Source organism: Cyprinus carpio, chromosome B10, assembly GCF_018340385.1.
Source record: "Cyprinus carpio isolate SPL01 chromosome B10, ASM1834038v1, whole genome shotgun sequence".
Taxonomy (NCBI): domain Eukaryota; kingdom Metazoa; phylum Chordata; class Actinopteri; order Cypriniformes; family Cyprinidae; genus Cyprinus; species Cyprinus carpio.
The window spans coordinates 19,632,065-19,704,153 of NC_056606.1; the positions used below are offsets into that span (position 1 = coordinate 19,632,065).

General features: G+C 34.7%; 5 protein-coding genes, 1 long non-coding RNA gene and 1 pseudogene across 10 annotated transcripts in view; 3 read left to right on the forward strand and 4 right to left on the reverse strand.

Moving 5' to 3' along the window:
- Window positions 1-1,585, forward strand: part of LOC109060897 (fibroblast growth factor receptor 1-A-like) — a 22,280-nt gene extending 20,695 nt beyond the window's left edge. For all 5 annotated transcript variants that reach the window (XM_042733087.1, XM_042733086.1, XM_042733090.1 and 2 more), the window contains 2 exons: window positions 20-125; window positions 333-1,585. In XM_042733087.1, the coding sequence (XP_042589021.1) occupies window positions 20-125; window positions 333-515 (289 nt within the window). In that variant the 3' untranslated portion in view covers window positions 516-1,585. The remainder of the gene's footprint in view (window positions 1-19; window positions 126-332) is intronic.
- Window positions 1,586-6,287: 4,702 nt separating this feature from the next.
- LOC109060895 (stanniocalcin-like) lies at window positions 6,288-8,926 on the reverse strand. The gene is made up of 4 exons (XM_019078049.2): window positions 8,743-8,926; window positions 8,375-8,517; window positions 8,043-8,254; window positions 6,288-7,177 (listed from the first exon to the last, which is right to left on the reverse strand). The coding sequence occupies exons 1-4, from the start codon at window positions 8,852-8,854 to the stop codon at window positions 6,895-6,897; spliced, it is 750 nt and encodes a 249-aa protein (XP_018933594.1). The 5' UTR covers window positions 8,855-8,926; the 3' UTR covers window positions 6,288-6,894.
- A 2,508-nt stretch (window positions 8,927-11,434) lies between these two features.
- On the forward strand, window positions 11,435-19,851 carry LOC109060856 (annotated as a pseudogene).
- A 7,558-nt stretch (window positions 19,852-27,409) lies between these two features.
- LOC109060894 (EKC/KEOPS complex subunit LAGE3) lies at window positions 27,410-29,242 on the forward strand. Its single transcript, XM_019078048.2, has 3 exons — window positions 27,410-27,568; window positions 27,803-27,931; window positions 28,165-29,242. The coding sequence occupies exons 1-3, from the start codon at window positions 27,522-27,524 to the stop codon at window positions 28,277-28,279; spliced, it is 291 nt and encodes a 96-aa protein (XP_018933593.1). The 5' UTR covers window positions 27,410-27,521; the 3' UTR covers window positions 28,280-29,242.
- A 94-nt stretch (window positions 29,243-29,336) lies between these two features.
- On the reverse strand, window positions 29,337-33,229 carry LOC109060893 (ras-related protein rab7-like). The gene is made up of 6 exons (XM_042733092.1): window positions 33,021-33,229; window positions 32,322-32,394; window positions 32,099-32,225; window positions 31,254-31,472; window positions 30,377-30,505; window positions 29,337-30,308 (listed from the first exon to the last, which is right to left on the reverse strand). Exons 2-6 carry the CDS (start codon window positions 32,372-32,374, stop codon window positions 30,219-30,221), a joined length of 618 nt encoding a protein of 205 aa, XP_042589026.1. The 5' UTR covers window positions 32,375-32,394; window positions 33,021-33,229; the 3' UTR covers window positions 29,337-30,218.
- Window positions 33,230-34,011: 782 nt separating this feature from the next.
- Window positions 34,012-39,454, reverse strand: LOC109060892 (WD repeat domain 45). The gene is made up of 11 exons (XM_042733093.1): window positions 39,275-39,454; window positions 39,052-39,170; window positions 38,690-38,764; window positions 38,511-38,615; window positions 37,357-37,460; window positions 37,164-37,260; window positions 36,987-37,066; window positions 36,112-36,320; window positions 35,095-35,196; window positions 34,831-34,976; window positions 34,012-34,749 (listed from the first exon to the last, which is right to left on the reverse strand). The coding sequence occupies exons 2-11, from the start codon at window positions 39,098-39,100 to the stop codon at window positions 34,640-34,642; spliced, it is 1,077 nt and encodes a 358-aa protein (XP_042589027.1). The 5' UTR covers window positions 39,101-39,170; window positions 39,275-39,454; the 3' UTR covers window positions 34,012-34,639.
- A 13,102-nt stretch (window positions 39,455-52,556) lies between these two features.
- Window positions 52,557-55,502, reverse strand: LOC122138613. The gene is made up of 3 exons (XR_006155698.1): window positions 54,960-55,502; window positions 53,561-53,932; window positions 52,557-53,398 (listed from the first exon to the last, which is right to left on the reverse strand). It is a non-coding gene; the product is annotated as an uncharacterized LOC122138613 (long non-coding RNA).
- Window positions 55,503-72,089: the final 16,587 nt, after the last annotated feature.

Sequence of the window (72,089 nt, forward strand, 5' to 3'; positions counted from 1 at the left end):
AATTGATTTTTTTTTCCAGATACCTGATAATGAAAGACTGCTGGCATGCAGTTCCCACACAGAGGCCAACTTTTAAACAGCTGGTAGAAGACCTTGATCGCACTCTGTCCATGATATCCAATCAGGTAAGGCCTGCAGACTGCATAGGTAGCTGCCTTTTAATTCAGCATCCTGCTTAAAATAAATCTTCATAAGTGAACGATGTGAAAAGCACATCAGGGCCAGCAACTCCAAAATGCAAATATGCTGATGTATCTGCCAACAAAATGCTCACTGATCTCTTTGCAGTGCATTCTGGGATTGACATATTAACGTATATGTTTTCCTTGCAGGAGTATCTGGACCTCTCCGTTCCCCTGGAGCCCATGTACTCTCAGGTCATCCTGAATGAACGGAGTTCCACCTGCTCGTCCGAGCAGGACTCAGTGTTCTTAAGAGAGTCTGGACCTGAAGAACCCTGCATCCCTCTGACAGTTCCCCCACAACAAACTGTACGATCCTTCAAAAAACGCTGACAGTAGAGAACACCTGGACCTCCATGTTCATAGAGGATCTCTCTACATCTTTCTGCTTCCTTTGACTCATCAACTCTGCAGGCTCAGAGACTGAGGAGTTCAGCCTGGGCCGTTCAGCACAGAAACACAAGCAGGAGGACCAGCACACTCTCTAAAACAGGACTGATCACAATAGAGAGGGAACTATCAAACTTTTTTTCCATCAATTGTCCTTCAGAGGGATCAATCCTCACAAATAAGGCTGTGTTTACACCTGGCATTAACTTGCGATCACCGTGATCCGATCAAGTAGATTGGATGGGATCATCAGTCTATCAGAACACGCCGCGTTTACACTTGGCAACATCAACTGACTTTTCTATCTGGATAACCGATCGGATCTGTCTTTGCCGTGCAATATTTGAATAAGTCTGCAGAGAATGGCCTGGTGCAAAGTCAACCTGAAGAGGTGGGTTTCTTTTTGAAAACCATTTTCAGTCGCGGGCCAATTTACAAATCAAAGAGAAGTGTAGGAGTCTCATTAGCGCTCCACACGGGTGTTCTCCATCTTTTTTTCTAAGTTCATGAGAGAGGGGCGGCGTTTTGCGTGATGTCGACCTGTGAATGCAGACACGATGGCTGGGTTGTGTTTCCTTACACTGAGATCTGATCACAATGCGTCCTCGACTACCTCTGGACCAGGACACGCTGATTGGATAACATTCCGATCAGAAGTGCGTTTACACTTGTCTTTTCAATGTGTGTGTGGACAACATCTGGATACAGGTCGCATGTTAATGCCAAGTGTAAACGCAGCCTAAGATGTTCGCAAAGCATCACAGAAGGATAAAATGGTCGTCGATGTCAACAAAGTCAATGGGGTGGAGAAATAATTTCAAGTAAATGTAGTTAAATTGTACAAACATGAAATTATATAAACACTGTTTTTATATTACTATTATAATTATTATTATTTTTGTATGAGTTTATCCCCTTTAATGTTCAAACATGATTCGCAGCACCGTGTTCTAACCAGTCTGGTGACATTTTGTCATTGCTTGGTTTCTGTTTCTGCAGTCTAGCAATGAAATCTCATTGGTCAAAAATCATAGGATATTTTATTAAGAATGAAGTTTGTAATTTTGTTGTTTAGATGATGTTCAGATACTTTCTTGTTTCTCAGCGATTCAAAAACCCCATTTGTAGGTCGGTTCCTTGAAAATTTTAAACACTATTGCACTCTCAAAACATTTCTCTATTTGATCCTGACCTGCTCAGTGTAGCAGTATTGGCTTGACCAGTATCTTGAATTTGGGGCGGGCCTATCTGTTGGTTCGACCAATGGAAGATGAAGTTAAATGTTTTGGAAACCTGTTTGAATACAGTTGTTATTTTATGCCGTTTGGCAATGCTATTCGTGCAGAAATTACACACTTTACATTTAAACATCAAATATATTCTGACTGGCTTTGATTGTGTTGCATTTTCTCTTTCATTGTGGAAAAATGAATAACTTATGGTTAAAAATTTCATCTTGTGCCTGTTTAGATGATGGTGTCACAGATTTATATATGTTCAAAATAAGCTACAAATGAAATCTGTTACTATTGCTTGCTATTAGGATCGTAAGGTGCGACTGCAGTGTCCTGAAACACTAAATTCAAGTGTGAATGAATGTTTATTAAGTATTAATATGAAACAGCTGGAATACGTATGTCTGTTTAGCATCAGCATGGTGGTTGACAATCTGTTAGCACCAGTTTCAAAGCATAGCATGTCTGTAGCTTCATTATTTTAAGATAGGCTCTCAAACGACAGGGTTTAAATGACAGGATTGGCAAGGAACAGTGTAAAATTTTGTTTTTGAATAGAGTTTTGATGCTTGTGTGATTATGTATGTCCTGATGTAAATTTCGAGGCAGTGGCCATGCACTTATATTCAGGCTGTCAATAAGCTGACTGATATTGCCTTTCCTGTGGGAACATAAATAAAAAAAAATGTTATATATAAAATATAATCTCGCATTTGTATATGTAGTTCATGCACGTAGGAAATAAATGACAGATTGACCAAACACCTCTCCTTGCAGGCCAGAGGTTGTTGGAAGGGCAGATGAACATAAGAAGTTGCTGACTTAAATGCGAACCGTTCACTCATGTTGAAACTTGAGCGAGATTAACGGTGAGAAGAAAGTGTTTTTCTCCTCCGCCGGCCTCTCATCGATTAACCACGCCACTACCAAGAGCAAACACAGCAGCATCAGACTGTATATCAGAAGGAAAAACTCTCGTGGCAGTGAAACAAGACAGCTAAAGTACTTCAACGACAGTCTTTGATTAATGCTAAGCAGTTTTACAGTAGATTGAATCCAATATGGCAATCTATTTTACAATCCAAACCAAACTCCATAATCAATCATTCAGCTGTTTCTATTATCTATAGATAGATAGATAGATAGATAGATAGATAGATAGATAGATAGATAGATAGATAGATAGATAGATAGATAGATAGATAGATAAATCGATCAATAGGTGGGCTCTTTTTTTCCTTAAAAACTGCTTAGCAACCATGCAGATCTCCCAAAAATGGACTAGTAACTGTATAGCATTATAACTGCTAAATAACCACTTTAGCAACCACTAAGAACCCTATCATTGTAAGAGCGAATTTTACACTGGCATTGGATATAAAATAGGCTAATTGTAAAAATGATTAGCATGACACGCCAAGCAACAGTAACTTTCATATCAGGATGTTTCATTTGCTTGATCCTTTAGAACCCTTTTAGCGTCTTTGTCATTTCAATCTCAGTAATCTTGTTGCTCTTGACAGGAAAGGGTCATAATTGTATTAATGCCTGGAAATAGGAGCCGTTAGGAGTCACATCTGCTGGTCTGTTTGTGCCATTGCACCCATATAAAAGCTATCCATGGACTACACACCTGTCTTTATGAGCAGCTAATAAGCCATGAGGTGCAATTAACCGTCAACCATTATCACCTTTGACAGATGGTCCAGGAAAAACCTGGATAAACAACTGAAGTGCTCTTATAACGACAGTGCTGACATTACAACCAATGACCTCTAGACAAACATTTAAGCAAACAAATGTAATTATTTGGACTCCATAAAGGTGTTACGTTACCAAGCTGTAGGCTAAAGACTTGGCAAAGCATGTCTAATGGCACTTCCATCATTGTTGTGCATGTGTGATATAGATCAGTTCAGTTTGTTGTCCTAGTTTGGAAATGAATCTGCATTTCAAGCTACATGTTCCCTCTGGAATGTCCTAGTGGTTTTTACAATAGTGATTTTTAAGTAAAACAATTTTTGTATCAGTGCTGATGAGTATGATTACATATAGCGCCGTTGCACTTTGGGTGTCCTAAGTTTGAGTCCTGGCTCGTGGACATTTCCCAATCCTGCCCACCCCCATCTCTTTCCCACTTTGCTTCCTGTCACCTAACTGTCCCATCAAAATAAAGGCAAAATGCCAAAAAAAAAAAAAAACTAGTTTTGTAGTTAGTATTACTTACAGAGCCATTTTGTTCTACACAAGTTACTAAGTTGGTAAATGCCTTACTGCTTTATCAAGAAGGACATACACTCACATTTTGTGGTAGCTGTAGCCTAATAAACCTTATAGCAACTTGTTAGCAATTTTTACATTATATATAGGCCTAGTTCTGTGTTAAGCACTGGAAAAATACCTTTTCAAGTTCTTGTTTTTGTTCTATAACATATCTATAAAACGTAAATTCTGAATCTGTTGTGTACTTTAAAATTATAAGTTGCTACAGACTTTAGCATTGAAGTTCTTATGTAACAGCTTGTTAAAATGTTGTCACATTAATGAAATTTTGCGGCCAAAAAGGTCTGCTGTCTATTAAGCAATGTAAAGCACACCTCATAGAAGTCACCTTCAAGAAGCTTTCTGCTGGTCAGTGGTCAAATTCGGGTGACAGGCCTGCACCCGTTGCAAAACTAGGGAAATGATTATTCGTCCTCCAGCGAATTTCCTAAAAAGCGTTGAATCCTGTTGAAATGACTGGATTTCGCGCGCGAAAATTCGCACCGGTAAATGATGGCACTTTAATTCTAAAAGGAAGAAGAAAAAAATGTCAGTGTTTTTTAAGAAAAGCAAGTGTTGATTTATGAGGAAAATAATGATTTAGCATTAGGCTACTTGAAAAGTAGAATTAGGCCTACACACATTCAATCAAACCTCATGGACTCACACACATTGCTGTCAATTTTGCAGTTCTGCTGTGTAGATGGTGCTTTTTAGTAGTTTTTGTTCTTCCTCTTACTAATATGAAAGTCTCCTCTTTTGAAATGAGTTTTATTAAAGACATTTTCTACATTGCCTGCACTCACTCATGTTTGAGAGCTGTAGCCGCGTTGAGGTGCCGATGATGACACCATCACTCATTGTGTTTATTTCTCTAAGCTCTCGTAGTTTTAGTGTCAAGGTGTCGTGACACCTGTTTAGCTGTGTGTCTATGTGTGTGTGTGTGTTTACGATAGGGCTGATGTCCTGACACATTTTGAAAAGGATATTCAGCCTATAAAGAGAGGGAAACTGTTGTTCAGCCAAGACTTGAGGACAAGGTAACAACAGGACAGGCAGATTCAAGGCAGATTCTTATTTGCAATTTTCAATTTACAGATGAAACTGCATTATTGGCAAATATTAGAACAGACAGCATATAATAAAAAACTTTATATTCATGAAAGAAAAGAGCTTACTGAAAGAGTCAGACTATGATGTGCATGGAATAAAAAAAATCACATTTTAATGAGTGTTCATGTCCCAAAATGAAATGACCTCAGAGTGAGAGGGTGTTCATATTTTATACTAGCTGTAAAACAGACAATTACTTTAGTCTTTTCCACTGTCTCATAAACACTCACATACATTGGCAGCTGTAACATGATCGGTCTGTTTGCTCTTTTCTTCATCATCATTTATGCAGGAAAGACTAAATTTAAAGCCTTTGTGATGCAGCCTAACTTTATAGGATAATAACCATATCATCTGTCTGTTTATACCAGTTGTTCCCCATGTGTTCCTGTTGCCCGCAAAACACCCAAGAGCAAATTAAGAAACGTTCTTGCTTTCTAGGATCACTTGATTAGATGTTTATTTGTTTGGTCTCAGTTAGGCAACAGCATCAAACCACTTTTGTCTTGGGCAATGATTCTGGGAAGCTCGGAAATTGGCTTTTGTTTTAGAAAAGCGTGCGGTTCAAATCATCTCTTGTCAATGACGTAATGCATTCAATGCAAAGGATCAAGGTCAAGATAAATGAACTGTGTCTTCACCCACTCCTGACTATGAAGCCCATTTCTGCCACATAAAATAAAGAAAAAAGAAAGAAAGATGCTTCGACTTTTTGTGTCATAGTCATAATGAGAAAATTTAAAATAATGAGAAAATGAACAAAATTGTGAGATGTCAATAGGCTAATTATGACTATTAGTCATAATTGTGACTTTTTATGTCATAATTATGATTTTTACAATTTCAATGTTATGGCTCATTGTTAGGAGAAATGTGTGACCACAAGGAAACAATTGCATTTCTAAAAAGAGTGTTTTGTCTGGTAAATTGTAAGAACGCGATGTGTTTGAAAGCAGCGCCCCCTTGCGAGCACAGCAAACATCACGGGTTGATGAGTTTAGATTTAGATTCTATTATAACAGTATATTTTTATGGATGCTTTTGGCAACATCATGGTTAAATTTCATACCGTAAGCAATAAAATATGAAACTATTTAGTATATCAGGAAGTTTTATTTCTATTCAAGCGCATCAACTATACAATATCACCAACATGAACAAAGTATGCCCTTCTTGATCCTACAGTATATAATATTTCCCATGACCAGCATAGGAAACATATTTGAAACATATCCAGAAATATGTACTTTTCTCTCTCTTAAAGAATAAAGACTCTTTCATTTCATTGTCATTTCAGATCACAATAAACAATATACTATATAAATTACATTTGGTAGGAAAAATAAATATAAATTATTTTCAGTGTACACTAATAAATACTTCTGTCCTGCCACTACAAGTTGATTAAGATGACAGGTTTCCTTTTTTTCAAAATTTCATGATAATATCCTGCACATCACAATTTAGCTTCTCTTGCATTAGGCCATAAACCAAAAATGCAATAAATATTGAGAGTCTAAAACATTTTTTCTGCTATAAATGACATTGGCATGTATATTGAATGTAATGCGATTAAAGAATCAAGTAGTCGTTGGTTTTTGTGAACTAAGCAAAGATTTGCACTAGAGGTGCACTAACTACTAATTACCATCTTCCACTTATACACATCAGCGTGATGCATGTTGCAAATGGAAAGCTGTGAAGATGTGACTCTAAGAGCTCCCTTCAACTGAGCGTTTCCTGGCGAAGAGGTGCGTGGGGTCCCTGTTGCGCAGGTTGGGTTGGATCTTGAACATGGGAGGCCAGCGGAAGCCGGTGTGGCCCTCCATCCCAGAAGACCCAGCGGCAGCAGGTTCGGGTGGGCAGGGCTTGTTTTGAAGCAGCTGGAAGAGTGTGGCCATATCAGGTCCCAGTCTGGCCACCAGCCCGGCTCGCACCACCTCCACGGTGTCTTCATCGCACTCCATCAAGCTCTGCAGAAGTGTGCTGTAGTACCTGCAACACCAAGGTATGATGCATTAGAATGCACAGTTGAATACACTCACTTCATACAGGAATAACAAAATGTAAAATTCTGTTAACATTTACATTTAGCCTACATATTTGTATGGTGTTCCTTTTTCTGTGGCAGAATTTTACTTAAAATTCTTTTTCATTTCATGTTGGTAAATCTCCAAAAATTTGCCAAAAACTTAGTAAACGTTATATAGCACCACAAAACAAGTTTAACTTAAAATTTGGTCTGTTCCTCAAACAAGTTTATCATATGGTGCCAGAAGATTTAAAATATAGTACACAATATCAAACTTATTTTAACGTAAAAACGGGTTTCCGGTGTTTTAAGTCGTACAAAAACAGCCCTTTATGGTTCTTGCTATTGCAAACTGTTATTTCATATCATATATCTTATCATTTTAATGTAAACTGGCTTGATATAAATAGTTTCACCCTTTACTGCACTAGGAAATCTAGCAGATTCACAGAAAATAGCTTACATCCTCCTTGCAAAATAATATGGAAAGTGTATTATTGCATTTATTACCTTACATTGTACAGTATATTGCATTAGGATTGTTATATTTTTTAACACCTTATAATTATTATATTTATTTTTATATTTTATGTGCATCATTGGTTTGGCAATAGCCTATTGTATAAAAGTAAAAAATGTACCTGAACAAATCGTATAGACTTCTTTAATGCTTTGAACTTCCATTATATAGAAAAGAACTGTATTATTTTTTTTTTCTTTGTTTCATGGAAGAAAGGAGTGAGTAAAGGAATAAAAGGACCGAATTTTAATTTGCATCTACTATCCCTTTAAGATATGCACCAATCGCGCACGCCAGTCAAGTATTACCTGTTTGGGAAGTGGCTGGGCACCTGGACCACGTCTCCGATGGCCTCAGGGTTGGATCTGGCCACATCGCAGATGTCAAGCTTCTTGTAGCATTCCTCCTGCACTTCAGCAATCATCTTCTGGAAGGTGGAACAGCGTTTGATGGTCTGGAAGACCTTGGTGGTGATACCGTTGGCGATGCACTTGATGCTCTCTTTCACAAACGTCTTACCCTGGAAAAAACGAACATGACTTGCATTCAGGGCTCTGCTTGCATTGCAAAACAAACAGAAAGTAAAAAGGCATAATTTGGATTCGCTAAGTAAAGGGTTCAGCTTAATGAGCGTTTGTACCTCTGTATTAAAAATTGCAGCAGTGTGGAGGAAGGCGTTGCAGATCTCATGCATGCCGTCAGTGTCGCAGGTCGAATTCTCCAGACATGCGAACGCTGCGCAGCCCACCTGCAGAGCTCCGTTCAGACAGCGGGCAACCTCAGCTGGAGGAAGATGTTAAATACGTTTTTAGGAGGTACTTTTGTTCAAAGAAGTGTGAAAGTGGACATTTTCACTAGGTAGGCAGATCTAAGTTGCTTAGATCTTGCTCAAAGGTGAAGTTCTGGGATTGAACCTACAACCTTCAGTTAGTAACCATCCTAAATTAACCATGCACACTCCTAAAAAACAAAAGCAGACAATTCAATAAAGGAAATAATACTACTTACTAGGGCTGTTGGCTGAGAATCGTGCTCGTCTTGGTTGTGCAGGTTCTTGATCTGTTCCAAACACAGATGCAACCAAAACGAGGAGTAAAAAAAATCCGCTTTTCAGGATCATGTCTGCACTTAGAACCAAACCAAGGACTCAGAACAGGAGGCGTTTGCTGATTCTGTGGGTTTGTGTTTCAGGTTGATGACAGCCTCAGCTTTATACAGATCTTCAGCTGAGCTTGACGGCTCATAAATCCCCACCATCACCAATCAGAACGCAGAATCCTGAAAGCTCAAACTTTCCGTATCTTCATCAATATTCATAGGATGATATTAATGCAGACCCACATGATGGTTTAAATTCTTGTTACAACACATTTTGAATGCTGTGTTCTGTGATGTAGATAAAAAAAGATACTTATTCCAAATACTGTCCATTTTAAAGTTGCACCTTATGCACTCTTAAAATAAAGGTTCCAAAAGGGATTTTTTTTCCATTCTTAATGTAAAGATATGAAGAACCTTCTTATGCCACAGAAAGTTTCCATTGACGGTAAAGGTTCTTCATGGAACCGTTGTTTCTTTAACTTTTAAGAGTGTAGCAGATCTTAACTGTTAAACACCAACTATCATAAACAATCTCAGATTTCTTATGTTTCTAAATGATGTTTGGTTTACATTTTCACCTGGAGGATCTTGATTAACCCTGTTCAGTAATGATATAGAAGATAAATGATTTTTCCCTCAGGCAGGTCATTCTCAATGACTTTGTTGAAAACAGCTACAGTGCATGTTTGGTTTGGATTTCATGTGACTGATTTCCTTTAAGCACATCTCTATTATTTGATGCTTTTGGCTGCGTTTCTTCAGAGAGTTTTGTTGACACTTTGCACAGGTAACTGTGCTAAAGGTACAGTACAAGCTGTTTTTGAAAATGCTGAAGGGTTTAATGAAAACAGACAGATGTAGCTTGTCAGAACTAGTTGACTAAGCATCCGTTCCCATCGTTTGCAGTGCTGGGTCTGACAGAGAAGCGTTTATCAGTGTCAAATCAGTGGATGTCGCAAAGGCTTTAGAGGAAGTGATGTGTTTTCCATGATGAATTTCATTAGCCTGAAGAAATTTCCTCCCCTAAAGGGTTAATTACACTGATAATGATCAAAGCGCTCACTGGTTTTGTAGACTAGTCTACACTGGGCTGGAGACGTAGCTATTTTGGTTTTATTACCTTTGTTCACACAGATGCCTGGTTGTTACTATTGAAGTAGGGCAGGAAAGTCACACCCACATCTTTACTGAATAACGTGAATGAGTAGTCTGAAGAATAAATACACACACACACACACACACACACACACACACACACACACACACAAGAATAAATAAAAAAAAAAAAAAAAAAAACACAGGCATGTAATTTTCCTGTAATTTTATTGACTCTCAGACTACATGGAAATTCTAATCAACCATTTCTCCTTCATGAGACACTGAAGTCATATTTACCTGAATTTTAGTCAACTTACCTGAGACATTTAGGGAAAAAGCTAAAATGTGTTTATGACATCATCACGTGCAGCAGGTATGAAGTTTTTTTTCTTAAGCAGAAAATATAAATGTTTGTTGCACAACATCAATAAATTCAACCTGAGAATTCATCACTATTCGGTCAGTTTCCAAAAATGAGGAAGGAAAGTTTTCATAGAATGAAGTGGGCTCCAAAAGTCTGAGATGATTTTGGAAATCTGGGATTTTTTTTCTCCAGTTTGAACCTGGAAATAAACAGAAAGTTGTTGAATTTTGAAAAGTAAAAAGGAAAGATGCATACATTTTGAAATATATAATGTCTAATATAAAAATAAATATAATGTAATGAAAAATATGTAATAGTAAGAAAAACATAAATCAAAAAAAAAATAAAAAAAAAAGGTTTTGCCCTATTATATCACTAATCAAATATAAGAAATTTAGTGACATTGAACATGTGAACATCTTTTCCTTTGAAGCACAAGAAGCTCTGTTGGAAATGATGGATCATCACGGCTTCTCATCAAATAAATAAATATTATTATAATTATTATTATTATTAAGGGTTTACAGGCCTAACAAATAGTAAAAGCGGTAGAAATTATGAATGCACATTTTCTGACCCAATTCTTTACTCAGATTAACATGCTGATATTATTTAATAATGACAGATTTTATATTATTATTTAAAGGATAAGGCATTTCAGTCACAGATTTTTAGACTTGACTTAATGACTTTATCTATGAACAACACAAAGCTGCAAACACAGATCTTCAGTCTACTAATATTTCATAGGTACAAGAGTTTGAAGTGAGTGTCAGATATACATGTCAGAAAGAGATGTCAGAAGTCAGAAAGAGCTTTATTACGAAATATGATTTTAAGTACCGTTGGTGGCATGAGGTTGGTAGTTACGAAGCTTGAGGTAGTTAAATGTGTCAACTATATTGATGTCTTTACGGCTTTTTCTTCTCAGCCACTCATTCTCAACAGCGTTTGTGTGGTGCGTCAGATTGCGCTGCTACATGCGGAAGAGAAACCAAGGAACACCGGGAATGTCACGAATCAGAAACCTCCAGCCGTCGCGCATTTCTGCTAATTCAGTCGGTGTATTTCACTCAAAGAATCTCAAGAACAATGTTTGGCTGGTAACATGGGTTAGCTAAGGTCTGGTTGCGGTAAACGCCGCATGCAACGGGTATTTTATTACCATCATCTTCATCTCTAAGATCACAAACTACTGCCAACCCGATGCATCCCTTCAGTTCACTTCGGTAAAGTTTTGCGCGTTCAGAAACGCATGTGCTTGTCTGGGATACAGTAATTGCCCTCTTGAGCAGGACATTACGGACGTGAGGAGAGTAACATAAGTTCAGGCTGTCTCAAAACCTAGTGAGCTGCCTACCTAGACAGCATTTGTCGGTTTTTTCAGCCCATTCTGACTCTGAGCCAGTGCTGCCAACTAATTTTCAGAGAAAGTTGCTAAAGGAAGGTCGATTTGTTGCCCTAAGTTGCTAAATGACGTTGTGATGTCATTGCGCGATGACGTAATTGCATAATCACATATAAAATAAAATTGTCACAAATTCAAATCTCAGAAAAAAAAACAAAAAACTATATTTTATATATGTCAATTTAGATTTGTTTGTAAAATAATATGCATAATATAATTAAATATAAATATCTGCATTTTTAAATACATTGAATTATTGAACACATTTTTGAATGATTACAATTTAAGTTTTTTTAATAGCTAGTAAACTAGTAATACTACACATTCTCAACAATTATGCTTTAAGCGGTGTATTAGTAGTTTGTATGCTACACTCTAAGAAATGTCTGTAAAAATAGGGCACGATCTAGTATGTTAATATGAAATCATTTTCCGTATTGTTTTTTTAGCTGCATTTTAAACTGCATTGTGTTTTCAGGTTACAGTGGATAATGGATATTATTATTATTATGATTATTATTATTATTATTATTAAATTTAACAATTGCAGATAACAGCTAACTTAATTCACGTGATGTGTGTACTGCTAGGCATCTTTGGTTTCCTCTTTTTGTGAAATTTGGATGGAAAATGTGTTCCTTTTTATTATCTGAGTCACTTATCAAAAGTTGCTAAAGGTTGCCAAATAATTTTTTAAAATGGCTAAGTTTGTTGCTAGGTGCTTTTGAAAGAAAAAGTTGCTAGGGTAGTCTGAAAAGTTGCTAAATTTAGCAACAAAATTGCTAAGTTGGCAACACTGCTCTGAGCGCGTTTAGAGATGCGGACGGGAAGCCTGTTGGTTTTTTTTTAAAACTGTTCTGTTGGATACTTAACTCTGATTGGTCATTAACGACGCTTTGGGTGTAACATTTGTATTCGTTTTTGGCTAAACGTATACGCTAACTGAGCTACTTTTATTTTTCTTGTAACTTTTGAGAGATATTTGGAGCGGGAGTCCCCAATTACAGCAGAAAAAAGCATTGTTATAATAATAGTTATCTCCAAAATTTTCTATGCAGACCAGAGTAATAGTAATATTTAATTTTGTTGCTATGATGTAATGGACTACTTTTTGTAGTGGAAGCTAAAAGATTATTAGCACAAATTTTATTTTTCTCGTAACTTATGCAGGAAAAACATGGTTATTATAAGAGTTTTAGGTTGTTACCAAAAATTTTCGCTAATAGTCTATACAAATTTGTGCTACTTTTTTTTGCTAGTCCCCAGTTAGAGCAGAAAAACATTATAATAGTCTTAAGTTATTTTTTTTTAATAGCCTATACAGTATATATATATATATATATATATATATATATATATATATATATATATATAAATCTATGTGGAGAAATAATAATATGTGAATTATTTTTGTTGCTACAATGTAAATGGACTGTTTTTTTTTTTCATAGTGAAAGCTTAAAGATATTTAAAATGGATGCTAAACATTGGTGCTGATAGCCTTGTGAGCAGCGTGCCAACATATAGCACAGTTGTGCTTTGGGTGTCCCGAGTTAGAATCCAGCCTGGTGGACTTTTCCCGATCCCGCCCCCCTCTCTCTCTCCCACTCGCTTCCTGTCAGATCTCCACTGTCCTCTCAAGAAAAATAAAAAAGCAGAAGCGTAAAATTACTCTTACAAGTAAAATATTTGATTCTTTACACATGGGAGAAGTATAAATATTCCTTACATTTCACAAACATTGACCATAAATTACTCTTACGAGTATATTATTTTTTTCTTTTATGATGGAATATAGTAAAATATGGATACTGCATTAACAACTTATTGTGATTGTTATATTACAAAGTTTTTATTGCCATTTAATGAAGAAGTCTGCTATCATTTTGTATCTGGGATATCATATATATCAATACTCACTTAATCTTTAGATTAATACCCATCTTGCTTGCATGTTGGGTATTAGTGGTATTCAGCCATAGTGGTGAACTTTTACCAGTGTGCAATCGAGAGCATCCTGACCAGTTGTATTACAGTCTGGTATAGGAACTGCTCAGTGGCTGACCTCAAAGCACTGCAGAGGATGGTGAAAACTGCCCAACGCATCACAGGAACACCACTTCCTGCTATTGAGGACATCCAGAGGAAACGCTGTCTATGTCAAACTCGCAGCATTCTTAAGGACTCCTCTCACCCTGACCATGGACTGTTTAACCTCCTGCCCTCTGGGAGGCGCTTCAGGAGCCTCCGGACAAGGACCAGCAGATCCAGGAACAGCTTTTTCCCTACAGCTGTCTCCTTGCTGAACTCTGCCCTCTGACACCCCCCACAACATACACACAGACTCCTCCCCCACTTCATCACTACATCTGACTGATTTATTTATTATTATTTATTTACAACAAACAAAAACAGCAAACTTGTTATTACTTGCACTACTGTCTGTTCACCCAGATACACTGAATAACCCATTTGCACACTGAAATATTTTCTATGCACTTTACTTTCCATTGCAATAGTGTAAATTATGTTCATAGTTCTGCCTATAGTGTACATACACTTTCACATATTCCATCTGTATAGTATGTTCATAGTACACCTATCTGTATATAATGCTGATAGTATTTAAAATTTAAAATCTGTAAATTATGTCCATAATACTTATCTGTATAGTTATTGTACATATTGTAGACCTTGTATATTCTGTACTTAAAGCTTATTGCACTTCTGGTTAGATGCTAACTGCATTTCGTTGCCTTGTACCTTGCATGTGTAGTGACAATAAAGTTGAATCTAATCTAATCTAATCTAATCTAATCTAATCTAATCTAATCTAATGTTTTGTTTAGGTGATTAATTAGTTTATTTTTTTTAAATAAATAGATATTATTATAAATTATAAATAAATAGTATATATATATATATATATATATATATATATATACACACATCGTTTACAGTATGCTTGATGACATTTTACATTTTTCCGTAGTATTTTGAGTTGCATGACTTTATCCATTGCTTTTAGGTCCCAGTTTACAGACATGGACTATAAGAGGCCTAATGTCGAGACCATTAAATGTGTGGTGATGGGAGACAATGCTGTGGGTAAAACGCATCTGATTTGTGCCCTCGCGTGTAACGCCACTCTTACACAGTACCAGCTCCTCGCCACCCATGTGCCCACTGTCTGGGCCATTGACCAGTATATAGTCTGTCAAGAGGTCTGGGTTTTATCTTTGCACTTATGATGCCTCAGAAGCAAAAATAAGTATTGTAACTCCAGTCCAATTCCAACTTGAATCCAAATCTCTTCTGGTTTTGAAGGTTCTGGAATGCTCCAGAGATGTAGTGGATGATGTGAGCGTGTCTCTTCGATTATGGGACACCTTTGGAGACCATCACAAAGACAGCTGCTTCGCTTATGGCAGATGTGTTTGTGGATTACATCTTTCTTGAAAAAGACTCTAGATGTTTTTTGAATGCTTTATTTTGTCTCTGCACACTAGATCAGACATGGTGGTCCTGTGCTTCTCCATTCCCAACCCCAATTCTCTGTTTCACGTGAAGACCATGTGGTACCCAGAGATCAAGCACTTCTGCACCAGTCATTCTGGTGGGCTGCCAGTTAAGACTGATTTATTGTTATGCGTGTGTCCTACGCCGTAGCCTACGCATAGACACACACCCTACGCCGTAGCCAACGCCGTGGCCTGACGTGCACCTCTCCAAAAATCTAACAGCGCGTCAATTCTACGCGGACCGCAAGCACTGTGATTGGTCTGCTAGAACCCCTTCCTCTGTATGTACTTGAGTTTGGTGTGTGTTTATAATGTGCACTTTAATATATTTTAATGTTACACCTTCTTATATAAAATAAAAACAAAGCAAAGAACAAGTGTCTTATCATTTTATTATACTACATAGCATTATACATCAGTATTTGTCCGCGATAAACAATGTTGATCTGCCGTGGTACAAGTCCTTGTGAAGATTGAAAGAATGCCATCTTCTCTTGTTCTGTTGTTGTCTCCTTTTGTAGTTTTAAATACTGATTTAATATTTATTTGTCGCCGTCATGGCTATAATAATGCTTCTCCGCCGAGCCGCTTCTTCTTCGGCTTTTGTCATGGTACTGCGGGTTACACCAGCAACATGCCCGTGGACACCGCAGACTAGCGGTTTGCACGTGTACTGCACGTCAACATGGACAACGACGCAGAGAAGTAAAAAATTAAAACTGACGCATAGCCTACAGCGTAAAGTCTAAGGCGTAGGTCTGACGCAGAAGTATAAATCAGCCTTTAGACCTGCGTTACGCTGACCTGGAGGCTGTTAACAGGTTCTACCCGGACGATAACGCAGAGCCATATAGTTAATATCAGTAATAGGCAGCATGCACGATACAAGGTAGTGGTCAGTAACATCTTCACTTTGAGGTACTATATCTATATCATTAAGATCAATTCCATGTGATATAATTAAATCTAGTGTATGATTAAAACAATGAGTGGCTCTGGTTATGTTTTGCTTGACTCCAAAAGAGTTCATTAAGTGTGTACAACAAAAATTACAATAATAGGGCACTATGATTTGTTTCCAGGCCAGAAATGTTGGTGTTTTCTGGATTTTTTATTATCAAAAAATGCTGGTAATCACATGAAGGCATGAAACATTAAAAATGTAATTTATGTTTCCAAATGAGATCAGATGAAAGGCAATTCCTATTTTTTTATTTGGCAACTGAGATGGCGCTCATTCACACAGAAACACGCAAAACTTGCAGACTTCAAAATTAAATGTGGCATTAATATTCAATATTCAAAGTGTACAGCCCTACTTTTGATTAATTCATCCAACATTTGCCAGATTCAGTGACATTCCGTGTAATACTGTAAATGACATTTTATGACTGGATGCCCCAATTCCATCCCGTTTCATTATCCTCCGCCTCACAGAAGCATCTGTTTTGCTGCAATAAACACTTCTTTCTTTATACCCCAGATGTGGTGTTTAAACTGGATGATGGTACCGTTCAGACCCATAAACCCCTGCTCATCTCCAGCTGTGATTGGATGGCAGCCATGTTTGGAGGGCCTTTTGTCAAGAGCTGTACTAAAGAGGTAGAGCAATCATAAACATCACTGTGTCAAAAAGATAAATCACTTGTATCATTTGATAAATTGTGTAATTCCACTTGTCTTTTTGTCCTCTGCGAGATTTGAAACAGTATTACACTGATCTTTGTTTCAGAGTCTTTAGAGTTTAAAGACATCTGCTTCTGATTTATGCCATTTTTTGCATTTGTGTAAAGCTTTTGTCATGACTTGCTGTGTTTCTGCAGGTATTGTTCCCAAACACGACCCGTAGTAGCATGCAGGCGGTGCTGGAGTATCTCTACACGGGATGCTTTTGCGCCAGACCTGACCTGGACGCCATGGAGCTCATAATCCTGGCTAATCGCCTCTCCCTGCCTCACCTGGTCGCCCTCACAGGTCTGATGATTGAATATCATGTAATATTACAACTTAAAATAATTGTATTCTATTTGAATTTTTTTTTTTTTTTTATTCCTGTGATCAAAGCTTAATTTTTTTTAGCATCATTACTCTTTAGTGTCGAGTGATCCTTTGGAAATCATTCTATTATGCCGATTTGCTGCTACCAGCATTGAAAAAAAGTTGAACTGCTTAATATTTTTCAGGATCCTTAATGGTTTTTTTTTTTTTCAGGATTCTTTGATGAATGTTGAATTAAAGCGAACAGCATTTATTCAAAATATAAACATTTTGTAACAATGTTAAAGCCATTTCTGCCAATTTTGGTCATTTTAATGTATCCTTGTTGAATAAAAAAAAATATTTTTTTTATTTAAAAAAATAAAAATGTAATTTATTTTTTTAAGAAATTAAAAAAAATGTCAACAGTAGTGTAAATATTCAGATTTTTTTTAGATACTGGATATGCGGTCTACCCTTTAAATTGAATTAATAATGATCACTATTCAATTTAATTGAAGTTTAGTAGCATGAATATTGTGAATACTCCTTTGAGAGGTTTATTCATGAGGGTGAATATATGATTACAGAATATAAATTTTTGGGTGTTTTGCTGCAGAACTGCATACTGTGACTTTTCTGAATAGAAGTTGAAGTGCAAAAGTTTTTTCATAAAGCTTTAAAGTTATCCTTTCCTTTATTGATTAACAATGTTGTGCAGAGTTCACAATCACAGGCATTTTAGATTTGTTGAGTTCACTAAATAAGAACCTGCATGAGGAAATGCTCTGGGATTTGGTGTGAAGTCAGACGTATTTTTGCAGCCTTCCTGTGACGGTTCACGTGGTTCTTTCTGTCATGCATGACTGGTCAAGCTGAGTCACTTGCTTTACTAAAGTCTCTCAGGCTAAGCATTTCATGTCTAAGGAGTTCTTTGCCATAAAGTGTGATTCTGTAGACAACTCTGCTGATGTAATAATGAAACTAAATGGAATGATTTCTGCAATGCATTCAGCAGGGCTTGCTTGCCATGGTTGAACTGATATAGACTGACTGTGGAGAATGAGTTAACTCACACTAATGTCATTACAAACCATTCAGTGGAACACAAACTCTGAGATATTTAGCACATCGGGCACATGTTCAATGACCCGGGCATGAAGAAACAAAATGAAAAGTTCATAGCATGAACTCCATTAGGTTATATTTAAATTGAAGTTGTGAATTGAAGCTTAATTTTGGTTACAAGACACAAGCGAACCAGGAACTTTGATGTTTCTATTACCATTGGAAAGATTGAAGTCAGTCATAGAAATTAATTTTATTCAGCAAGGATGCATTAAATTGATCAAAAGTTGACGGTAAAGACATTTGTTACAAAAGATTTACATTTGAAATAAATAGTGTTCTTAAAAAAAAATTCCACAAAAATATGAAGCAGCACAGTTTTTCTTGATATTGATGATAATAATAATAAATGTTTCTCCAGCAGTAAATCAGCATTTTAGAATGTTTTTTTTTTCTGAAGGATCCTGTGACACTGAAGACTGGAGTAATGATGCTGAAAATTCAGCTTTTTATCGCAGGAATAAATTACATTTAAAAATATATTTTAACCCAAAACAGTTCATTTAAGTTGTAATAATATTTCACTAAATCCATTTTACTGTATTTTAGCAGCCTTGGTGAGCATAAGAGACTTCTTTCAAAAACGTTTATAAATCTCACTGACGCCAAACTTTTTAATGATAGTTTAAGTCTATATGTTTTTGATACAACAGGAGCGCGAGTAAATTCTGATATTTTTTTTGTCATGTGTTTTCAGTTCCACTGTGCCTACCAGCTCACCGATTGGTGTCTTCACCACATCTGCACCAACTACAACAACGTGTGCCACAAATTCCCCAAGAGACATGAGGGCCAAATCAGCAGCAAACATTTGACTTTCATTTCTTTTATATTTTTTGTATTTTAGTGGTATTGAGATATAGTTGTTGTTAATATTCTTATATTTTTCTATTTTTCCAAATATTTAATAATACTTTTTTTTGTCATATGATTAATTTGTTTTTCAAAATGTCCATATTTTGTTGTCAAGATTGTTTCTGACAAATAAAAAAAGATAAAAAAGAAAAGAAAAAATGTGATTATGACTTAAATTACTGCTTTCAGGAAGTTTGCAATGTATAGGTTTAAAAAATAGTTTCTTAAGTCTAGTGTTGTATGTTTATATTTATGTTTAACTAAAAATATATATCTTTTTTTTTACCATTTATGTTTATTACAGTAACCCTGTTGGATGCATGTTCATTTGCATTTTCAGAGAACCAAGAATACTTTGAGAAGCACCGCTGGCCTCTAGTCTGGTACCTGAAGGAGGACGACCACTACCAGAAAGCTCAGAAAGAGCGGGAAAAGGAGGACTACCTGTCCCAAAAAGGCCAAAACAAGTGTAAATGGGTGCTGTGGAATCTTCCCTCTTCATCTTCTTCATCCTCCTCTTCCTCAGACACCTCTGCTGTTATTTGAAGAGACGAGGGTGAGATCCTCCAATCTTTCTGCTTTTTCCACAGCCGGTTTCAGATCAGCATCTCATCAGTCATGCTTTAAGTCCTGCACTTGGAAGTGTACAGGCTTCACACAGGACACGGCCGCCAAACAGGTCTAGATGTAAAATGTTTACCAAATGTGACTACAGTCGTTCTGCTTTTAAGCAAAACAGGTAGGCATTTCATCTCAAAGCAATGAAGAAACTTTGCTGTGTTTTAGTGGTTCTCAACTGATTTTACTTTGCACATCAAATGGTGAGTCAAAAATTGCTTATCATAAAAAATTTATTAAATGTATTGCTGTTATATTATTTATATACTATTATAGTATTTATTAACATTTTGAATAAGCTTTAATCTTTATATTTTCTGTTACTACTTTAATTTTAGTACATTTGTTATTGTCATTTTTGACTAAATTTTAATATTGAACATTTTGATATTTTATTTCTTTTTAGCTTCAATTTATTTGCAAAACCAATAAATAAATTCCTATCTAATACAAAAACCTCCAAAATACCTTTATATTATGCAAAAATATCATTTGATGGCATAATTGTACGATTAAATATCCTGCATATTTATGTATATAGTGTTCAAAATAGCTTGCTACAATACTGCCTGTTCTATTTTTACAGTAAGTAAAAATGTACTCAAGAACAATGTACTCTGCACAAAATATTATATCCCACAATGCAAGGAGCTCAACCTGACCTTCCACTTTCAGTATGACACAGACAAATTAACTGCTTCAGTGTTTTAAATTTTAAGAAAAATATAATATTGTATTAAATAGCAAATTACACATTTCATCTATGAGATGATAGCTGGATGCCATTCCCCGATTTAAACAAAGATCATGTGACAATGTAGCATACTTCTGTTTGAAACGTGTCCCGCAATGCAATGCATTCTGTTTTACAAACTATGTTTAAAAAAACTGCAGGCAGGATTAATATACACTGTGCAATACTTAATAAGCAGTATGCTAGCAGTAGCTAAACATCTTAATTTTCTTGTTAAATGACCTCAGTATCTTATGAACCACTAAAATAACTCAGTCTGGAGTGTTTTCAAAAGATTTCAACATGTGCCAGTCAAGTTTGATTAAAGCGAAGTATCTACCTCCTTAACTTAGATTTATAAAGTCTTACTTTAAACCTTAAGTAGCTGTTGACATTTCCAACAGACCTTCACCCTACTTCATCAACTCTCTGATGCTTCAGTGACGTCAGATGTAGATTGAAGATGGAGCTGACCTCTGACCACAAAAGAGCAAGAAATGAGAAAGCCCAGAAATGAGTGATGGAGGGAGAGCAGACAATGAGCGCAGGACGCTGTAAGAAATTGAGTATGGAGAAGCTATTTTATTTTCAAGCTATTCATTTAGCTGACCCTGAACAGCAGACACCGCCTGTCAACCTTCTATTGACACATAAGAGAGAGACCTGACAATGTTGAGAAAGAGATTATTTAATTTTTGTATGATTGTATGATACATATCATTCCTTTTTGGTAAGTATACATGCACAGTTTTGTCAAACCAATAAAGTAAATCCAATTAAAACGCAATTAAACTGAAAGGAGAAAACTTGAGTATGAAATAGGAAAAATCAAATATTCAGTTTCCTTCAGTACCAGTCTAATATTCTGTGCTGATACACACAGACTGAGTGAATCTCACCTGTGACGGTGGCTGTGTGTGTGCAGTTATAGAGTATCGCCAGCTAGCCGTACAGTTTTAGAGTGTTGGATGGTGGACGGATTCTTTCCTCCTTTGGTAACCTCCACCAACCCCTCTGAACGTAACAAACACACACACACACACACACACACACAAAGCTACAGAAATATTAAAATTCTCCATTGTGCTTCAGACAATAAACAGAATATGGGTTTTGAGTAAATAATGACAGAATTTTAAGTTTTTTGTGTCTGAACTTTGCCTGTGCAAAGCCATGAAATAATAGCAGTGTTTTCTTGCACAGAGGATTGTTGTCACAAATACATGAGCAACAGGCAGTACATTCACTTGACTAAGGTTAGCATAAAAACAAAACGCTGTTGTCACTTTCAGTTTTCACTAAATAGTTTTAACTGCTCATAGTAAAAATAGTAGCTTTGAAGCAGATGCTCCTTACCTTCCGGAACGTAGACAGTAGAGCCATCATCGCCCTCCTGGATGACGCAGCAGCCCTGTGCCAGTGTTGGGAAACATGCAGTCCATGATGGTGAGGATCTGACTGGCCTCCAGGTGCTTCACGAAATCATTCTCCAAAAGAGCCTTCTGGATCAACCTTTGAGACCTGGGATGGGATTGAATCGAACATGTTGCGTTTCTAATTCACTGAAGCTTTACCTGATGTATCCGGGCTCTAACTCACTCCTCGCTTTTGCTGTCGTTGTTGAGGGTGACATGGCTGAGTTGATTTGGATCCAGCCCTGTGGGTTCGGCTGATATGGCCTGGCGTTAAGTGCGCTGGGGCTCATCTGGTAACGCTGCTCCGGCACCAATAAAATGTGTCCGTTGTCGTCAATCCAGGCTCTTGATTGAGTTGCCAGCTCACCTGTGACTTCTGTCGTCCCGGAGGGGTTGTGTGAGACCGAGGCAGCGTGGAGAGGGTCCAGCTCGCCCTGCAGCTGTCTGATGAGCTCATCTTTAGCGTCCAGCTCCAGCTCATCGATGAGGGTGTCACGTTGCTGCAGCTCCTCAATCTTAGTCTGCAGGGAAAACTGGAGGTCACGGAGAGTTCCCATCAGCCCGTCACCGATGGAGGATTATGCATCTATAAAAGCATTGAAATCCAATAAAGAATTCAGTAAAATGCAGCATAACAAGCACATTTACAGTGTTTGGGATGGAGGTTTCTGACACGTTACTGATCTTGGAAGGAAATGGAGGTGTTATGCTGATGGGATGATGAGGCAGAGTTATGAATAAATGAAACAGAAATACAATGTAAAAAAAAATAGCCAGTAAATACAGTGGAGTCCTCTTGAAAATTATTTTATTTTGAATACAGTTTTTTCATTACAAATTATATTCTGTGAGTAACACTTCAAATGTGAAGATTAATTTCAAAAATTAACATGAATTTTACTGTCTTTTAGTATTTGGTCTCACATCATTTTAAGTTTATGATTAAATTAAACCAAACACCTAAAATACATTATTAAAACATTAAATAGACAGCAAAATACAGTGGGATTTTAAAATGCTTTCTTTTTTTCTAGTCAAGGCAAGGCAAGGCAAGTTTATTTATATAGCACATTTCGTACACAATGGTAATTCAAAGTGCTTTACATAAAAGAAGGTAAAATAATCATGAAGAAAAATAATAACAAAAATAAAACAAGCAATTTTAAAAACATAAAACAGGCAATTTTAAAACATTGGAAATGATTTAAAAATTGACGTATTTAAAATGAATTTAAAACAGTTAAAAATAGAAAATGATTTTACATAGAATATAGTGAATATGTAAAATACAGTGCAATCAATTCGGACATCGCACAGTGCTCATTCAATAAATGCACAGCTAAACAGATGAATTTTGAGTCTAGATTTAAATGCGACTAATGTTTTAACACATCTGATCTCTTCTGGAAGCTGATTCCAACTGCGGGCGGCATTGTAACTAAAGGCGGACTCCCCTTGTTTTGTGTGAACCCTTGGTATTTCTAACTGACTCGATCCTAATGATCTGAGTGGTCTGTTAGGTTTATATTTAGTGAACATATCTGCAATATATTTTGGTCCTAGGTCATTGAGTGATTTATAAACGAGTAAAAGTACTTTAAAATCAATCCTAAATGTAACTGGAAGCCAGTGTAAGGACCTGAGGACTGGTGTGATATGCTCAGATTTTCTGGTTCTAGTCAGAATCCTGGCAGCAGCGTTCTGGATGAGCTGCAGCTGTCTAATGGTCTTTTTGGTGAAGGCCGGTGAGGAGACCATTACAATAGTCCACCCTGCTGGTGATAAAGGCATGAACAAGTTTCTCTAAGTCTTGACTGGAAACAAAACATCTAATTCTTGCAATGTTTTTTAGATGATAGTATGCTGATTTAGTTACTGCTTTGACATGACTACTGAAACTAAGGTCTGTCTCCAGAATCACACCAAGATTCCTGACTTGATTTTTTAGTTGTTTGTCCCCTTGAGTCAAGGTATGCATTCACCTTGAGAACTTCATCTTTGTTTCTAAATGCAATAACTTCAGTTTTTTTCCTTGTTTAACTGAAGAAAGTTCTGGCACATCCAACTATTAATTTCATCAATACATTGGCAGAGGGAGTCAATGGGGCTGTAGTCATTTGGCGATAAGGCTAGGTAAATCTGGGTATCATCAGCATAGCTGTGATAGGCAATTTGGTTCTTTCTCATTATCTGACTTAGTGGGAGCATATACAGGCTAAACAAGAGCGGTGCCAGAATTGAGCCTTGTGGGACTCCGCATGTCATGGACGTCCACTTAGACTTATGCTCTCCTAGACTCACATAATAACCTCTCCCTTCTAAGTATGACCTGAACCATTTGAGTACCATCCCAGAAAGCCCGACCCAGTTTTCCAGTCTCTCTAGTAGTATGTTATGATCGACAGTGTCAAACGCAGCACTGAGATCTAGCAATACCAGCACTGATATTTTGCCAGAGTCAGAATTTAAGCGAATATCATTTATTATCTTAATGAGCGCTGTCTCTGTGCTGTGATGCAGTCGAAAACCAGATTGAAAGTTGTCCAGGTATCCATTTGAGTTTAAGTATTTGTTCAGCTGATTAAAAACTACCTTTTCTATAATTTTGCCTATAAAAGGAAGATTAGATATTGGTCTATAATTGCTCAGAATGGTGTTATCAAGATTGCTCTTTTTCAGGAGGGGCTTTACAACTGCAGTTTTCAGGGAGTTTGGAAATGTCCCAGAAAGAAGTGAGGCGTTCACCACTTCTAAGAGATCTGCTTCTAAACAGTTAAGCACACTTTTGAAAAAAGATGTGGGAAGTGTGTCAAGATCGCAGGTTGACGATTTTAGGTGCTGCACTATTTCTTCCAAAATTTTGCTATCAATTGCTTCAAAAATAGACATAGTATCTTTTTGATATTGCGTCCAGATCTGTCTGACCTCTGCATTACTTGAGGATGTGCTAACTTGCCTTCCTGATATTAATGATCTTCTCAGAAAAGAAGGAAGCAAACTCATTGCATTTGGTAACTGAGAGCATTTCACTGGGAATCTGACTTGGGGGGTTTGTCAGTCTCTCAACAGTGGCAAAAAGAGTACGAGTGTTGTTTAAGTTACTGTTTATAAGGTTTGAGAAGAAATTCTGTCTAGCTGTGGCTAGTTTCACATTAAAAGCATGAAGGCTGTCTTTATAAATGCTATAGTGAATTTCAAGTTTCGTCTTTCGCCACATCCGCTCGGCTTTTCTGCATTGTTCTTTTCATAGTCTGAACTGCTGTTGATCTTCTCCAAACTGATTTCTGTCTGTTTGTTTTCTAACTGACTATTATTGGAGCAATATCATCAATAACATTCTTAACTTTTGAGTTAAAGGAATCAAGGAGAATATCAACAGAGTCTGCAGAAATGCTTGGTGTTAGAGATATAGCCTCCATAAACCGCACACTAGTGTTATCGTTAATGCATCTCCTTCTGACAGAGACAGATCTAGATTCATTGGTAGCAGAGATCAATATATCAAAGAAAATACAGAAGTGATCAGATAGTGCTACGTCCTTAATAACAATGGATGAAATGTTTAGACCCCTACTGATGATTAAATCTAGAGTGTGTCCACCTTTGTGTGTGGGTCCATGCACATGCTGAATCAGGTCAAAAGTGTTTAGAACCGTTATCATTTCTTTTGTAATTTTGTTTTCTGCATTATCTATATGAATATTAAAATCCCCTGCAATAGCAAAACAGTCAAACTCTGAGGAAATCATTGATAGCATTTCTGTGACCTCTTCAACAAAGGCTGGAGAGTATTTTGGAGGCCTGTAAATAATGATAAACAGAATGCGTGGAGCACCTTTCAGCACAATCCCTAGATATTCAAAAGACAAGTACTGACCATGTACTTGTTAGTTTTTTTTTGTTTTGTTTTTTGTTTTTTATTACATATTTTTATAGCAACAATTCAATTGTGAAGCTGAATTTGAAAAATTATTATTAAATTATGGAAATGATTAATTTCATAGTCTCCTAGTACTTGGTTTTACATATTTCGATTACTTCATTATGTTTCCTTGTTTTACATTTTCAAAACCCATTTTATTTTCTGTTTTAACTAGGTCTTTGAATCCCACATAAATAAAACCCACTGTATAAAAATAATTTTAAAAATAAAATAAAAAGTATTTGTTCGTCTGAATATATATATATATATATATATATATATATATATATATATATATATATATATATATATATATATATATATATATATATATATTTTTTTTTTTTTTCTTTATTCAGACGAACAAATAGCCTACACAGAGTACCACATTAAGATGAAACAGAACAGAAGTGAGTTAGATGTTACATATTTCTTTATACATTTCGTTGTATGTTTAGCACATTGTTTTCTAGCCTAAATAATAAGTTCTTTTCAGTATTAATTAAATCATAAAGATATATTAAATGGTAAATGGGTAACAGGTTAAGAATTTTATTATTATTATTATTATTGTGGTTGTTGTAATAATTTCTTAGGTAGTCTAAGCTGTTTATTATTAAAACTCGTATCATAACATAGCTAAATAGAGATATGGAAAAATATTTATGTTTTTAAGATTTTAGATTTTTCATAAAATACATTTTTTTTTCGCTTAAAATGAAATTAAAGCATGTAATAAAAGATGTTCCGTTGTGTCGGACTTACCTGCAATAAAAAGCACAGAGGACTGAGAGAGACTCGGCTGTGTTTCAAACACCTAGCGCGCTGCCTACACTACACACACTAACTAGACTGCATTTCTGGGCATCATATGCGCGTCCAAACGCAGCTTGCGACCTCATAACGAGTCTCGCTGTATAACATTTGTGATGGATGTGTGAAGATGCTGCAGGTGTGTTTCTCACTGTAGGTTTGATTCATTTGAACTGACCAGTGTTAAAGAAGTAAAATTATACACACTATTAATAATATAACTACATTTTCGGTAACAGTGACACGAGCGACATTGACTCCATAGCTCGGCCATATAACTTAGCTTTTCCATTAAAGAGCTACTTATATGGAAAATAAGCAGTGTAACGTGACAAAAAGCTATTTTTGTAACGAGTTTGTGCTCCTCTTGAATGGTAACTCGCTCTTGTATGAAGCATTCAGAAGTCCGATTCATCTGACTGAATCAATTCGTTGGAATGATTCATTTAAATTAATAATTTCAGAAAATGCCCAAGCTTACTTTGCGTGGCATTTACAAAATATTATCATAATATTAATTACAATAATTTAACAAAATAATATATTTATTTACATTTTTTATCACTGCTTGACATTTAAGTTGTAAATCACTTTTTGCTACTACTTTTGCTATTGTATTTTTTTATAGATGTTATTGTCCCAGACGATCTAAAATATGATCATCGCTGATTTTACGTTGATAATCCAAACCAAGCGTACAATAATCACATGCAGGATTTATTGTAAAGTAAATCGACGTTTCTCGAATGTTACTATGTGGAGATAAAGTTTACGTTTTAGAAAAACACGACGAAAATGCCGCTTTCAATCTGAAGCCTAACAAAACATGTCAACATGGCGGCTTGCAAGACTGAAAACGGTTCAGAGAGAAAACTCGAATTGTATCCTTTTACTGCTGTCCCTAAATGTAAAAATAATTCATTACGACAGAGCTGAGCTCTGCTTTTGTATCGTAGGATTCATTCAAACTTTTCCAGCTCTTACCTGCGTGCACTGCGGGATTTGTTCAGAGACAGACATGTGCAGCCAAGTAGCACAGTACATCGGTCAATGAATGAGAAATATAGGTGCATGTTTTTCAAGTCCTATTCTCTTTAACTTTAACAAAACGTCAGCTTTTTAAAGGTCCCTTTCCCATCCGAGAGAGAAGCAACTATCGCCCTGCAGTCTTTATCTCCTGATCCTGAGCCCAGGAAAGGAGGAATCACTAAAAACCTGGATTTATCAGGACAAACTCTGTCTGTGTGAGTTACACCACATCAACAATCACCTAAAAAAAGCTAGCGTTTAAAATAGTTGTCCTAATTTAGATTTAGGTCGACACACTTTGCCACACTGGTCTAATTACCTGATTTGTTACCCCCAAATACCATCACATGTAATATTTGTGATAGATATGTGTGCGTGTTTGTTGAAATATATGGAATATTTCTATTATACACAATAACACATCTGATTATTGCTTGTGTCTTTATAGGAGATGGACTGCAGATGAAGCACGTATTCTTCGTGTTTCTGTAAGTTCATTCTTGGACCATTTGTCTCTAGTGATGGAAACTATGGATGCATTTGGACCACCTGTTTCACAATGACACTCTGAGAGACAAATACAAGCATAAGAGGAGAGATGTTGATGTGGATGCTGTTTGCTCTGTTATGCGGATGTCCAAGAGAAACATCATCTGACATGTGGTCAAGTATGGACTTCGAGGACTCAAGAAGCATAAATAATTAGCTTTTGCTCTGTTTGAGAAGTGCAGCACTTCATAATGTCTTAAGTCAATTGTTTTGAGTGTTGTTAAAGGAATAGTTCACCCAAAAATTAAACTTGAAACTGAAAAATTACTCACCTCGAGTAATGAGTTTGTTTCTTTGTTTAAACAGATTTAGAAAAATGTAGCATTACATCACTTGCTCACCAATGGATCCTCTGCAGTGAATGGGTGCCGTCAGAATGAGTGTCCAAACGCCTGATAAAAACATCACAATAATCCACACCACTCCAAGCAAAAAACTTTGCAAGAAATTAATCCATAATTAAGATATCCATAATATCTCCAGTGTTTCATCTGAATCATGAGAGAAATATGCACATATCAGTTTACGAGCAAATACAGCCCAAAGCAGTTCTAAAGAAATATGTTGGTGAATTTTGATGTAAGAGGACGACAGGGACAGTTAATTAGATTATTGTGATGTTTTTAATCAGCTGTTTAAACTCTGATTCTGACGGCACCCATTCACTTTAGAGGATCCATTGGTGAGCAAGAGATGTAATGCTACATTTGAAACAAATCTGTTCTGATGAACAAACAAGCTCATCTTGGATGGCTTAAGCGTGAGTAATGTTTTTAGTTGAACTGTTCCTTTGAAGTTTATCAGTGTAACAAGCCGAAACAAGATCCAGTGTTTTGTCATTTGAATAAAGATTTATTAATGGAGCATTGTTGATGAAACAATACCGAGAGATGATTTAACAGTGTTCAAGGAAAGGTAATTGTTTTATAAAAGAGGGACAAATGTGTTTCTATTGGCAGACATCACTAAGAGTTTTTTTTAATCATAATATTCTATAATGGTTGTTGGTAGTAATGAAGATAATAAAAAAAACATGTGTTTTAGGGTTTTGTGGGGTCTCTCTTTTATTTTTGATTTCCTTCACATTTTGTGCCTTTATTTGACCTACATCATACCCATAATTTGGTCAATGAGATGAGCCCATTTGAAATGTCTACTACATGAACATAGAAACATAAAAATAAATGTAAACCAAGTAATTAAACAGCATGAGGTCAAGACAGGAATGTATCAATCTTACATTCATCCATAAAAACTGGGGAAACGCTTTCATTCGAAGTGAAAGGAATCGTGTTGCATGGTTAAAATGATTGCACTTAATACTTCATGAGCTCCCAGATCCCCAAAACGTTCATTCGACACCACCAGCCTTCCTGTACCGAAGACTGTACCGTGTAGGTGGGCGTCCTTAGGCACAAACTTTGAATATTTATTTCTAGCTTTGGCAGCTCTTTAATTCTGCTGAAGATTTGATATTGTGACATGTTGGGCTGTTTATTCTGAGTGTGTGTGTAGTTTTTAGATAAAGAATCGATTAAGTTTAACATATTAAAGGATTTGGCAAAATAAAGGAATTTCAAGGAAGTGTGACTGCTTCTACATATTAAAAAAAAAAAAAAGTAAAAGGCACAGACAGACACATAAGCAGGAGACCAGTCTGAGAGACTATAATCTGCATGGATGAAGGAATTAACAAAACAAGAAGCAAAAAGAAAAATCACTTGTAAATAACTGAAATGACTATCATGTTTCATCTCTTTCACATAGAAATAATATCCTTAAAAGTGATGCTGTAGCAGGGCGTTTCTTTAAATTCCTAACAGTTCTTTACATACAAGTTTGGAAAGGAAGTGTTTTCTTCTGAATGCTGGATGTTTTGCACATCGGGATCGGTCCGCCCCGTGCTGGCTCTCCTCTGCCTCTCTGGTCCCCTCTGTCTCCAAGCGTCCCATCTCAGCAGCTGCAGCCGTCACCGGAGGACACGGGTCTGTCATCTCTCAGTTTAATCTGGTCTGGGAAGTCGTACGTCTCCACCTCAGACTCCTGTGAGATGGGCGGATGTTAGTATCAGAGTGGAGGTGCTGTTATTGGACATGTCACACGGTGCGTACCTGTTTGAGGGCGTTGCGAGCGATCGTTTGGAAAGCTTGGTCCACGTTGATGGCCTCTTTTGCGCTGGTCTCAAAGTACGGGATATTGCTTTTGCTCTGACACCACGCCTGGGCTCGTTTCGTTGTCACCTGCACAAGGCGATCAATTGGTCAATACGGTAAATTGATATGTGGCTCATCCAATCAGATTGTAGAATCAATATAGTTAAAATTAAAAAAATGTATATTGAAATAAAATCTAAAAAAAAATTAATTTTTATGCAGTGCAGTGCTCATATTTATTCCACGAAGTCAAAGCCTTTTGGAAAATCTATTTGTGGTGGTCAGTTTTGATATTGTGGTGGGCCGACGCAAATAAATCAATGTATGGGAAACATTGCATCCCACAGCACAACCTGAGTCCAACTTCACTCTACTCATCACCTTAACTTAAACTGTGTCTGAAGTCAAAAACAACAAAATGATTACAATTTAAAAATTAAAATGTAAAACAACCCCTAAATATTAAATATAAATATTATAATAAAATGTTATAATATATAATGAAATAGAAACTATAATAGTATCCCAATCATACTAACAATATTAAACAAAAATTAAAATACCTAATATGATAATTCGTAAGATAAATTATTTATAGGTGACTTAAGTAACATTTTAAGTGGACCTCAGGCGGGGAAAAAAACAATAAAATAACAAAAACACAATTTTAATTACTAAAACCTCAACTAAATGTTGTACATGTACAACAATCATTATGAGACAACAGAAAAAGACTGTGTTTAGATGAGATGTAGAAATTAACTGGGGGTTTTCCTCTGAGAATTTGATGTCAAAATGTAAACATGAAATTCTATGAGGCTGAGTAAAGACAGACCTGTCTGTTCTCCAAGTCGATTTTGTTGCCGAGCACTACAAAGGGGAAGTTCTCCGGGTCTCGAGGGCTGGCCTGAATGAGGAACTCATCCCTCCAGCTGTCCAGGGTTTTGAAGGTGTTCGGTGCGGTCACGTCATACACCAGCACGCAGCAGTCGGCCCCGCGGTAAAAAGCCACACCCAAAGACTGGAAACGCTCCTGTCCTGCCGTGTCCCAGATCTGAAACGGCCATGAGAATATTACAGTGCTGCATCATTTGCATTTCAAGGGCTGTATTATTAGAAATAAACAAACAAACAAAAAACTCTGAGGGTTGTCAGGACGGTGACACATGGTCATGAAATAATAATACACTCAAATGTATTATATAAAAAATATTAGTTTTCAAAAGACTCAACTAACATTGTAGTTGGACCTCAGGTAAAAAAAAAAAACTAAAATAAAATAAATAATTATTAATAAATATAAATATTTCTTACTGCATAATGCATAATTATTTATAATTACTTTTTTAATATAAATGCTATTTGTGTTATTTTATTATCATTGATAACAGTTTATATATATATTGTGAATTAGACTTTATTTTTGAAGTTTTAATTTTAGTTATTTTGTGTGTTTTAGTAATTTTATTACTTTTTAATATGTCTATATTGCTTTTATTTTATTTATTTATTTAGTTATTTTAGTACTTGAATTGAAAATAAAAAAATGCTGTCTTGGCAACTAAATTACATTGCTTTCTTTGTTTAATGGGTTTAGCTTTAATTTACGATGGTGACCCTGATGTATATATTTATATATAACATTCTAAATAGAAATGGTCCACATCTAAAGACTCATACCTGCATTGTCACCAGCCTGTCATCCACCATCACCTCCTTGGTAAGAAAGTCTGCACCGATGGTGGCTTTATACTGATTGCTGAACTTCTTATTGACATACTGATTCATCAAAGAAGTCTTCCCAACCCTGCAGCACACAAACACAAGAGCGATTACTGTATGATCTAAGAACCTAATTAAATAACACTGTCAGGCATCATTAGATCAGAAAGTCAACACTTACCCAGAATCCCCGAGAATTATCACCTTCAGAAGCACCTTTTTACGAGAAGCCATCCTTCAGGACTAAACTGTGCCTAGTAAAAACGATAAGATCATTTGTGAGCTCACTTTAATATGTAATTAAGTTATTTAGTATGCAGTGGCTGTGATTGCCAAACACACATAAACATGTAGAAAAGGGAAGGTTGCACGAAGTCAAGTCATGTGGTAAAGTGTCAAATCTAAAGAGTGTCATTAATGAAAAATATATTCCTTCACATTTATTTACAATGAAAAGATACGTGTTGTCAATACAACGTTAAACGTCAGTATTAGCTTTCAATTTATGCTAATCAGCTGCAAATTACTTGTCAGTTTTTAAAATGTCAGTATTTCAGTTCAAAATACTTCTATATATAAATATAAATTAAAATAATATTCAACAAACACATGTAATGTTTTAAAATTATCAGTTTAGCATATCGGTTTTGTGCTAAGGCTATGAAAAGCTAGTTAAAGCTAGCACAAACATAACCGTAATTTGAACACATTTACACGTTAGCTATATGAATAATCACGGTTTATACTCTTAAAACGTTTAAATCTTAGATTTGTATTATTTTAGAGCGTTTAAGTCTTAAAGTGTTTCAGTATTTTTTCACTTGTCACTTCTGCTGTGTTAGCGAAGACTAGCTAGCATGCTAGCATGACAAAAACTCACTTTCTGAGGAGAAATCCCAGCTACGGCTCAACAACCTTCTGCTGTCATACAACAAAAACAAGCCGACACGACACCTCCACCGCCTCTGATCGACTCGGGACGCGCTCTTTCGGTCGTGTGGCGTGGTTTCGGATGGTTGTCACGGACAGTTCAGCACATCCGCGTGTAATAATGAGCCGCACGCACTCCCTCCCTGGACTCAACACCCATCATGTTTATGTCTGTGAACATGAATGCGAATGCAAACATGTATTATCTATCTCTGTCGTGTTGTTTATATCAGATAAAAATAAATAAATAAATAAAACATCCATCACTTCATTACAGAAGTAGACCTGTGCACTTTAATCTCACAATATTTAATATTACAAATATTATATTTACAAAATGTTATGTATATAAATACAGAAATGCATATAATGTGAAATGTAATATTTAATTAACTATGCAGTGCTGTTAATATATATCCCTATTATTTGTACATATTACAGTATTATCTATAGATTTACTTTATACTTGATTATCAATTTTTTTAATATTTGATGTCTCATATTGTGTGTATTTGTGTTTTCTATGTTGTATAAGCTACAGGATGCCTTAAATTTACCTTGGTATGAATATCTATCTAATCTAGCTATATAACATCTGATATATTAATTTTCCTGCAATTACACTCAAATGTTTGGGGTGAGTTTTTTTTTGTTTTTTTGTTAAAGAAATTAATACTTTTGGGATGCATTAAATTGATCAAAAGTGAGACACAAAATATAATGTTACAAAATATTTCCATTTCAAATATATGCAGTTCGTTTGAACTTTCTCTGTCAAAAATCCTGATTATATCATGTTTCCACAAAAATATGAAGCTGTTTCATTTTTTCCTGTACATTTTGAAACTGTTTTCAACATTGACATGTTTTGCCATCACAGGAATAAATTACATTTTAAAATAGAATATATTTATTTCAAATGAAGTTCTAATAAATTGTAATAATGTTTCACAACATTATTTTTATTGCATTTTTTTTTTATCAAACAAATGCAACCTTGGTGAGCATAACAGACTTCTTCCAAAAACATCTTACCGACCGCAAACTTTTGAACTGTAGAATGCATCCAAACCTAGTCAGCATATTTTCTCTTTACATAAGTGTAAAATTAAATACAAAGGTTGATTTGTTATAGATCAAGTCTATGATTTATCATATTAGAATCTATTATATCTATTATATAAAACACACCATAAAGCCAAAACCATGTTGTTTATATATGTAGTCCCAAAAGGATGTATTGATTCATAAATACAGTTTCTTAAAGGTTGAGGAACCTTGTTCCTTAAGAGTAACAGGACACCAATAGGACAAAGAATGATGAGAAATCATTCAAAAGTGTTCAAAGGTTGAGTATCTCTGAAGAACAAGTAAACGATCACAGACTTTGAAACTCCTGTATGTGGAGTGATAAGATAAGACATTTCCTCACAGACTGATTTTATGTACATTTGATTATACAAGGAAGGCAGTAACATAATCTCACAGAAATAAGCATCAGGAACAACCAGCAGAGTTCGCTGTTAAAGAGGCTACTATTTTACATGAGTCACAGCTCAATCTCCAACTTCAGAAATCATCATCATCACAAATGTCCAGATACACGTCGAAAGCCTCGCGGTTGCAGTTTCCATCAGGGGTGAAGACGTACTTGTGGAATGTCCCATCAACACATATGGCTTTAAAGAGAGACACAAGTGATGAGAAACTGACAAATCAATAATGGTTCACTCCAATGTCTTGAAATAAAGCCCACATACCAATAACAGAGTTGACATTTTTGGAGGTGTTCTTCCCAAAGGCACAGATGCAAGCGCACTCAGCTGGCACTGTGAAATTAGCCAGAGACCACTGACTGTCCACATACTGCCCGATGACCGGACCCACCTTTCCTACTCGCGCCAAACTAGAGAAGACAAGAAACCAAACATAAAACCAAGTGACTAACGACAACCAATAGGATATTTCTAAAGAACACCTGGAATGTAACGGAAACTGCAATAAAACGACATGATTAATCTTACGCAGAACGCCGGTTCAGTTTGGTGTCTTTCAGAGCAAATATGTGCACAGTTCCCTTGTCACTCGATGCACACAGAAAGGATGAGTCATGGCTGAAATTAATACTGTAAACAACAAAAATGTCACATCATTAATTATTGAATTATGCAATTTTATTTCATCTATCATCAGAATAGGAGCTGTATGGTTTTCTTCAACAAAACTCAGCAATATGCATTTATTTGTAAAATATGCATTGAAGAAGTTTGGACATACTCAAATCAGATGATGTTTGCTTTTGATCTAAAGGCTTCTACTGAAATATTTACTGAAATTGTTACTTAAATGTAAATGTTACTTAAAATAGTTCTGTAGACCAGGGTTTAACAAATGTGGTTCATGAAAATCTAATAATAATAATAATAATAATAATTAAATCAAATGTAAAATTAAATCACATATAACAAAAAGAAAAAATAGCAATTTAATTTTGAATATGTTGTTAAATGAAATAGTTGTGCAGCCCTACACACACATTTGAAAATTGTATATATATATATATATATATATATATATATATATATATATATATATATATATATATATATATATATATATAATTGCACAATTAAAACAAACACTTTCTAAAAAAAGATATTATCAATATTTTATCTGTTTTCTTGCAAGCCATGTGACCATTATCAGACATAATAGAACCATAAACATGCAAATTTGTATTTAAATTATTTAAATTTTAACTTACATTTACAGGGGATATTTCAAATAAATATTTTATGTCTTAGTAGGTCAGCTGACAAAAACGTGATATACATAAATAAAGTGTTTTCATATGAATTTCTTTGTGAAACTATTTTTTAATAGTTTAATCAGACAGTGAAGTGAATTCAGGTGATCAGTATCTATGAGAACTCCTTCAACACTGTTCAGAAAATATCCCAGGATGCACCTCATGAATTTAAGAGAATGTCCCAGGTGAGCAGAGCTGGAATCTAGATAAAGAAGAAGTTCAAATACAATACCAGTAGAGCGTAGCAGGGTCGGTTCCTCTTCGTAGTTCCACTAGCTTGTCTCGTGTTGTAGTGTCAAACAGACGGATCAGCGTGCCCTTTCTGGACGCAGACGCAACCACACTGCCAGACTGGTTTAGTGCCAGACAGGCGATTTCACTCTGGTGGGCGTTGATAGTGAAAGGAGCAGATGATGTGCCAGGTTTGGTGTTGGAAAGGTCCTGTCAAAGAGTCATGAACGATGTTAAATAATAACACTACATAGTGTTGCGTTATTACAAATATGTTAAAGGAATAGTTCACACACAAAAAAAAATCTGATGAAAATGTACTCACCCTCAGGCCTTTCAAGATGTAGATGAGTTTGTTTCTTCACCGGAACAGATTTGGAGAAATTTAGCACTACATGACTTACAATTGGATCCTCTGCAGTAAATGGGTGCCGTCAGAATAAGAGTCCACATTTTTACTGGAGAAAGCAATATTATGGATAAAGCACTCATATTTTAGACAGAAGCTATGGTTTGAGGTTAAAAACATCTTAATGACAGATGTATTAATTATAAACATGCAGCTTTTCACATCATAAGATGTTAATTGCTGGACTGGAGTTGTGTGGATTACTTGTGGATAATTGAGATGTCTTTAACAGCTGTTTGAACGCTCATTCTGACGGCACCCATTCACTGATGATAAAATTTGATAAATTCACTAAGGATAAATTTCTCCAAATCTGTTCCGATGATGAAACAAACTCCTCTACCTCTACATTTTGACTACATATCGAGCAAATTGTAATTTTTTGGTAAAAAAAATCAGGTAATTCATTTTAAAAATGACTGCAAGTTTTAATAAGCAAAATTTAATTCACTACTGTAATATTTTACCACTAACTGCAGGCTGCCACATTTGTGCCCAGGGAAAACCAACAACTGCTTTTCCAAGCTAGGGCACAGGTCACACAAACCTACAAATGCAAAAAACACAGTGATGAAAAATACATAAAACAAGACAAGCCTCCTTCTGATGAAACTATATGAAATTGCAAGCATTACTCACAGTACCTTTCGGGTTATCTCGAGTGTCAAACTCAAACATCTTGACTGGGTTGTCAGGAAAACTATACACGTAGATCCTGTTTTTCAGGACAATGATGATCTTCACATACAAAGATATAATATGAGACATTATTAATACGACCAGAATTTTTAAGTGTAAAGATGAAGCACTGTTGTCTTATGGCTGAGTATCTTACTTGTCATGCCTCATGCGCACAGCCAGCACTGGTTTGGTGAATGTGAACTCAAGGACTAATTTGTCCTTAGGGTCTCGCACTTCCCGAGCATCATCCCAAATTAATACTGCCAGAGATAAGATGAAACATTGGAAAATGAATGGCTCATTTAAAGTCTGAATTGAAGGGGGCAGTTTAAGTGTACTGTAAGTACAGTACAGGTCAAAAGTTTGGAAACATTACTATTTTTAATGTTTTTGAAAGAAGTCTCTTCTGCTCATCAAGCCTGCATTTATTTGATCAACAATACAGAAAAAACAGTAATATTGTGAAATATTATTACAACTTAAAATAATATTTTTTTATTTGAATATACTTTAAAAAAATAATTTATTCCTGTGATGCAAAGCTGAATTTTCAGCATCATTACTCCAGCCTTCAGTGTCACATGTAACATCCAGTCTATCACATGATCATTTAGAAATCATTCTAATATTCTGATTTATTATGAGTGTTGGAAACAGTTCTGCTGTCTAATATATTTGATGAATAAAAGGTTAAAAAGAACTGCATTTATTCAGAATAAAAAAAAAAATTCTAATAATATATATTCTAATAATATATTTTCTTTACTATCACTTTTTATCAATTTAACACACATCCTTGCTGAATAAAATTATTGATTTTATTTAAAAAAAAAAAAAAAAGAAAGAAAAAAAAATTACTGACCCCAAATTACTGACCAGTAGTGTATATTGTTATTACAAAATATTTATATTTTAAAAACATAGCTTTTTTTTTTTTTTGTTTTTTTTATTCATCAAAGTATCCTAAAAAAGTATCACATGTTCTGAAAAAATATTAAGCAGCAGAACTGTTTCCAACTTTGATAATGAATCATCATAATAGAATGATTTCTAAAGGATCATGTGATAATGGTTGTTAAATTTGAGACTTGAGTCTGGGGAATAAATGATAATTTAAAGTATAATAAATTTAAAAACAATTATTTTAAATTGTAATAATATATCACATTACATTTTTTTTCTGTATTTTTGATCAAATAAATGCAGGCTTGATGAGCAGAAGAAACTTCTTTCAAAAACATTAAAAATAGTAATGTTTCCAAACTTTTGACCTGTACTGTATATAAGTGCACTTTAGACTCGCAGTGTACCTGAGATTTCAGAGAATTTGGGGTTGACGCCGCCTCCCACCACAGCCAAGAGATTTGATCGATGAAGCATTGAACACAGAGCAATGCTGCCCACCTGCTCGTGATCTATAATCAATCAAATCAACACAATTAACACAGACAACTCTTCTCTTAAAAAGAAAAACACAGACTTATCTTACCTAAATGGCCCTTTTCCATTAAAGGTTCCACATTGTAAATACGAACACCTGTTTCCATGGCACAGCAGAAACAACCTAAATAACACGGAAAAACTCAAAGCTAATGAACAGAGTAAAACAACAACAACTTGTTGTCTAGATGTCAAAATAAAAAAGGTCATCAGTCAATCACACATTATTAATAAACAATTATTAGTGGTAAAGAGGTGGTTAACTCTAAGAGACAATATTATATGCAATAGGGCACTTAGGGTAATAGTTTTCTAAAATTATATAAACAATAAACAATCAATCAGTCAGCCTAGCAGCATTAGTAATTAAACAGCAGGATGTTTTCCAAGGACACTACACTTCAGACTCACTCTGGTCTTGGTTGAACTGAAGGCTGTTGACTCCTCTCTGTTGGGCCATGATCTCAGAGAAGAGTTCACTGCTGCTTGTCTGATATCTTCAGGAGTTTTATGGTCTAGATCTGATCATCCTGGATGAGCAGGAGACAGCGGTTCAACATATTAAAGCTTCCATTACAACAGAAAAACAACTTCCTTTTATAATATAATCAGGCTGTCATAGCATCTCACTCACCATTAAGATGTTTAAGAGAGCCAACGTGTTGCCCTGATGCTAAACAAATAAATCAAAGTGATTTTATAATGTTTAATGTTAATTTGATAGCGCACATTAGGCGATAACTGCACAGCTGCCAAACGCTGTTGTTGTTGTTGTCGTCGCTGCTCTCTTCCTCTGTGATAACACACACAGGACTGTGAACGGAGCACTGCTCCCCCTGCTGGAGAGGAGGACACCACGAGTCTAGGACGGACACAGGCTTCTTCACAGAAATGGGTATAAAAGACAACGAAATGTGCGGAGTAGTGGAACAGAATTTGTGTATAATTGAACAGGTTCGATAGGCCTAAATTATGCTTTTCCACGTGTTACTTGTAACTTTTCTCCTCGCTAGACAAAATGGACCAATCACAGTCGTTTGTGGTAACTGGATATTAGATTTTGTGCAAATCATTCCAGAGATTATAGCAGTCGATTTTAAATACAAATCTTTAGAATGAATAGATCTAAATAATACTTTTAGTGCATAAACGAGGGCAAAGAAAGAAAGAAAGATCCCGTCCTGACAAAACCCGTTTAAATAGGCCTCAACTTTTATTAAGGCCATTAATACGACTAGATGTTGTGGATTCATCACATTTTTTTTATTTATTTATTTATTTTTTAAATGTAGACATGATAATTAGCCTATATTACAGGTGACACAAATATTACACTGAGCCTCACGATATTAATAACAAACTAAAAAAAATAAAAATAAATAACAAGAGAGATATCCTATAAATAAATCGCATGGGATCATAATATTGAAAGTATTTACCCAAGGTAGGCTGTATATATTTACAAATGCGAAAAGGACTAAAACTGATTGTAATGATCTTTCCTGTCCAACAGGAGGCAGCAAGTAACTAAAGACGGCCTCCTCAACTCTTAATCATTTAATTAAGGGTACAAAGGTAATGGTGGTATTGATGATCTCTACCTGTTTGCATATGCGACCTCCATCTCACCTGTGTGTTAAAATGACTACATTAAAAAAAAAAAAAAAAAAAAAAAAAAAAAATTATTGAAAAATGATGTGGACGATACAATATAGAGACACAAAAAGACAGTCTATCACCTGAGTGACTTTTTCTCAGCCGCATAATTAAAATGTCTGCATAGCTCATAAAACAGGTTCCTGAGCTGTTCACCATCCATTTTAGAGAATGCAGCTTATGTTAGTTAGCTTTTCTTGGTTTTGCCTGCTGCTGTATTTTGAATGTTTTACATACTCATTAATATACTTTGTGCACAAACATATTAGGTGAGTAGCTTCACATAAATGCTTGCACAGAAAAGAAGATGTATTTAATTTCAAAACAGGATGATGTACTAAGCATGCGAATCAGAGCGCTATAAGATATGACAGGCATTATGCTGAATTTAAAGTTAAACAGCGGTTGACCTCAAGACAAGGGCATTAAAGGGTTACTCCACCCCAAAATGAAAATTTTGTCATTAATCACTTACCCCCATGTGTTCCAAACCCGTAAAAGTCATCCGCGCCACAAGGATGCGCTGTTTCTACGTGTATTAAGCTTTGATTTAAAAGAAAACAGCGGGTGGAGTATCCCTTTAAGTACATGTCTTTAGAAAGTAGCTACATGATTTTTAGCATATATGCATTTTAAATAATGGTGCATGGACATTATAATGTCACCCACTGAATCACGTTCATGTATTAAGCCTATAAAATCTATACTGCATCATATTTGATACATGAATTTGATATGTGATTTTTCTTAGTATTATTTTATATGTAAGAATTTACAGGGTTAAGAAGAAGAATGGTTATGTCACACTGGTTCTAAATCCAAGAATGCCAAAGGGCATCACCGATTTTTCCTGGCCTGAGACAAATCTTCCCAACATTGGCCTTTATGCCTGAACTAATTTCAAAGCCATGTGGCATATGATCTAGCTGTTCACTGTTGGTTTGGTGAATCAGAAAAAGACTGATTGATTCGGAGGTAAAATGAAGCCATTGTTCCCGTCTGTTGGATCACAAGTGTTTGCATCTAGCCTAATGGGCATCTAATAACTCAGACGTAATCTTGACCCCTCCAGATATTTTTTTTTTTTTTTTTGGTTGATCACATCATATGAGTCTAAGATTACTCCTTTCGAACAAACAGCCATTCTTCTGCTTCTCTTCACAAGATTCCACTCACCTTTGATTCAGCTCTGTGAACATTCTCAGTCCAGCAGCCATATTTATTTTATTAATTGAGAACAGATAAGGTCTTGTGAAGAAACCTCCCTGTGAAGGTTTCTCAGTTCACTTAAAATCAGTATTATAATCTATGTATGTTGGATGTAAGAGGTTTTGAATGAGAAAAGTGGATTTTATCTCAATTGTAATGTGTAATTTACTACATATGATTGACACTACATGAATTTTCTTGGTTACCAATTCAAATTTCAAGTATATTAATACTAAACCTACTGTAATATGGGTTCATATTAATGCAGTGCTTTAGAGTTAATATTAGAAATGACAGCTTTTTGTACTTTCCAAAGGCTATAATCACATAAATGTATTGAGGCCTACCGATTGGAGGTAATATTTTAAGAATTGGCTATTGGAACCCGTATTTGTTGACCACAACCTGAATAGGCTATTGTGAAGATGGTGAAATATTGATTCCTTTTCGAAATTTAATAATACAAAATTATTAAATTAACAATTTTCAATTTTCTTGAACAAATGATGTCCAAACTGAAGGGATGAAACCAGCAAGAGGCGCTGTAAAGATACACTGTGTAGTTCTTTAATAATTAAACGAACAACTTCCTCGCGGTCACGCTTAATCTGCACACAATCTGTCCAAGGTTTAATTAGCAGTCTGGTACATTTGTGCAGAGTAAGTACTCGAGTTGAGAGAGAAGTTCACGGGATACAGTTCGAGTGCTTTTACAAGCATCTGCCCTTTACAAACTCTCTAAAACACAGACGATTTATTCTGCGCTGCAACAAATGATCAGATTTATTTCCATTACGCTTCTCTGTCTGCTTTAACTGACGTTTGTCCTGTCTAGACTGATTTCTGGATGAATCACAGAAAGGAAGAGACAAACAGAGATCTTGCCAGAAGCAGCTATTGCACTGATAATGCTAATGCGCTTGTATACAGAGTCTGAAGAGACGAGAGGAAATCTGGCCAGCCATAAACTCTCAGATTTGACTGAAATCTCAGTCATTTCCCCCTTGTGTTTACATCATTTAAAGCATGGAAAACTGAGATTTAATTGCAACGATAGACTCGTTTCTATTACCAACTGCCGAGAGCAAAAACAAAAATGGACTTTAATGCAAATATTACCTTTAGAAAACATTAATATTACCTTAACTATATAAATAGTGTAGAAAGGAAGAATGAATGCATCTGAAGTCACTCATCTGATGCCAAACATGTTATACTTCTTCTGTGTAAGCATGCATTTTCAACTAATATCATTTAACTGCGCAAACCCAAATGAAAAAATAACATACTAACAATAAACTATACTACACTATTTCTGCAGTATATCTATACTATTCTATGCAAATTTTCTATATGCATAAATTACCTGGCTGCATGTATTCCGATTCACCGTACTCGTCCAGATTTTCCATTTCAAGTATATAACAAATGAACTTGTTTTCGGCTCATTATTTGTACAAAAACTTCAGACACCGTCTGTCACACAATAATTGAACTGCATTATGGTTTTGATGACCATAATGCAGATGGTTTCTGGAAATTCAAGGTATAGAACAAGAGAAATATGATCATGTCATCACATTATGGGCAGCAGCTGTTTTGCATTCAGAGTTCAGGCAGCAGGAAAATCTGCCACACAAATTGTAAACAAGTTAATTAAAACAAATGAAGCAGTGCACAGTTTGAAATAAAAGGAGGTTTATAACAGAACACATTGTGAGCACAATGGTCCATGAATTTGTGCGTCATCAAACGTTACACTCGGTTTGAAAGAAGCTCCTTAAGATTGCTTGACTCCACGGGGCTTTGCTGGTACAAATTTAAGTTTAAAGAGACAGGCCCGAAGCAGTTATCCAGAGTGATCATGGAAAGAACACTGCAGTCAGTGTCCTCCTGTGTTGTTATCAAAAAGAGACTGGAAAACTGTGGGAATGACCATAAATAGAAATCATGGTGCCAGACTCTTACTAGTTCACAAATCCCCCGTTGAAGACCCCTATGCAAAATGTTAATGTAGTTAGAATGTACTGTAGTATAGAAGCTTATTTCCATCAAGGAATGAAAACATAAAAAAGGTAATTGCAACTTTTAATCTCACAGTTCTGACATTTCTTTCAATTCTGATTTGTTATTTCACAATTGCAAGAACAGAAATATAAATTCAAGAGAAAGAAAAAAAAAACAATTGTGAGAATAATGTTGCAGATTGTGGGAAAAAGGCAAAAACAAGCTTTTTTTAAAATGCAAATTTATATAGAATTCAGACTTCTCAGAGTTTGTCACAATTCAGTTTTTGAGTTTATGTCTCACAATTGCAAGATATAAGCTTGCAACTTCAATAAAAAGTCAAAATTGTGAGATAAAAAGTGTCAAACTTTCCTTGCAATTCTGAGTTTAGATATTAAGATATAAACTTGCAAGAAAGTTTGCGAGAAAAAAAGTCAGTTTTGTGAGACATTTCTTCTCAGAACTGCAAGTTAACATCTCATAGTTCTTTTTTTTTTGGCTCAGAATTGTGATTTTATGTCTCACCATTCTTACTTTGTCTCATAGTTTTTTTTTCTCCAAACTGTGAGATATGAACTCAAGAACTGGGAGGAAAAAAAGTCACAATTACCTTTATATTTATTATTATTATTATTATTCCATACAGTGTGGCCTTAAAGCAAACAGTTATGGAGTAAACATCTCTGTTTTGATTTCAAAGGGTCTTTTATACACACAAAAAAGTGAAGTTTTCTTATAAACACTTTCTGAAAATCAATTGTATCCTATTGAAATGACAGTGATTACTGCAGGCAGGACGGGAAATGCAATGCTAATCAGTTTGGTGGGCATGGATCCAGCCCTGAGGGGCGCCGCGGCTAGCTCACTCTGCTGAGATGAGAATAATGTTTAGTATAATGCTGTTTGCATGGGTGCCTGGGAAAAAACATTATTGCTTGTTAATAATTTGATTCTAGGAAAAGTAAGCCTTCACCAAACAAAAACACTTACAGAGTATTCATTTGCTTGACTCAGAGCGCAGTTCAGCATAAATATTGATAATGTACCATGGTGAGGTGCTCATTTCCTCTTGTAGATGGCTGTATTTACAATAAACTCATAATTAGTAACATAAAAGGCCTGAAGGATTTTGAAGACCATGGAAAACGACAGATTGTTTTTTTATTTGCCTTAAACAGTGAACACAGTTCACATGAGGATTTAGAGTTGATAGACACTTGAGAGAAAAGCAACATTTGTTGATAACTTTAGAAATAAGAGAAAAAGATTGGCAATGAAGATGACATAAACACACTAAGAATTTTTTTTATTTTATAATTTTTTTTTACTGCATTTGAAAGTTTTTGTCATTATTTTCATATTGTTTCAATTTTAATTTTAGTTGAGGTTTTAATAATTTTATTCAGTGATTATGTAATTTTTATTAGAAATTGTTAAATATTTCTATACATTTCTGTTTTGATTATTTTTTTAAGTTTTATTTTGAATTTTAGTGCACAAAGTTAAACTAAATGAAAATAGGAAATGTTGCTCTTTGCTATAGTGTAACATACATTTTAGCTGATGAATGCACTTTCTCAATTTATTCTTTCTCTTTCATGAAAATGGATCAAACATATTCACGGCTTTTCTTTGCATGGGTCTATAAAATGTTTTTGTTCAATCTCATGCTTTCTAGAAAGAGAACATCCTTCTCCACCTATTTCTTTTGTATTAGCAAGCAGCAAATCATGATTAAAAACAGGGCAAGCTCTTTAACATACCTTTTTCAATATGAAATTAATCACCTAAAATTAGTTTAAGCTAGAACTTGATATTAAGTTGTAGTCCTCAGTGAGTTCATTCAGGCCTGTCAGATAACAAGAGATAACAAATCATTCTGAGCTAAGGAGGTGTATGAAAGCATTGCCTTAAAGTTTTCACCATATGGGAAGAAACACGTCATGAAATATTGTCAAAACAACAACACTTCATCAGAGTTAATATTCCACTTAATGCCAACTCCACCTGAATCACATGCCTCATGAGCGCTGTTACTAAGCAACAACTCAAGCACATAGAAAAAATTATAATACCATGGTACTTTGTTATATACACTACTGTTTTTCTTTTTTTTTAAAAATGAATACATTTATTCAGCAAGGATTAAACTGGACAAAAGTGACAGTAAAGATTTGCAAAAGATTTCTTTTTCGAATAATGCTGTATCATTCTTTCAAATCAACAAATTTTTAGGTGGTATTCCAATGTTTCTGGAAATACCATATATGGTGTATTAAAACAAATAAATAATTAAAAATCTAAATGTATGAAATGTATAACAATAAAAACATTTAAAAAAAAAAAATTCTCATTCCAAATTTGGATTCTGTTTCCATACCTCAATTCAAGTTCAAATCAAAGTCAGCAAATGAATTTTAATTAGGCACTCTCACATCAATTTGTAATGACACAACCCTGAATTCATGAGATAAAATTAGAATATTCAGTATTCAGGTTCTTCAAAATGTAAAACTTACAAACTGGTATTTGAAAACCCCATATTGATCGTCCCATTAATCTGAATATTGAGGCAGTGTTCACATCAGTATCTTTGATGATTATGATCTGTTAATATTTCATTGTCAGTAGAATTGTTTTTTCCTGCACAACATTCACATTTACATACTTCTGATTAGAAACCATCACAATTTTTCTCTATATGATATAGTGTAGAGAAGAGCTTTTAAAGAGTATAAAAGAAGAGAAGTTGTTTCTATGACTGAAACATCCCTCTCTCAGCTTCTCTTCAGCTTCCCTGACTGCTCATTTCAGTCTAATCCTGTTCATCACTTCCAAGATGAGACTGGCTCCCGAGGAACCGCAAATCGATAGAAGTGTTCTCTGGGGGCGGAAGATTAATGTGGGAATCACAAGCTTTGGGAAGATGGTTAAGTAGAACACACTCCCCACAGGAAATCATTCAGATCTTAATTAACTGTTAATGTGACGGAGACTGACAAAGGCCACGCTGAGAGAAGAGCGACGCACATGGACGGACCTCAAATGTGCCAGTAGACCAACTGACCCAACTGCTAAGAAGCTAGCACGTTTGTTTTAAAGAAATAGTGCATACAAGGATTGAAATATTGTCATGATTCAAATCCAAATCCATTTGAAGATCTTCACTGGAACACAGTTGTGGTGGTGGCTCGTTTTCATTGTAATGAATAGGGACAAACGCTTTAAATAGAACGTATAAGTGCGTTACATTAACAACAACCTTTCAGTGAAATTTTACAGGCTAACAGGTCCATTGTGTTGTATGAAGCACAGCTTGCACAGAAGCCACTTTCAAACTAAGCAGATTTCTGTTGGTTAATGCGGCGAATTCACATGACACACTTGAACACACACTTAACGTAAAGGGATAGTTCATCCAAAAACGAATAGGACCCCATAATTTACTCATGCTCAAGCCATCTTAGGTGTATATGACTTTCTTTTTTCAGATGAATACAATCAAAGTTATATTAAAAAATGTTCTGGCTCTTCCGAAGCTTTATAACGGCAGTGAATAGTGGTTTTGATAGTTTTATTTATTTTGAAATCCTCCAACATTTTTCTTTACAAATCCTTTTAATTTGTGACCGGTGTTTTGTTTTGCTCTCTCCTCTGCGCTTCCATATTATATTGGACTAAAAATACAGAAAAAGCAGCCTCCTCATTTCACCAGTGATTAAATTTCATACTTCTTGTTTCTTTGGGAAAAAACTAGTTTAATGTGTCAACCAGGTCACATAATTATTGAAATCAAGTAGAAATTCAAGTAGAGTTTTTCTTCAAGTATAGTTCTACTTTGATTTGTGAAGTATTTTTTTTGTCAAGTGTTGTTTCTGTTGGGTGTGTAAGTTTTTTGTTTTTTAACTACCCGGACTGGGTTGTATTTTAAACCAGGCTAGTCATGTTATTATACAAGCAGGACCAACTTTTAAGCAGCTAATGCTGTTAGCCATTGCATAAACGCACCTTTTCAGTATATCCTTGATATAAAGTTATTACCAAACATGGTAGTTAAAGTGATGCTTTGAGATCCCAATAATATGAGTCACGCTCCCTGGATTCTCGTTTAGCATAGAGATTAATTAAATGAGAATGATTCCTCCCTTGTTGTGAGTTCTTAAATTAACATATACTGTGAAACTCTAAAGGAACTTAACAATAGGCCTAGTTATGGCATTTTATAGTACTTTGAGCCTTATATAAAGGTAAATTTAAGACTTTTCAAGACCAAGTAAAGAAAATTTAAGGAATAAACTGAGGAAAACTATCTCTAAATAGGGAGAACACTTCAAAGACTGAAAATATGACTTCCTACCAATCTCTATTACTTTTTAAATCATTTTACAATCGAACCACTAGAACATGAAAATAATTTATACTGTACTCTCTGATCCCACTGCACAAAAAGTGACGTTCTTCCTTAGTATATTTGTCTTGTTTTTGTCTTAGGTCTCTTTAATCAAGATCCATTTACTTAAGAAGCAAAATGGCATTAGTCTTTTGTTTTTCTGTGTAACTGATCAAAATGAAGCAAGTTTGTTAAAAAAAAAAAAAATCTACCAATTGACTTAATTTAATGTAATTTAATGAATGTATCTTATAATGTAACACCAAAGTCACTTTATTCAAAGGGAAAAGAAGTTTTCATTTACAGATATTACTAACACATTTTTTAAATACCTGCAGCATTTAATGCCATGACTTTATCAATTTACGACCTTCTGCTCTGATTTAATGCCATTTTAAAGGCCTTAATTTGTGGAGGGGTGAATTAAGACTTTTTAAGACCTTCAGAAACCCCGTGAGACATTTAAGTGAGATATTACTTTTGCTGCTACTGATACACACACCAACCAGCTAGCCAAGAACTACTGAAATGGCACGATTTCTCTCAAAGCTCATAAAAAAATACCTGTTATTATTAGATATTGTTAAAGGCAGACACAATGAACTTTAGTGCATGTAACTTGCAGTGTCAAAATAACAACTAATTTTTTTCCTAGGCTGCTCATTTTCTTCTCACACCTCCACAACCTGAAACTGAAACAGGTGGACATCTTGACCGAACGTACTATCTAACGAAACATTATTGGCTTTTTTCCTCCCACACATCACTTTAATTTTAGACTTCAACTGCATTTTTCTCTTGGTTTTGTTCCTGACTTGTACAGAACGGCATGCCTGGAGCTGGTGGTGAATGCATCTCGACCTAGAAACAACTAGAAGACTAATCATGCTTAATTTGTGAACTTCCATTTTCCAGCTAGCTTGAGTATATTCCTCTCCAATTATCGCTCTGTCAGAGCCACTGTGTAAACAGAAAGATGGAGGTTGATGAACTCTCTCTCAATTATCTGTGAAGACGTGTTGTAGTACGTTTCATCAGTTTTAGCGTTCAAAGCTGCTGCTTCTGACCACCACCATTCATCCATTTATTAGAAATTAAATATTTAATATAATCTGATTGCCTTTTCAATATGATCATGAAATATAAAACAACATATGATGTAGTTTGGTGGCCTGTAAAGACAACAAATCCTTGTGTGCCTTTCATTTTTTCATATTGATTTTATTGACGTGGCTGCTAACCTCTAACCCACTCAGACTTGTGTACCTTTCTTAGACTTATTCATTTGGTTTTACTAGTGATTAACGCTGAGATTATTCCACACTAGGTGCTAAAACACATGCAATGAAAAACTTGCCAAATCGGCAATATCTCACTAGGCCGTTTGGAAGACTTGCTGTGAAATAATAATTGCTTTATATTATGCGGGTCACGGTCTAACTGAGATGTTTAATATGGAGCAGATTACTGGTTCGGGGACAGGTGTTAACCTTAGCGGGCCGTCTCCTGTGTGAAAGGAGGCAGAGTTGAGACCCCAGCAGTGTACCGTCTGAATACATGAATAAGATGCAGCAAACATCAAGGCTGCGTGAACTGGCGCTTTTGAGGGAGTCAAAAGCAGTTCGCAAACTACTTTTGGCAACAGAGTGAATTCACAATGTTGACATGGGCAGATATGACATTGACAGATGCCACAACAATTTAACACAAAGGATTAGTCTGCAGTGTTGGGAAGACACTTACTAAATTACTAATGCTACTGACTGAACTACATATTTATAGTTTCCATAAATGAAAAGTGTAGATTTTCCATTAATAAACTGCTTTTACCAACAACTAGTGGTGAAGCACAAAAAAAGTTACATTTGTACTATTTTATTTCTCTGCCACTGAGAAAATCAAGATTAAAAACAACTCAAACATGCTTCGTGATTTTTCAGTTCATTCAGACGTTCATTTAAATAAATACTACACTGACTTAAGTCCTAAGTTTACATATAAAATATGTAAAATATGTGAACTAATTACTTACATGCTTATATTTATCTGAGTAAAAATGAAGCTCTTTGTTACTGAAACTGTTCATTCACACTGTTCATGTAAATAAATGATTCACTGATTCATTTAAGTCGCTGTCTTTTTAATAATTACTTAAATGTTGAAGATTTGTGAAATAATTAGTTAACAGCATCTGCTTTTCTGAAGCAGTTCATTTAAATTGTTTATGTAAATAAATACATATTCTATACATATCCACTGATTCATTTATGTTGCTGTCTTAATCAAATATTGACAATTTATGAAATTTGTTAAACGCATCTGTTTATCTGCATCAGTTCATTCATACTGTTAATGCAAATAAATACATATTCTGTGATTCATCAATGTGTCTTGAGTGTTTAAAATTTATTAAATAGTTAAATGCATCTTTTCATCTGAATTAGATCATTCACACTGTTCATGTAAATAAATGAATCGTCAATTCAGTCCTCTTAATAAGTTCAATATTTAAAATTTGTAAAATAATTAGTTAAAGTGTCCCTATTATGCCATTTCCAATATTGCCTTTCATGCAGTGTGTAATGTAGCTGTATGTGAATGTAAACGATCTCCAATGTACTTGCACGATAAATAAAGTTATTGTCTCCCAAAATAAAAAATCGACTCTGAACAGCTGAAACGAGTCGTTAGTAATTTGAAACCCACTTCCGTGACGGCTACATGTCACGGGATAACACATTTGCATAATGTGCACCTATGCTCTGCGTTGGCTGGCTGCAAACAACTTGACCCCGCCCACAAACACGTCATTCTACTAACGACTGCTTCTCTAATCTCAGGGAGTTCAACACCGGATTCACAAAACGCTTGCTGTTGAAAGATGGATCAGTATCCTGTTTATTTGGACCAGCTGCTCCACTGAATCACAACCTGTAAGTATGAAAAATAATAGATTTTTATATTTAATATTGAGCGTTCAAAATAAAGAACTATTGAAATAGGCATATCGTTTCCAACATGCACTGTACACCTAGACCAATCACAACAGACTAGGCCATCTGACCAATCAGAGCAGAGCATGCTCATGGAAAGGAGGGGTTTAGAGAGACTGAATCTTTGAACCGCTTCGAACGAATCGTTTGAGAATCATTAGAAAATTAGGTCATATTAAATGCATATTTTGAGAAAACGAAAGCATTTTTTGACCTTGCATGCATGTAATCCTATTGTAGGAGACTCCCAAAACAATATTATGAACCATAAAAATGGCATAATAGGGGCACTTTAAATGCTTCTTTTTATTTGAATCAGTTCATTCTATTCACTGAATCAGTTCATTCACACTGTTCATGTAATTATATAATTCACCAATACTTTTAAGTCCCACTGTCATCTTAAACATTGAATGATTAGTAAAATAATTATGATAATAGTTATGTTAAATCAGTTTTGACATTTACATTTTGTTTTCCAGTTCTGTCAGTTATATTTAATGTAAAGTGTAATGCCTTAACCCTAATGTAAATCTATTTCTTTGCCATAGAAATAATATAATTATATGATAATAATAATTATGATAATATATAATTATGTAATATATGATAGATAGATAGATAGATAGATAGATAGATAGATAGATAGATAGATAGATAGATAGATTTATTATTGCCCTAAATAACTAACTTCAATATAGTTAGCTTTGTTTGCCAGTAACTTGTAGTGCTTGTAGAATCTTCTTTTTCAAAAGCTTGACTGTGGTTGGACTGAAATACTTCAAAGTAGCTTTCCCGACACTGTCAACCTGACATGAATTTTCAGCTCATGCAGCAGCGAGAGAACGGCTGGAAAAGGAGTGCTATGGAAACAAGAGACTCATGCAGCTGGTCACAGCATGACCTACATCGCCTCTCTTTAACTATGCAGGGATTCTGTTTATAATCACAACGTGGACACCAGAACTCAAACATTCACATGAATCTACTGAGACTGACTGCTGGCAGTAAATCCAGTTTTCAGACACAAAGGCGGAAAAAGCTGATAAAAAAAAGAAACAAGATGACAAAAAGGGACAGAAAGAGATGGATATGAAAAAGGGGAGATTAAAGTTTTTCTATTATTCCTTTCTAAGACAGCAGGAAAGATTTTGGCAGCAGTTTCTGAGGATGTCTACAAAGAAATGACAAAATGTTATTGCCTGAAGCTCAAGACCTTAAAGGAACAGTTCCCTCTAAATAATAATTTCCCTCCTGTCATCATCTACTCAATCTCATGTCATTACAAATCTGCTTGATTTTCTAGAACAATCTGCAAATGTTACCTGACTGTTACCACCGTTAACTAAAAGTATTAAAATGTATTAAAAATAAACTTTTTTAAATTGAAATAAAGCTGAAATAAACTAAAATATATTAGATGCAAAATTGTAAAATTAGAAATGCTGCCTTGGAAACTAACTGAAATAAAATCAGTTTAAGTACCAAAAATATTACAATTAAAGCTGAAATAAAACTACAACTAAATAAGAACAAAAACAAAGAGAAAATCATAACTAAACCAAACATCAAAATGAATAAGGAAAATATAAAAATAAAACCTATTAATTACCTATTAAAAATCCTTGTAATTTTTATTGTATGGAAAAGAGCAGCTTGAACATTTTGTGTGGCATCTCTTTTTGCACTCCACAAAAGAAAGAATGCCATTAATGGCATGGAATGACAAAATTTGCAACAAAACAAGGATGTTCTGAACAACCTAATCTTTGGCCTGTTCTTCACGCGAAACCATCATATGTCCTCTGCAGACTTGGAATATGTTGCCCAATTCATAGAAGAATACTTTTTTTGTCATTGTGTGAAAAAGAGCAAGCGAGAGATTATTTTGTGTCCCAAAAAGAAAGAAAAATAAAAAATAAAAGAAAGAAAGTCATATGTAATAAAATGAGGAGAACTATTCCTTTAAGAGAGTCATTATGATGTCATTACCAAGACAACACAGTGATATATGCCACATGCTATAGAAGATCTCCACATACTTCAGAAAAAACCTCTGAATTGTTTTAGCAGTTCATGGGTTCATTTGTTACCATTTATGAAGCAATTTGGGAACTGGCTGATGCCTAGTGAGGTGTAAACTGCTATTATCTCTCTCGAATTAACTCATATTTCCCAGACAGAGTCACAAATCACTCCACACTTCCTGTGACTGGTGGTTTTGTGTATGAGCTTAAACATTTCACCCGATCTGCACAAATCGGATCGTGGCGTACTGCGTTTTGAAAAGCGAATCTCTTCTGTAACCTGTTACCTATCTTACCTCTGACATATGAATTCATCATTCGGAGATTTTCCTCCTCCCCAAGCCATTCCTTTCCCACTTCCAGCACACATCCATTTCTCATCTCCTTCTCAATTCCTCCTCCAGCATGTAATCTGTTCTTGACTGATTCCCTCCATTTCTTTTGCATTAGCGGCAGTCTCTTCCCGGGATCATTATCTTTGACAAAAACACAACCCCTTAAAATAACAGTCTACCTGACAATGCTTATTATGACAAGCCACTTATACCAGCTGCTTAGCAACTGACTACTAGATTAAAAGAAATATCTCAGACAAAATCGCATTATACAATTATTTTATAGCATACCTTCCCACTTACCATTTTATCAGCATCTTAAAACACCACAGAGAATTGAGCTCTTCCCACAGTTGGTATTGATGAGGCCAACATATTCCAGGTCTCCAAAGAAGCCTCCACTGATTGACCGTTGGATGTCTATGAGTGATTGAGCTCAATTACAGTATCTTCTTTTCTGTGAAGACCATCTCCATTACCTTCGGAGAGAAGAACGAAGACTGTGTGTGAACTGGAGAGCCAATTAACAGACTCAGCATGAAACTGAAGGCTTGACAACCTGATTGTCTGCACTCAGATGCGAATGATCCCTGGTGTAACAAACACCGCCTCTATCTTCTACAGCTCAAACATCTGATTGCCATATTGCTGCCCCTAAGATGACTGGTCAAGAACCTTTATGGATGTGAGAGAAGCATTGAAGAAAAGATGAAAAATTTAAGGAAAAATGCAATCACATAATGCATTGTGGCATTACAGGCCCAATGCAAAAAGTAACACAAATAGGTAGATCAACAAAGAAAAATGTTGATTTAAAATACACTTAACACATAAAATAATTTTAGAAAATAATGTAATTAACATATAATTAAATAGACATTTTAAATACTTATAATTAAAAATGTACTATTTTAAAATGTGTTTATGATGTATATTTGTCCTTTTTTAAAAGCAGTATTGTTATTATTAACTGAAACTTTAAAAAAAAGTTTTTTGGTAAATGAAATAAAGCTGAAAAAAATTATTTTAACTAAAAATGAAAAACAAAAACAAAAATAATTATATTAATAGGTTAAAGTACTGAAATTACTAAAAATAAATGAAATAAAACTTCTAGAGGTATAAAAAAATTGTCAAATGCACATGAAACTTAAACCTAAAATTAAAATGAAAAAATAAAAAAAGCAAATTAAAAAAAATAAATAAAATATAATTAATATTTCAATAACACTGTACTAGAGTATGGCATTGTTCTTCTTACAATCAATTGTTAATTGCAGGTCACAACAAATGAAAACAATCCCATAATGCATTGTAAAAAAAAAAAAAATCCAAGATGCCAGACAAACCAAGAAAAATGTAAAAAAAAAAAAAAAATTTAATTAAAAAGGTAAGTAAATGTTTTAATAATTAAAAATCCATTTAAATAGTTTTAAAAAAGTACTATTCCTCATAAATCAATTGTGTGTTGAATCTCGTTTACTGTCTCATGAACTGCAGTGCATCTCTCTCTTCAAATATTGTACAAGTACAAATACTATCTGTCTTCCCCATGTCTGTCAACTGGTTAGTACATGATGTTCACGCAGGTTTATCCCTCAAAAAGAGGCAGATTTTGTCTCTTGGGGTGGTTGGAGGGGTTTCAAGCAAGGATCTATCTACTTATCTCAGTCCCACAAATATTCCCATGATGGCTAATTACCCATCGTACACTGCAACGTGGCACACCAGAACTACCAGCGGGACCCAGTACAGATGTGTCGGTGGGAGGGGAACGGGCCACCCGCATGTTCTCGTTCTCTGCTGTGGTGCTGCATGGGTTTTCAGATCTCAGCATACATAGTTCAGTCCTTTGTGCCTCAAAGATCTGCCTTCAAAAAACGACGTGTCTCACAGGAACCTGATGGAATTCAAAGAGAAGTTTATTATCCAGGTTAATATTCTCTGAAGCGCTCGTCCCAATTTGTATGTACTTCTCTGGTGGTGGGAAAGTATATAAAGCGGGGCTAGTTGTCACACTTAAATGCAGTGGATATTTCTCAGGTTTATAATTATACACTGTAAAGAATGAATTCTTACACAGTATTTTTGTCTTGTTGTCCAGTACAAATATCTAAACATTCTTAAATCACAAGACATTTACTTGAGAGGCCAAATGACTAGATATTAGAGGAATAGTTCACCCACAAATCTATGTAACTATCCTAACACCTCTAATAGCATCCATAATATCACACCACACTGGGTGAACCTGCCAGAAAAATATGAATATCAATTAATAAAACAACATAAGTGTAAATAGTAGCAAACAAAAATATCAACATATTAATATATAATTTGGGACAAACTCATGCATGCTCCTTAAAATGGATACTATGTAAACTGGGACACACTGTCTCTTTCCAGACAAACCTTGACCCCTAGAGCCAGACAAGCACCAAAACAGAAATGACCAGCATTAAATTTATGCTGCTCATTTCAACAGGGGCTGTACTGTAAATATAAATATTATGAATATATAAAATTGTAATATAAAATAATAAAAAATTAATATATTAAACTAATGACAGTAAAATATGTTAATTAAAAAATATAATTCAAATATTTATTAATATTATTACATTTTTATATTAATTATTAGTTATATTTAATAGGTATATATTCACAAAATGTCCAAAAAATAATAAAAAATAAAAAAATAAATAAAAGCAAAATATTTGTAAACAATTAATTTAAATATAATTCATATTACAACTACTTATATTTATACCAAGATTAATAATAATAATAATAATAATAATAATAATAATAATAATAATAATAATAATAATAACAATGATAATAATAATAATAATAATAATAATTTTTCAGAAAACAAGACATTTGGCCCTTTCTTACTATTTTTTAACACACTCTGTACATACTTAACTGAAGCTACAAACAAATGTAATGTAAAGTAATTATACTATCTCCATTAAGGATGTTTTATCAATCTTAGCGCACTCTTTAATTACAAAGAAAAATGGAATTGGGACAGAGAATTCTGTGGTTTCTCTGGGGATTATTAAATCTAATTCATGCTACAGGCTCTACACTCCAGACACTATCTACTGTACCCTCCCCAACTTTCCATGAGATTTAATCTGGAACATTTTGTTCTCATAAATTAGCTGACGCTTGCATTATACAAGAAAACGCATAAAGAAATAAAATATTCCTAGACTGGAAGTTGGTCTTAATACTCAGTCAATATATTTCTAACATACTGAATGCATTTTAGATGCCCGAGACCAAATTAATCATTTGCGATTCAATTTAACATCAAAATAAAGAAATTGCACAGCACAGACAAATATTTCCATAAGATATTCTAAAAGGATTGAACATTCAGTCCTTCTCAATGAAGGCTGTGTGGAGGAAAATAAAACAGATATTCTAGCCGCCCAATTAAATTTGTCTGTGAGTTCGATATTTTATGAGGCACAGTCTTTACTGCTCCCCTCCGTCAATACAGCGTGAGTTCTGCATCATTCGGCCAGTAAACCGCTGTTTCATGCATTGGCAATCCAATAACGCATATATAAACCAGTGTGATGGAACACAGCACAAAACTAGAGCGAAGAAAGAAAGAAAATATTATCCTCGACTATCCTTTAAAAAATCGCATGTGTATCAGCAAGTCAGTGGTGTCAATGGTTTATTACATCTTAAAAACATATATACCCAAATGCAGGAAAATGACATCATGACAGTCAGCGGAGATGGTCTTAGGGCTCAGATGGTGTATTGATGGTTAAATGACCCGTGCTGCTAACTAGACACACCTTGACCCCAAGAGCTGGACAAAAATGAATCAGAAATTAGCAGCATAAATCAAACAGCATGGAAGTATTTCAGCAGGGACTGTATTTTAAATATATGACTTAAAATTAACATTAACATTGAATAAAATAATTTAAATATATCATTTCTATTAAGAATACATTTTAAATAGTTTACATTTAATATTTAATATATTTACTACATATTATATTTAAAATATTGTCCTATCTGAAAATTATATTATTATTATTTGTAGTAGTAGTAGTAGTAGTAGTAGTAATGATAATAGTATAAAATAGTATTTTAAAATATTTAATAAAATTAATAATTTAAATAGGCTATATAATTCATATTACAAGTAACATTTACTATTATTATTATTATTATTATTATTATTATTATTATTATTATTATTATTATTATTATTATTATTATTATTATTATAAATGTTTGTTTCAAATATTTACCATATTTAATTTAATACACTATTTATCAATAATAATCGTCATCATCATCATCACTGGCACATTATTGGAGTTCTATCTACTACAGACATGCTGTATAAAGGATGTGAGAGTTATAAAGCGTCTGGTTTTAAACAGCAGGGCTAAAGTTGGGAAGAAAGTTTTTGCAATTCCCCAGTTCCTGTGTACAACAAGATAAAAGTTTTGCTTATCTTGTTTCCACAGTGCATTTGCAGGTTATGCAACCTCATCTTGTTTTTTTCTGGCTTTTTTTTTTTAAATTATTAAGCCTTGAGACAAAGCGGTGCGTTTGTAAGGCTGGGGAAGGCTTAGCCAAATTAAAATGCCCCTGCACAAACCAATTAAATCTATTAGGACTGTTGCTAACAAAATGAAAATGAACAGAGAGTGTCAATTGTGGCATTAAATTAAGATCTGCTCATGTTACACCGTTATTTCATTGTAGGCATTTTTACAGTTTTTACGCATTATAACCAATCACACACGATTCCGTTGAGCTTAGGAATGCAATGGCCAATCAGAGGCATTCAGATAAAAAGACGGGTTTGTAGTTAATAGATTTGGCTGCTTTTAGCTTACCCTGGAGTTGGTTCACCCTCCGCCTATGCCTTGAGATGTTTGATGGACTTGTTTTTTAAGAGAATGACTTCTCGCAAGGGTGCCCTTAGACTACACTGGTAATTAAGAGAATATTAAATTTAGGTGGTTTTCAGTCTGAACAGCATTCTAGTAGCCTACTCTTAGCTCCTGAGCTGGAGTGATATTTCACATGGGGCATAAAACAACGTCTCATAACAACAGTGCAGTAATTTTTGATTACCATCTATCTAATTATTTGTGGAATCTACTAGCAATTTCTGAGTGAAAATCATGTGGATCATTTTGATGTTTTTATCAGCTTTGGACTCTCATGAGGGTGAGTGAACTTTTATTTTTGGGTGAATTATTCCTGTAATGGACCCTGAAGTCATTACAACCTGACTAAACTTTTATAGTGGTGAATAGAAAATACAAACAACAAATAAATCATTTTGCGTTTCCATTTGCTACAAAAAGAAAAGAAACTACAGCGTTTCTAGACTTTCCAAAAGATAAAAAAAAATCTAGAGAAATTATTATTGTGGTCAGAAGAGAGAAATATGAAAACTGCCGTCACTCCCTCTGCCGTTGCATTAAAACAACTAACTTACGCTAACATTAACTAGTTTTCTGTAGTAACACAAAGTGTAGTGTTTTATTAGTGTATTTTATTGTGGTCTGTATGTAAGTTTTTTTAGTTTAATTTTTCATTTTAATATTAATTTGAATTTTATTTGGGTTATTGTATTGTGAATTTTGTTTCTGTTGTTTTGCTAAGGTGTGCTAAGTTAGTACGAAATTCCACGAAAATGGCAGATTGCTTTACGGCAGCGTCAAACCCACACAGTGATGTATTTACACACAGTAAATTCCACTCACTTAACGCAAAAAATACACAAAACTACATACTGTTGCTTTAAAATGAATTAAGTGTGGAAACACTTCAGCACAGCCTGTGAAAAAAGGATCCATTAAGTGGACAAAAGTGAACAATCATATTCACATTCAGAGAAAGCTGGATGAATTGTAACAGATTTGGGAATGTCTATTCAGTGCACCCAAAACTGCAAAGCCTTTGAATTATTATCATTTGAGGGCTTTTCTCAGAAAATATGCATTTAAATCACCACCATTTGATTAACTAATCAGCATGTAATTAATTTGGTTAAAATAAATACAGGTTCTCAGCTGGGTTGAGTGTGGGTTCAGTCTGTCAGGCCTCTCTCTTTCTCTCGTCCATCTATCCAGCACTAATAGCCCCTGCTCGTGTGCGCACTGAACCACAGCTCTGCGCCTGCCCTGCTAAAGACAGCCATGCATTATGGAGCATGAACCACCGAATCAGGTCACGGCCCGCTGCTCAGGGGTGCTGTGAAAAATACAATATGAGATATTCTAATGTAGATGTGAGATATTTTCCAAAGCCTTCTGTGACACCAGCTGCATTAAAAGAGCAGGAGCTTCATCAGGATTCTGTGATAGTTTCATATATGGGACATGAAACGATTCAATTGAGGTATTGTGAGTAAACATTGGACAAAGGCAGAACATTTTGTTGTGTAGAAGTGGTGATTGTTCGCTTGCTTTGGATAAGTGCATTCACCATATTCAAAAACATTTCAAAGCAAAAAAATGAATCACAGAAGTGAAGTGGCAATTTTGCTGGTCCTCTGGCCCCTGAAGAGTTTTAGTCATGCAAAAACAGTGTTATCAGTAAATTAAACTGCGTTATGATTTTGCCCAGGCGCACTAAATACAGAGGTGCAAATATGCTTTCCTGCATTTTCACTCTGACCAAAAAAAATAATTATTATTATTTCCATGATGGCACTTGAAAGCTGCAGGAAAAGTTCTTTTCCTGCCCAAAATTAATTAATAATGAACACAATTAGCATATTTAGATAAGACTCCTTGTTGACTTAATCAGACGGAGTCATCCTGACATCTGTCTTCAAAACACATCTGCATAGTGTGCGCTGAATGCCAAAATGATTGTTTGCTCAATTAGCTCAATCCTCGGAGCGACAAGAAGTCCGGGCCCTTCATTTGTCTGACAATCTGCCTGTTCCTTATGCATACTGCTCAAGCAGCGAGTCCCAACACACAACGCTCATTTAAACACCTGAATCCTCTCGAAAAACCCTCGCTCACTTCACTCATTAGCTATAGCTGCTGATTTGCGTAAGAAAATCAGTATGTTCTGAATCATTTCAATCAGCATTGGGAAATAACAAACTAAAAGTATTACTACTACCTAGTTTTTCAGTAGCTTTTCCCAACAGTACTATATCATGATAAAGTGCTGCATTGCTTTTCAATGTCATATTATTTTTGCACATGGCTTCACAGTCAAACACACACACACATTTACATAGATATACATAACATTTCAATAAATGTACACACACATGACATCAGCCTAATTAAATTTATTTATATTAAGTTTTGTTGTATTTTGAAATAGTGTTAATTTGACTGTATTTTGGCCAAAAGTGATGGTACAAACAAACAGTATACATATTTTTATGCAGCAAGCTGGGAATTCAGAATGCATTGCATGTCACGCATGCAGCAAGTGTGTGTCGTTTCGTACAGGACAGATGAGTTTCTACTCTGTGTGGTCTATATGGAAATGTACAGTACACACATTCATCTTTGTCAAATATCTTCAGTGTACATTAAGCCAACAGCGCATCTGAATCAGTCAGATAACAGTGAAATGGCACACACATTCTGAGCACATTGATTCTATGTTGGCAAAAACGTAAGGACACATTTAAACATGCTGACAGCGCAGATATTGCAGAAGTGGCTCTGAATTGCACATTTCAAAAACATGTTTAAAGGAAACATCTTAATTAAAATAAGTCAGATACATGGAAACAACGTAACAGATTCTGCAAAAGAAGGTTGTTGCTGAGAAAGATATGTTTTATGTGAGAGTCAAGAATTACCTGCTTTTTTAAAATCTATTTTATTTCCTTTACTGTTCAGTTTTGCAGGATTATAAGAAGTGTATAGTAGTAGCAATAAAATACTGACACAGTTATATTGTAAAATATTATTGCAATTTATTATTTTGAAGTATTTAAAACTATTAATTTCATTTAAAAAATCTTACTGACCCCAAACTTTTAGTGCATGTTTTCATATTTCCTTCAATTAAGATGAAACATGTTAACTTCATTTAACTACATTGAAGTTCTTTCATCATTTACTCACCCTCATGTTGACTTTCTTTTTTTCTGTGGGACACAAAAGGAGAAATTTGGAAGATTTTTCTTTTCATGCTATTACAATGAATGGGTGACTAGAGCCTTCAAACTTCAAAAAGGAAAAACACAATATCGAAATATCAGTCCATATGTATTTTTATGAAGATGAAAATTGTGCAATTTCATTTGACACCAGAGATAAAAAATAATTTTTTGAAAACAGTTTTGTCAATGAATCTTAATTCAGTTCATTCATCCCCAAACTAGTCTGATTACAACAATTGCATTTCCTCTTGTGTGAAGTTTTGCTTCAGTTAACACCAAAATATAACTTTTCACACTCTGAGTGAGCCAGTGATTCCTCACTAAAGATTAAAAAAATGAATGATCTAATATTGGGACTCCTGTGCTTTAGACTAACAACAGCCATGTCAAGGTGAGTCCTGTGCATGGCTCTTTCATTATGTAAAAATCAGATATCACCTGAGGTCCTTTATATTCATCGTGTTTATGAGAATATCTGAGCATCTGTTGAGATGAATATCAAATGTGAAACTCAATGAGGTGGCCTTCAAGCTTGTGTGCTTTAAGGGCCACATCATTTTCATTCTTCAGCTCAAAGTTTTCATAAAGCAGACTGAGTGAACGGCGCTTGGAACTAATGATACAGATGTCTGATCAACAGTTGCTGAAGTTCAGCAGTGGTTGTAACCTTTGCAGCGCTCCTGATCTTCATTTACATTCACGTATGATCTGCTCTGCCCCCTTCTCCTCTCTCCCCCCGCCGCTTTGATGACTGACAGCCCTTCTGCTAAATAAAAGAGAAACCCATTTCGAAATTTTCTTTGAGGAGTTGATCGATTGAACCCTCTCTGCCTCTTCTCCTTCAAAAGACCCTTCCTCTCTTGAAAGTCAAGGGAAGCCTACAGCACGGACAGCTTTACTCCGAGAAGGAGATGAGGCATGCCGAATCATAATGGCCTCCAAATAATGAAAGATGCCATGAACAAATGCTCAGCAGAGCTTTCTCCAAACACGTCGATGTGACATCGATGCGTGTGTACATTTCCCAGGAGGTCATTAGCTTTACTCTAGATTAAAGACAAGAACGTTCCATGAGATGCTGACAAAAGCTTCAGAACAGAATTGGGAACCTAAACCAAAACACAACGAGGCCACATATCACACCCTTAAATCAGAAGAAAAATATATGTAAGAAATTCTTTAAAAAAATAAAATAAATGTACTGTATTTGCAATGTATGTATGCATGTATTTTTATTACAACTCAACACAATGTTTTCTCCTCCTTAATGCATCCACACACACAAACACACACACACATACACACTAAAGTTCAAAAGTCTGTAAGATTTGATTCATTTATTTACTTTTATTTGTTTATAAAAGTCTGTTGAACTTGGTTGAAATTAGTAAAAAAAATTAATTTTTTAAACATTTTAAAAAATTAAAATAATTTTTCTATTTGAATATAGGTGAAATTGGTGAAGACCTGCTGAAAATATGAGGGCATTTAAAAATCACACACCAAAGACATGCACAAAAACAGCACCGCAAAGTTAAAAGTGAAGGAAGTTAAAGAAGACTTGAAAAGTGGCAAGAAATCACAGGAGAACACTAAAACTCTGCATCTACTGTTCAAATGTAGGAAAGAGAAGAGCAAAAGATGATGAACAGGGCAGAACACATCACATGAAACATATTCAAGGGTGCTTGAATGAGAGCGAAAAATGAAGAGGCATAAAGAAAAAGCTCATAGACACATTAAGTATTTACGCATTTAACTATTCCTGAATGGCCTCGTCTCAAAAGCTTTTAAATATGTATGCAAGGAGACTTCTGCTTACTTGTTAAGAACACCTAAAGCGCCTAGACAATTTGAAAGAGACAAAAACAGGCAAAACCTAAAACAAGCAGAATCATGTTGTGGAATATTTATTTGTTTGTTTGTTTGTATAAGCATTCAGATCCATTTATGCATGTCACACGAACACATATCCTGACTTGCAAAACAAAATGCACCGGAGTACTGGATTGTGCAATGTAAAAAATAATTTTGCAGGATGTAAATAAAACAATGCTTATTGGAGTACTTTTTGCAGGAAAATGCTATTTCAGTTTTCTACTTCAAAACATCACGTTTAATTTAGCTAAAATGTTACTTGCCATTTCCTTGTAATAATTTGTCAAATTTGCTAGAAATGTATTTATTAACTATAAAGAGAAGATGAAGAAAATTAGAAAGAAAAAAAAGAAATTATGGTAACTCTTTACAACAAGGCTCCACATTATTTAACTAACATTGAAAAATATTTCTAAAGCATTTATTAATCTTAATGGAATTTAGGTAACAAACTAACATTGAAAAGTTCTGTTTTTATTAACTAACATTAACAAAGATTTATAAATACTGTAACAAATGTACAATGCTTGTTAGTTCGTGTTAGTCTATGTATTAAATAAAGTTAACTATAGAAAATGAAATTTTGCATGAATTAAATATATATTTAAAAAAAAATTAACAGTAAAAAACAAATACAACGATGATGCATGAATACTTTTATTTATTTATTTGTTTATTTGTTTAGGCTATTCATTCATTCATTCATTCATTGCATTGCACTGCAAAATAAATGAATAAACCCCTTCAGGGTGACACCTGAAACAGATAGTAAGGGTTTATTTTATAAAAATGACTGACTGATTTATTGCTCATACAGCTTGATTTGTTTACACTGCAAAAACTCACTTTTTATGAGTTATTTTACCACCCAAACACATGAGATCAGCCCTGGCTGATCTCCTGCTCATACGGATGATGAAAACCCCCTCGCTGCATTACAACCACAAACCCTCTAGATCCTTCCAGCAGGTCCTGAGAAAACACAGCAGAACAAATCTCACTCCTCACATCCCACGGCATGCTGAAAATTCAGTCCATGTGCCACCCTTCTCCAACACTGAATCAATTCTCATCCACAGCTGGAAAAACACTATACCAATTACAGAAGCCTTCCACAGCAGGCCTGCTGACACTGAGCCATGGCAGCAAGCTACAGGATGATCTCAGTGACAAGCTCAGACTAAACAGACACCTGTGCATGCAACCGCACATACCCAAGACTTATTTCTGACCTCTCAAAGCCTGGGGAGTGAAGGAATTGACGTCTGTCCCAAAAGATGGAATACAGTAACATATGGGATCATATTATGTTCAGAGGTCATGTAGGACACTCTGTAGGGCTCGAGTTAGTAAGAACAGATGTGCGCAGTATACATACATACTATGAATTCACTTTTATTCAAGTTAGTTAGATCATATTCTGTTTCTTATGTAAACCATCTCCAAAGGCATGATTTCAGACATAATCTGAAGTCCACAAACGCCTCAAGATACTGTACCGCAGCGACAGCCAGCATTATGCAACTTAGTTGAATTAATCTGTCCCTTTTGTCCTCATTTCTTGCTTTCTGAACACATTCAAACTTCATTGCTCAGGTCCAGACTGCCGGAGTTTTAGCGTTCACTGAATGGAGAATAATATGTAAAAAGACATTTATACTCTTAATGCAGATGGAGGTTTTGGCGTCCAGCTGCCACATCTGACTATATAATGCTGTATGTACATAATACATAGAACTAATACTCAATTTCTTGCTGTTAAGGCACCTTCTTTTATATGGCTCACTGGCTATATGGCTATTATGCTAGACGTAAAAAAAATGGTAGATTGTCTTGCTTGGGTCTGTGGTGTTTTAACACACTGCTTCGAGAAAACTATCCGCTGACATTCCTTTAGTGGTGAGTATCTTTATCTGTGATGTCAAACATAGTAGACAGGAAAAAATATACAGTAAGCCTATTTAATGCTTTTATGAGGGCTCAAAATAAAATGAGTAAAATATAATAATAATAATAATAAAATAAAACATCATATAATAATAATAAATACAACTTTTTTTTTTTTTTGAAAATAAGTCACATTTTAAAAATGTTTGGGCTGTCATCTATGGGATTTGTGTTATTATAAACTTTTTATCATTAAATATGACAGATTTTAACATTAATAGTTTAGTATAAATATCAAAAAAGAAAGGAAGAATTATACATATATCAAAGAAGAAATAAAGAATTATATATTATTATTGTTTATAATAATTCTTTTATTTTATTAAGGATGGATTGATTGATAGTGAGTTTAATTGTTTGTTTTTTTTGTTAAGATTTATGTTTCAAATAAATGCTTTTTTTTTTTTTATGTTCTTTTTGTTGGGAGAAAGGTTGTGGGTTCAATTCCCAGGGAACACACTTGCTGGTAAAAATAAAAATGTATAGCCTGAATGCACTGTAAGTCACTTTGGATAAAAGCATCTGCAAAATACATAAATATAAAACTCACAATGCAGCACAACTGTTTGCAACATTGATAATAATAAGAAATATTTATTGAGCTCAAATCAGCATATTAGAATGATTTCTGAAGGATCATGTGACACTCAAGACTGGAGTAATGATGCTGAAAATTCAGCTTTGCATCTCAGGAATAAATTACATTTTACAATACAGTATATTAAAATAGAAAACAGTTATTTTAAATTGTAATAATATTTCAAAATATTATTCTATTTTTATCAAATAAACGCACCCTAGGTGAGCATAAAGTAAGAGACTTTATGGCGGGGCTAAACAGCCAGCGATGTAGAAGCAGGTGTTGATCTTTTTCTGCGGAGGCGGAGCTTATCCACACTATTACATCATAGAGTGGTACATTCCACAAGCTGTAGTTTTGGCAGACTGGCTTCAATATTAGACTAATGAGAAAGTTTTGAGTTCTGAAAATTACATGTTTTTATAATACAATGACCTCTTTTATGTCAAAAGATCAAGGGGATTTTGATTTCTTAGGCCATGACCCCTATAAAAAAATCTTTATATTTCATCATAATATTTGGGGGTCCTTGCAATCAAAAAAATGCGAACAACTTTTATTAAGCAAAATGCTATAGTATCTACAGTTCATACACTGGGGACCTGCAAATGGAAACATTTAATTCTCTTACACTAAACCAACTTCTTATTAATTCATGCAGTGGCCATGAACGAATGACAATAAGTAATGCGCTTTATTAAAAAAACATCTGCAGCTCAAATACAAACAATTTCACAGCACCATCCAGACTGCTAGGGTCCCCGGCGTCATTAGAGAGCCACAGCCTCACTCGCGGCCGTCTCTGAAACACCTCGGCCACGGCTGCGTCTGTGTGACGAGTCTCATTTTGTGAATCAGACGCTCTGCTCTCTAATTACACTCATTAAGAGTGGTGAGCTCACAATCTCCCATTATCCCACAGAGAGCAGGGATCTCATTGCACCTCATTATCATTATGGCTGCTTGTGTTACTGCCTTTGATTTCGATAATATCACTCTCAGGGGCCAAAGGCTCTGAGATAACCTGGACGTCCTACGGGAGATCCGGCTTATTAGCTGTCCGACGAAACAAACTGCAACACAGGAACCATTTTCCAGGTGCAGTTCCATTAATCATTTACTTCCTTTTGAAAATAAACAAAAAATAAAAAAATAAAAAAAAGAAAGAAAGAAAAAGAAAAAAAAAACATATTTGATTATACACATAAAAAACTGAACAAGGGATACAGGGCTTGACACTTAAATTTTCCCAGTGAGCATGTGTTCAATGACAAAAAGTACACTAGCTGTATTTAAGTATTTACACACACACACACATACACACACACACACACACACACACCTTTATGCATATTTAATTAAAAGACACAGAGACTCTTCATTTTAAATCTTTACTCTAATAACCATCTACAACATATTACCATATAAACACCATAAAGTAAACATTTTATAATTCATGATTCATCAACAGTAGATCATAAGTATTATAAGTATAATACTCACTGACTGTGAATGTGACCTTCTCTGAAAACCATGTTTTTACATTGAAAATTCCACTGCTGTTTTATTTATTTAATGAATTATTTAATTATTAGGCTGTTTTGCAATTCCTATTCTTTCCATGGCCAAATTTAAGACCTCTTGAAATGATAAATAAGATGTTTATTATAAAGTTTAAGATATTTAAGACTTTATAAGGTTAAATTTCAATAAAACCATGGGCCTTTTTTAATTCACACACATGCTCCTAAATAATATTTTTAAAGGGATACTCCATCCCAAAATGAAAATTTTGTCATTAATCACTTACCCCCATGTTGTTCCAAACCCGTAAATGCTCCGTTTGTCTTCGGAACACAATTTAAGATATGTTGGATGGAAATCAGGAGGCCTGTGACTGTCCCATAGACTGCCAAGTAAATAACAGTGTCAAGGTCCAGAAAAGTATAAAAGACATTGTCAGAATAGTCCATCTGCCATCAGTGGTTCAACCGTAACATTATTAAGTGCAGAGAATACTTTTTGTAAGCGAAGAAAACAAAAATAATGACTTTATTCAACAATTCCTTTGTTAACGGTCTCCTCTGTGTCTCTCCATATCACCGTATTCTTTTCTGTATCATCCGCGCCACAAGGATGCACTGTTTCTACATGTATTTAGCTTTGATTTGAAAGAAAACAGCGCATCCTTGTGGAGCGGCTGACTTTCATTTTGGGGTGAAGTATCCCTTTAAGGTATGTTTACACAACAATGTACTAAAAATTGAGAAGGTTTTTAAGAAGATGTCAGATGTCAACATTGATCAAAATGAACGCATTTCCTGCAGAAATTACTAAAAACACTGTTTTATGCATGCCAGGTCAGTAGTTGGTGATGCCACTTTGTAAAGAAATACGACGTGTCCTATAGACTCAAAACTTGATAAAAATGTTTTATTTTTGCAAGTTTGTTAGTTGGTTGTTAAGTTTTGTTTAGAAATAGGGTAACATTTAAAAAAAACCTGCATTTCCAGGCCCCCAAAATGCCATTGTCATGTAAATGAATGGCCAAAACACTTAAAACATTTTCTGTTTTAGGTTGATAAACAGTAAACATCCACTTAATCACAAATGTGAAATGTTATCACTGTCAAGCCCCAAGATAACAGTCAACAAAAATGGGCAAAATAATTAATTTAGAAATGACCTAGCAACCCCTTAGTGACTGCACAGTTTGCCAGTATCAGCTCCTTGGCAACTTTTGCACAGGCAAGCATGCAGCACTCATATTTTCTTTAGAAAGGTAGGCGTTTATAACGACACATCTACGCACGGCTTTGACAGACATATTGAAAATAACGTTAGGATGCAGATATGAAGAAAAACTTTCATGGAGAGATACAGAAAACCACATCATTTATTTCACAGCTCTTTCTGTCTCTGCCAGCTCAGCACTATGAAGGGAAAATTACGTTTTGAAAAATTTCTCAAGCTCGGAGAACATTCGCCTGCCTCGCCTGCTGTCTCATTTTGAACTATCGCTGATATAAAGGATTTGATGCGTTTTTCCTTCTTTACTCTGTCGATTTTACTGTCTGCTCAACCCAAGCTCATAGTTAGAAGGCTGAGACATATAACTCACAGATACATATTCACACTTTCTGTTAATGAATATGAATGTGAGTTCAGAATGTAATTAGCCACTTGAAGACTCCAAACTGCTGATAAAATCATTACAATAGTAATCCACCTTAATGAAAACCTATCATTAAGACATTTAACTTCAAACCATTGGGTCTGGCCAATGTTTTTATCAGCTGTTTGGACTCGTTCTGACGGCACCCATTCACTGCTGAGGCTCCATTGGTGAGCAAGTGATGTAATGCTACATTTCTCCATATAGATGCAGTAGCATGCAAATCCCTCAATGCAGGCTCTATATCTTCAGTGAGATGTTTTCATGAATATGTTTCTGAATCCCTCTGGGAGCAATGAGCAGAGCAGATGAGACCAAAAAGAGACACTAGGACTGCAGAATCGCCTGAATCCCCAGCAAATAAAGTCCGCAGTAACATCAGTGAATGCAGCAGAGAAACAGTAGAGTGATTCCAGCCCAGACACAAACCAGCTGAAAAATCTGAAACTTTGGCTTAAAGTCAATGGGACAATATTTAGTAAAATTTGAATAAACTGAATAAATATAAGCTATACTTCCTATTGAAAATGAGTCAATAATCAAAAAATCACTGTAAAAAATAATATTTAGAAACAAATTTAGCAACAAAAATTGCTTTATGCTTAATGACAATTCATACATAATAAAAAAACAAAGCAATAAAAAAGTTGTTCTATTCTACAGTATTCTATTCTATTCTATTCTATTCTATTCTATTCTATTCTATTCTATTCTATTAATCATGTCAACTTTAATTCCAGTGTTGTTTAAAATGTACCACAACTCTGAACTAAATAATATGTTTGGCTATATATGATGTTAGTATAAGGTTATAACGTTATATAACTGTATATACTGTATATAGTAGATATAGTAGCCTAGACATAAAACTATATGCAGATAAACTAAGACTACTTTAATTATATAAGTTATTTATTGATTGGTGGCCTAATATATTTATAATATTGTATTTTTGTTTTGCAAAGGAACTTATTCTGCGTGTGGAATGGCTCAGACAGACTGCCCACTTTTCAAACTAGGTGCTGCTTTTAATATAATTTTTTTCAAAGTGCACATATTCTGACCAAACAAGAGAGAAGAGATGGAGACAGAAGTGTAGAAATGTAGCTCTCCAATCACCCGTCGTGATTCTCACTTACATGCAACTCTGCGGCTCACCACCAGCCACTTCAAACAAAACAAATCCATACATTAGCGCAATGCTTAGCAGAAACTCCTATTTAGAAAGGCTCAGAGGCAGCCAGCCGTACACTTACATGACATTATCTGCTGCATTTTACAATAATGGCTTGAGAGAAGTGGGCAGAGATGGTTGCCGCAGTTCTGGACATAGAAAACATGATGACAGCTGAAGTGCTTCTTTAGTGAAGATGGGAAATGGATGGGTAATTGGATGTTGTTTTGCATGTGTTTGTGGTTTTATTGCCCTCGGATGGTGCGCAGACACACACAAAGCAGTACTATGGTAATATGGATTACGCGGGTAAATTAGGCCATTTTTGTCACTGAGATAAATGGCAAAAAGTGGCCCAATTTACCCTACGTACATGTAAATTTAAGATTCATGAGATGATCTCACACCTTCCATCCACAAGACAGATGCTTTTGGAGAGCATGAGTGTATATTGAGGGAGAAATATCACACTCCCTTCTGCATCAATGCAACAGTCATTTCCATACGGACCTGCATGAGGCTGAAACAATCCCAAACAACAGACAGAAACATTTCCAATGTTTCCCACAAGGTTTATTCCACTGAATTATATATTCCCTGTGTGAAACCTGGAGAGAGTCGGTGTAAAACTTGCTACAGTAAACCAGAATTTTTTTTCTTGATTAAATCAGTCCCCTTGATAGAGTTGATTCAAGAAAACAACACCAGAACAGACGACGGAATAGAAAAGAAATATATCTTGCAACCAGGGTTATTGCTATTCAATAAAACTAAAACAATAATAATAATTATAAAAAAACTTTTTTCTTACTTGATAATAAATATAAATTGAAGATTAACTGAATATATAATGTTATAAAAATAACTGAATTTATGAATGTTTGAATGTCTGAATGTTTAGTTATATATACACTTTTCATTTAGTTTAACTAAGCTAAGTGTCAAATAAAGATTGGATATATTTTGGATATATATATATATATATATATAATATATAATATATTTATAATAGTATATATAAAAGTCATTTTCATTTGTCCCATAATGTCTCAATTAGTTACAGCATTAACTAACATTAACAATAAACAATACATTTGTTACAGTATTAATCTTTGTGAAAGTTAATAAAGATACAAGTGTTTATTGTTAGCTCATGTAAGCTCATTGCCATTAAATAATATTAACATACACACTTTTGATTTTAATAATGTATTACTAAATGCTGAAATTAACACTAAATCTGATTAATAAATGCTTTAGTATTTGTCGTTGTTAGTTCATAATGTAGTTATCTAATAACTGGAAAAAAGAAAACCTTATTGCAAAGTGTTAAAAAAATGACAAAACACAACAAAATTACTTAAACTAAATTACATGTTGCAGTCAGGTTTTTATTATAATTTTTACTATAATTTTATGTTTTACATTTTCTTTGCTTAATTGAATAATCGTAAAACAATATAATAATTATTAAATACTAAAATTGTTAAATATAAACATTAAATAATATTAAAAACACAACCTTTCTCTATTTTAATGCATTAATAAATGTTGAAATTAACATTAAGATGAATAAACGTTTTAGAAGTACTTGTCATAATCTAATCTTGACAAATAGAAACCTTATGGTAAATTGTTAATAAAATAAAAATGACAAATGCACATCAAAATTACTAAAACAATCTAAATTTAAAATGTATATATAAAACTATATTAGCATCCCAGTTATACTAAAATAACACTAACACTAACAAAAAATGTAATATTAAAAGAAGAAACATGTATTATTTTTATTACAGAAAACAGCAATATATCAGCTAAAGTGGCATCTGCAGACAAATGCTGCTAAAACATTTTTTAATTCATTTTTTGGTGATCTTTATTGGATGAATTCAGTCACATTACTTCAGCATTTAACACTGATATATTGTT

Excerpts from the sequence above, each read along its gene's own strand:
- LOC109060895 (XM_019078049.2), bottom strand. The coding sequence starts at position 8,854 with ATGATCCTGAAAAGCGGATTTTTTTTACTCCTCGTTTTGGTTGCATCT. Across the intron at positions 8,518-8,742 it reads ATTCTCAGCCAACAGCCCTA|CTGAGGTTGCCCGCTGTCTG; the intron begins GTAAGTAGTATT and ends ATCTTCCTCCAG. Across the intron at positions 7,178-8,042 it reads CCCAGCCACTTCCCAAACAG|GTACTACAGCACACTTCTGC; the intron begins GTAATACTTGAC and ends TTGGTGTTGCAG.
- LOC109060892 (XM_042733093.1), bottom strand. The coding sequence starts at position 39,100 with ATGGCCCAACAGAGAGGAGTCAACAGCCTTCAGTTCAACCAAGACCAG. Across the intron at positions 37,461-38,510 it reads CAAATTCTCTGAAATCTCAG|TATTAATTTGGGATGATGCT; the intron begins GTACACTGCGAG and ends TATCTCTGGCAG. Across the intron at positions 34,977-35,094 it reads AAACTGAACCGGCGTTCTGC|TTTGGCGCGAGTAGGAAAGG; the intron begins GTAAGATTAATC and ends TGTCTTCTCTAG.
- LOC109060893 (XM_042733092.1), bottom strand. The coding sequence starts at position 32,374 with ATGGCTTCTCGTAAAAAGGTGCTTCTGAAGGTGATAATTCTCGGGGAT. Across the intron at positions 30,506-31,253 it reads TCGACTTGGAGAACAGACAG|GTGACAACGAAACGAGCCCA; the intron begins GTCTGTCTTTAC and ends CGCCTTGTGCAG. Across the intron at positions 30,309-30,376 it reads CTCGCAACGCCCTCAAACAG|GAGTCTGAGGTGGAGACGTA; the intron begins GTACGCACCGTG and ends CCCATCTCACAG.
- LOC109060894 (XM_019078048.2), top strand. The coding sequence starts at position 27,522 with ATGGCGGCTTGCAAGACTGAAAACGGTTCAGAGAGAAAACTCGAATT. Across the intron at positions 27,569-27,802 it reads TCAGAGAGAAAACTCGAATT|CTTTTTAAAGGTCCCTTTCC; the intron begins GTATCCTTTTAC and ends ACAAAACGTCAG. Across the intron at positions 27,932-28,164 it reads TCAGGACAAACTCTGTCTGT|GAGATGGACTGCAGATGAAG; the intron begins GTGAGTTACACC and ends GTGTCTTTATAG.